Source organism: Lathyrus oleraceus, chromosome 2 (assembly GCF_024323335.1).
Source record: "Lathyrus oleraceus cultivar Zhongwan6 chromosome 2, CAAS_Psat_ZW6_1.0, whole genome shotgun sequence".
NCBI lineage: Eukaryota > Viridiplantae > Streptophyta > Magnoliopsida > Fabales > Fabaceae > Lathyrus > Lathyrus oleraceus.
In genome coordinates, this window is record NC_066580.1 from 52,805,331 (window position 1) to 52,877,419 (window position 72,089).

Below are 72,089 nucleotides of genomic sequence, written 5' to 3' on the forward strand. Positions count from 1 at the left end.
TCCAATACGGGTTTGTGTTTGGGGGTTTTTGGACGAATCGTTCTTCAATATTCAGCCGAGCGAAGGTGATTGATAAGAGGAAAGTCTTCATCAGTCTAGTAGCGGATTCGGAGGCATTGAAGTGAAGGATTCGGGTTCGACTCATTGTGTTTGAGATCAGCCGGGCCGAGGGTTTGAAGAACGGAAGATTCTTCAACAAAGGGGCTGGAATCGGAGGTCTAGCATCAACGATCGAAGGTCTTGATTCATCTTGAATCAAGGAGCAAGGATAGGAAGCATCGTTCAACACATTGGAAGTTCTGTTGTTTACATGCTTTGCAATCCTTGTATAAACGATTAAATTTCACAGGTGATATCTAATTAATCATCTCAATTCTAGTTTTAGAATTGAGGGCAGACGTACCCCGAAGCGAGGACGGCGGGGGAACTGCCTCATCAAATCTCTGTCTTCTTTAATTTTCTGCATAATCTGTTTTTCAGCTTAAAAATTAAGTGATTTTAGTTTAAGCAATTTTACCAAACGTTGATATAAGTTGAGTAAGAGATTAAAACTGTTGTTTGAAGACAAAGTACAATAGTATATTGTACTAGATAAATTTGAATTACTTACTCAACTCAAATATCTCTTGGAGTGTATGCACACCAAGTGTTTGTGAATTTGCATAAGCCAAAGTTGTCTTAAGTTTACATTCTGTTTAAATTTGGTATTTTGGATCATTGGAACTAGGCTTGCTAGTTAGTGAAATATATCAATTGAGTGTGCAAATAGTGTAGTGATTAGTATTTCATTTTGTCTCGAATCCATTAGCTTAACGCATATCCGGTTTTCCAATAACGGTTCATTTTAGACTAAAATTTTCCTCGGCCGCTTCCGCACTTAAAACAAATTTTCAAAACCAATTTTCTTTTAAATTGGTAGCGCCGACTCAAGTTTTTAATTGGGATCTATTCAACCCCCCCCCCCTTCTAGATCCGTGCCATAGTCTAACAAGGCATACTCCAAATATGGTTTTCAGTCATTTGCAATTGGTAGAATATGTGGACAATGATTAATTTGAAAGTCAATTTTTCACCCCTCTCTTTTTAATTCAATGCACTTGAAAAAAGGCCATTTTTATTGGATGATTTTTGGTGAAATATGATGAAGGATTTGGATAGAGCATATCAAATGTGACTTATAGCAAAAAACCTCACTCAATTTGGCCAAATGGTTTGGAAGTTATCTCACTTTGAAGTTCAAAAATACTTGAGAATGATTTGATCATAACTTGCCAACCACACATGAGAAATGAGTGTTCTTGGACTTTTTGGAAATCAGAGAACAAGATCTTCAACTTTCATGTTGGACAAAAATTCATTTGAAGCATGTATGATGAAGTAATTTTGAGGAGAAGAACTTTCCATTTTTGGCAAATTCCAATTACAGGTCAACTTACTATTTTTGGAAACTTTTTGTCTGACCTCAAATTCTTCACTGTGGATGTTTGACATGTTATATGAGGCTTATATGGACATGAATGAGACCTCTCAAACCAATTCCCAACATTAAATCACTGATTAAATGCACAGTTGACCACAGTTGACTTTGCTAGGGTTTTGGCTGACTGAACCATGTTCTGATGAATTCCAAGCCCCTACCACTTGAGATCTTGATTCAAAATGATGTCATAACTCATAGGAACTCTTAATGAATGATCATGGTGCCCAAATTCTTCAAGAATGGACACCATCCACTGTTCAATGGCTGATTTGACTATTTTGCCCTAGCTTGCTTCATCTGCAAGTAACATGGTTAGATGACAAAATTTTTGTACTTTTTGGTTAGCAAACAAATGAAAAGAAATGATATACAAATGCAGAACATGCTTGGTGATCAAGAACCACACTCACAAGATAACCCACCCACTAGGAGGGGAGCAAAGGTGCACAAAGATCCTTGAGGCAATGATATGATATGATATGATGCCATGAGGGATCTTAGGGACAAAATTGGGGTCTTACACATAGGAATAGGGTCAAAGGAGACCTTCTTCCTCTCAAAACTTTGTTGTTGATTATTGTTGTTGTTGTTGTTGTAGTTGGTTCTTTGTTGCGGTTGCTGTTGACATTGTTGTTGTTGAATCGGAACAAATTGATTGTTGGAATTGTTGGGAAACACGGGAATTACAGATGAAACTTAATGTTGATGCTGACGAGGTTGAGAACTTTTTCTGACATGAGGCATCTTCTGCCTCCCTACATATACTGAATTGGTTTCCCTCTCTTTCCTCTTGGAGAAACCACCACCATACTTCTTACTAGATGACACCCATTCCTTGAACAGATGTCCTTCACGGACTCCCTCTTCTAATCTCATCCCCATATTTACCATTTCGGTAAAGTCACTGGGGGCACTGGCAATCATACGTTCGTAGTAAAACGAACTCAGGGTCTTCAGAAAAATCTTCGTCATCTCTTTCTCTTCCAATGGAGGATTAATCTAAGCAGCAAGTTCCCTCCACCTTTGAGCGTACTCCTTGAATGTCTCCTTATCCTTATGAGACATAGACCTCAGCTGGTCTCTATCAGGTGCCATATCCATATTATACTTGTACTATTTTACAAAAGCTTTACCCATATTGTTGAAAGTACAAACACTTGCATTGTCTAGCCCTATATACCATCTCAGAGCAGCACCAGTCAAACTGTCTTGAAGGTCGTGAATCAGCAACTGATCATTATCAGTTTGAGTTGACATCTTTCTGGCGTACATGAGAAGATGGATAAGTGGCCAAGTATTTCCCTTATACTTTTCAAAGTCAGGGACTTTGAACATTATCGAGATTTTCACATTCGGTTCCAGGCAAAGTTCAACAGCACTTTTACCAATTAGGTCTTTTCCTCTCAACATCTTTAGCTCCTTTCACAACTCAAGGAAATGATCCTTCATCTCGTCCATCTTTTCATATACATTTGGGCCCTCAGATGGCTCAGAGTGGTAGATAGTATCCTGAACACAAGGCAAAGTATGAACGAATGGTAGTGGCAGATACATGACTGGGCTAGATGCCAGCATAGAGGAAAAGGTGGGTGTGAACCCTTCAGGCATAAAGTTTGGTGGCATTCCCCAAGGGAATCCAACTGTCATGGAAGGACCAGGTTGGCTAGTAGCAATGTGAACAGTGGAGGTAGAAATCTCATAAATAATAGTCCTCTGGGGAGGAGTTGTAGGAGTTTGTGAAGACTGACTCTACGAGGCAAGAACAGACTCCATCATGGTAGTCAACCATGCAATCTCATCCTTCAGCTCTCTATTCTCTTGCTCCAAATGTTCCATGATCTTGGGTTGATTGGCATGAATGTTGTATCAGTGAGTCATCTTGGCTGAAGCACAGAAGAGTAACCGATAAGACATCTGGAAGAAGAAAACCTGCTATGCAAATGATGCATGGAAGGCAATGTTTTTGTTTATTTAAATTTCAAGGAACATATGAAGTTCTATTTACAAATATTAAATAGTAACAATAGTAATAATTTTATTCACCATAAAAATCTCTTTTTATTCATAAAATTTGGAAGGATTACACTGAGTACAATTTCAGAGACCAAAATACAAAATACAAGAGAAAAGGAAACTAATCATCCTAAGGATCCCCTAGAAACGGTGTTAGATGATCTGGTTGTGGGCGTGTACTTCCTTTGGATGCGTCAAATCTCGGACTCAAAAGATGTCTTCATCTGAGCCTTCTCAAGGACAAGGTGATCAACAATCTTCTTCCAAGCACCAGAAGGCTGAGGCATACCCGAGGAAGATGAATCATTTGGCTCTCTTCGTCTCTTCACTGCTCGGTCTTCAAGAAGTTCAATAAGTGCATCCTTGTCTTTTGACTCAAGCTGCAACTCCTCATGCTTTCGACTTAAAGCATGGAACCACTCTTCCCACATATCTTTTTCTTGCTTTATCTTAGCAAGTACGTCTTCCAACTCCTCTATATCTTGGTTAGGGAGAGTTGATGGCTCAACCACAACCAAAGACATAGGTCTCTTACAAGCATATGACATCTTCAACTCCGAAGCTCTCTTCTTCACCCAAGTAGTGTAAGCTTCCAAAGCTACACAGTTGCATAGACCAAGCTCGGATCTTCCTTTCCTATGCATATAATTCCAAGCATGTATCATCTTCTGCTTCAGATGTTGGGGATCTTTACCCTCTTGATAGAAAAGACCTTTTAACTGAGTGTCAAAGCAGGGTTGTAGTTGATTCCTCCTTGTGTACCAATGAGAGGCACATTAGAGAATTCACCACAATAGTCAATAATATCCAAGCTACTTAATTCAGGATCATACCAAACAATATCATCATTAGTGAGAGACATGAGTCTCTGAGAACACCGTAGACATTGCTTGTTCTCCATAAAAGCAGGCGTCTGAGGCAAGTGCGAAATAAACAACTTGTACAAAAGAGGAACAAAACACATAATAGTTCCACCACCTTTAGAATTCCTTAGATGCATAGAGAAATACACATCACCCAACAAAGTAGGAACATGATTCCCAATCAAGAAAATTATAATGGCGTTAACATCAAGAAAACGGTCAATGTTAGGGAACAAAGCCAAACCATAGATGAGAAAAACAAAGATTTCATCAAAAGCATCCACACTACTAGCTTGAGCAAAGACAGTAGCTTTTCCAATGAGGAACTCTGAAGTCAATCCAAACATTCCTCCTTTCTTCACTCAATGAGTCTCAATCTCATACTTCTTCAAGTGAAGAGCTTCAGCTATGATATCGTATCTGGGGATCTCTTCCAATCCACTAAACGAAACTTTGTCAGAAACGGGTATTCCCAAGAGATGGGCATACTCTTCTAACGTAGGCATAAGCTGATAATTAGGAAAAGTGAAGCATCGGTAGAGAGGATCATAGAACTGTACCAGCACACTCAGAAGTCCTTCAACTATATCAGCAAATAACACATATAACAGCTTCCCATGATGTTGCTTGAAGTCCAAGGGATCTAGTACAAAAGATGATAACTTCCTTAGCTCCTTCAAATCAGGACATCTGAAACTGTACTTCTTAGTGTTCCTCCATCCACAATCCATGGTCGGAAAATATTTGCAAATAAGACCTTAGTTCCTTGAAATTTATTTTCTTCGATGAATGTCATGATGCACATGTATGCGTAAATACAAAAATCATAAACAAGGGATCACACACAAGGCAAGCACAAACAAAGGTCAAGGGATGGATCAAGTCATTGTTAAGATCAATCATCCATTTTGGTAGATTAGGGTTTTCACCTTACCAAGACCCAAGTTCCATGGATATTGACAAGACTTGATCGGATCAACCAAGAATCAAAGGGTTTGTTATGAGTCACGAGCATGGAGTCGGGTTAAGAACCATGCCAAAGGAGTGTACTAAGGATATCAACTTATATATCATGTTCTTAAAAGTTCCTAGAGTCTTAATCCCGTCTATCGGATATTATAGGTTACGATGACTAACTCATCAACCCATAATATTCTCAAGAGAAACTCGTCTGAGTATAGTAACGTATAACAAGTGTTATCAGGTATACACCTGAACAGTCTTTGCACTACATCCTAAATAGGCTAAGTTGGGTTAAATGATCTACGGTCCTCAGCTTCTCGGATCCCAAATAGGAGAAAGTAATGCCTATCCACAAATAACTTGTGTGACATTAGTACCTCCAAAAGGGTCTCTATTGAGTAGATGGATCTCAATACAACTTGTTAATGACTACTCCACACAAGTCGAACATGACTATATCATCCCCCTATATTAATTACACTCAAGTCCGGGTTAGAACTTATCTCACCATTCAGAGATCATAAAGCACAACAAGCAGATCACATCACACAAACAAATATACAGATACCAAATATACAAATATATACACACATAAAAAAGTAGGCTAAACCCACTGAGGACTACTCCCCAGCAGAGTCGCCACTTAATTTCTGTAGCGGTAAATTCATGACCATTAAGCTATGAATAAACTTAAAGGTAATAAAACCAGAGTCGTCACCGCGCTTTTATTGTTTCCAAAGGAAAATGGAAAAGTACGAACAAAACCCAAAGATAATAAGTTTTCAAATTAAAACTAATAAAATGCCAGAGATTACAGGTAAGGGGGTTGGTTATACAGAGGGAAGGTGTTAGCACCCAAAGTGTCCTAGGTACTCCTTGGGAGCCCTTTTTTTATGTGTGTATATGTTTTTGGTATAAAAGATGTTTAGGAAAAATAGAGTGTGGGTATGAGGAAAGAATTCATTTATTTATATTTTTGTGTTTGACAAGACCTTCGGACTTGTACCTACGTACCAACATAAAAATGAGGGATCAAAACCTTGTAGTTCGTGGTAACAATTTCAAAAAATGAGTGAATTGCTTTTAACAAAATTTAAGTAAAAAGAGGCACATAAGGGCCTTAAGGTTTGAATGAGTGTTAGTTCTTTTTCTCCTTTGAAACATGTCTAAGTTTGAAATCAGAAGCAAAGAAAGTTTTTGAAAAGGGGGAGAGATTTTAATATTTAAGAAGTGCGAGAAGATGAAGAGGCTATCCTAAGCACAAATTTAAAAGTTAAGGGTTGAAAAGATCTGACCAATGGGATGCAATCCAATAGACAAGAGTGTCATATAGAAAACCCACTTTCCCTTTGGACTCTGAATCAAGAAATTATCCACAAGCAATTAGCAATACTAAGCATCATGAAGATCAAGGCATCAAATAAATATGGCCACATCCAAGCAAGCAAATCCATAGCTAGCATTCTTCTTTTGTCTTCTCATGTATCAGATGAAATACTCCTTGGTCAACTCAGAGAAAAGCATCAGAGACAAATTTAAAACAATAGTTGCATCAAGACAATGTAGCAGATAAGTTCAACTAGATCCCAATACTTGCATCAGATGAAAGCTCAAATCACAATAACTTGGTCTCTGAATGTTAGCATTGGCCAAGTCCTTTTGCATATGGAATGTTGCCTAATCCTAGGTCCAAAAGTTAGATCAAACTCAACAGTCCACACAACATTTTTTAGGGTTTTTTTGTTGTTTATTAAGTATTTTAAGGTCCTAAGACCACAAACACAAACAACATATACAAACAAATATATACAATCAAAATATATGGCTCAAATGAGCAAAGTGAAAATGGTATAAACATAAACAAGTTTAATGAAATGAAAATGGAAATGAATGGTAAATGACTTGAAATTAAATTGCATAAAGTAAATGACTTGAAAGTAAAGCAATGTTAATAATCGTTAATGGTAGTCAAAGTTAATTAGATGTTAGTGGAGTTTTTCTTTTTAATTGATTAAGTCATTCTTTGGAGAACACTCAACCCTCTATCCACAAACATGTATCCTTGAACCAAGACATCTTCCATAGGAAGGAAAAAGGCCAAGTTTCCATACAATACCATGAAAGGGGGGAGACTTGCAATCCCACTTACTAGAATGCTATGCCTTTATGGTCGAAATTTAGCTCTATGTTAAGCAATCGTAATTGGACTTATGTAGAAGTCACAACTATCTAAGGCCGGGTAATAAATATTTAGGTGTTAATTCATGTTAGAGCTTTGGTATAATGAACCAAACTCCTAAAACATACCACACACTAAAAGAAAATATCCAAAGGGGTGAACCTATCTCATTCATACTTGTATTGGTTCATCTGACACAAAGTCATTGATGAACCAATTAGCCTTAGGATATTGAGACTTCATTGGTCAATGAAAGGAATGGGAAAGAAAGGGGATGAAGATGAAAAGGGATGGGAGATGAGAGAAACAAAAATAGGTCATTGGAGGAATTTTATCAAATTAAAATCATCCATTCATTTTGGGAGATGAAATATACATTTCATCAATCCCCTAAATCCAATGATTTTAATCCAACAAAAGTCAAATCAACCTTTACCAAGGCCAAAACAAATAGTAAAACATCACAAGACCAAGGCAGTAACTCAATTTAAATTTCAACTTAAATTGACCAAAACCTAAAACCTCTGCTCACTTGAGCCATATCTTGTGATTGTATATACTTGTTTGTGTATTTTGTTTGTGTTTGTGGTCTTTTGACCTTAATGTACATAATTACAACAAAAACCCTAAAAAAGATTTGTGTGGACTGTTGGATTGGATCTGAGACATTGGACTTATAATTAGGCAACATTCCCTATACAAAAAGGACTTGGCCAATGCCAGCTTTTCTGAAGCCAGTCATTGTGAATTGAACTTTCATCTTAAGCAAGTATTGAGATCCCTTTTGAGTTCATCTGTTACATGGTCTTGATGCAATTGTTACTTTGAACCTGTGTCCATTTCCTTATTCTGAGCCATTCAAGGAGTATGTCATTTGATACATGGGGAAGCCTATGAAGAAGATCATGGAGTTGTTAAGCTTGGATAGGGATATCTTTATTTGATGCCTTTCTCTTCACCTTTCTATTGTGTGTATTGATATTGCTTGATTCTAAAGTCCTTGGGAAAATTGGGTTTCTATATGACATTCTTGTCTATTGGATTGCATCCCATTAGTCATATCTTTTTAACTCTTAACTTTTAAATTTTTTCTTAGGACTAGTCTCTTCATCTCCTCCCACTTCTTTGATTTCAAATTCTTCTTTGCTTGTGATTTCAAAACCATGACTTGTTTGCAAATTAGAAACTTTGGCCTAATGCCATTGTGTGTTTCAAACTCTTGTTCTTGACTAAATTTGTAAATGAACTTAACCATACTTGACTTAAATTTTCAAAAGAGAAAAAGAACTAACACCCATTCAAACTCTTTTAGGCACTTTGAAATTGTTACCACGAACTACGAGGTTTTGATCCCTCATTTTATGTTGGTACGTAGGCACAAGTCCGAAGGTCTTGTCAAACACAAAAATATAATTAATGAATTATTTTCTCATCCCCATACTCTATTTATTGCAAACATCTCTTATAACCAAAACACATGTACACAAAAAAAAAGGGCTCCCTAGGAGTACCTAGGACACTTTGGGTGTTAACACCTTCCCTCTTTGTAACCTACCCCCTTACCTGTAATCTCTGGCATTTTATTAGTTTTGATTTGAAAACTTCTTATCTTTGGGTTTTGTTCGTACTTTTCCCTTTTCCCTTGGAAACAATAAAAGTGTGAGGGCGACTCTAGTTTAATTGACATTAAGTTTATCCATAACTTGATGGTCATGAATTTACTGCTAGAGAAATTAAGTGGCGACTCTGCTGGGGAGTAGTCCTCAGTGGGTTTAGCTTACTTTTTTATGTGTATATATTTGTGTATTTGATGTTTGTATATTTGTTTTGTGTGATATAATATGCTTGTTGTGCTTGGTAATCTCTGAGTGGTGAGACAAATTCTAACCCGAACTTGAGTGCAATTAAGATAGGAGGATGGTATAGTCATGTTTGACTTGTGTGAAGTAGTCCTTAACAAGTTGGCTTGAGACCCATCTACTCAGTGGAGACCCTTTTGGAGCTATTGATGTCACATAAGTTATTTGTGGTAAGGCATTACTCTCTCTGATTTGGGGTCTAAGTAGCTGAGGACCGTAGAACATTTAACCCATCTTGGCCTATTTAGGACGTAGTGCGGAGATTGTTCAGGTGTAGACTTGATAATAGTTGTTACGCGATACTACACTCAGACGAGTTTCTCTTGAGAATATTATGGGTTGATGAGTCAGTCATCCTAACCTGTAATATCCGATAGATGGAATTAAGACTCTGGGAACTTTTTATAAAATGATATACAAGTTTTATCCTTAGTACACTCCTTTGGGATGATTCTTAACCTGACTCCATGTTCGTGACTCACAAAAAAACCCTTGATTTTTTGTTAATCCAATCAAGTCTTGTCAATATCAATGGAACATGGGTGTTGATAAGGTGAAAACCATAACCCACAAAAATGGATGATTCTTCTTGACAATGACTTGTATTATCCCTTGACCTTTGTTTGTTTTCCTTGTGTGTGATCCCTTATTTGTGATTATTTCATTCATGCATTCATGCGCATCATAACATTCATCACACAAAAAATAGCTTCAAGGAACTGAGGTTTTATTTGAAAATATTTTCAGACCATGGATTATGGACGAAGGAACACTAAGAAGTACAATTTCATATGTCCATATTTGAAAGAGTTAAGGAAGCTATCATCCTTTATATTAGATCCCTTGGACTTCAAACAACGTCATGGGAAGCTTCTATCTGTGTTATCTGCTGATTTACTAGAAGGACTCTTGAGTGTGTTGGTTCAGTTTTATGACCCTCTCTATCGTTGCTTCACGTTTCCCGATTATCAGCTTATGCCTATGTTGGAAGAGTATGCCCATCTCTTGGGTATACCCGTATCTGACAAGGTACCGTTTAGTGGATTGGAAAAGATTCTTAGACCTCATATTATAGTTGAAGCTCTTCACTTGAAGAAGTCTGAGATTGAGGCGCATTGGGTGAAGAAAGGAGGAATGTTTGGGTTGACTTCTGAGTTCCTCATCCAGGAAGCTACTGCCTTTGCTCAAGCCGGTAGTGTGGATGCTTTTGAAGCTATCTTTGTGTTGCTCATATATAGGTTGGCTTTGTTCCCTAACATTGACGGTTTTGTTGATGTTAACGCTATTCGAATCTTCTTGATTGGGAATCCTGTGCCTACTTTGTTAGGTGATATGTATTTCTCCTTGCATCTACGGAATTCTAAAGGAAGTGGAATGATTGTATGTTGTGTTCCTCTTATGTACAAGTGGTTTATTTCTCACTTGCCTCAGACGCCTACTTTTATGGAGAACAAACAATGTCTAAGGTGGTCTCAGAGACTTATGTCTCTCACTAATGATTATATATTTTGGTATGATTCTTCAATGGGGAGCTTGGAGACTATTGATTGTTGTGGTGAATTATCTAATGTGCCTATCATTGGTACACAAGGAGAAATCAACTACAACCCTACTTTGGCTTGTCGTCAACTTGGGTTTCCCTTGAGAGGCAAACCTAATCACAGTCAGTTAGAAGGTCTTTTTTATCAAGAGGGTAAAGACCCCAAACATTTAAAGTAGAAGATGGTGCATGACTGGCATAATGTGCATAGGAAAGGAAGATCCAAGCTTGGTCCGTGCGACTGTGTAGCTTTAGAAGCTTACACTTCTTGGGTGAAGAAGAGAGCTTTGGAGTTGAATATTCTGTATGCTTGTGAGAGACCTATGTCTATGGTTGTGGTTGAGCCATTAACTATCCCTAACCAAGATGTAGAGGAGTTGGAAGACGCACTCGCCAAGATGAAGCAAGAGAAGGATATGTGGGAAGAGTGGTTCCATGCTTTTAGCCGAAAGCATGAGGCGTTGCAGCTTGAGTCTAAGGACAAAGATGCACTTATTGAGCTTCTTGAAGACCGAGTAGTGAAGAGACAGAAAGAGCCATAGGTTCCATCTTCCTCTAGTATGCCTCATCCTTCTGTTGCTTAGAAGAAGATTGTATATCAGATTGTCCTTGAGAAGGCTCAGATGAAGACTTCTTTTGAGTCTGAGATTCGACGCATCTGAAGGAAGTACGCGCCTGCAGCCAGATCATCTGACACTGTTGTTAGGGGATCCTTAGGATGACTAGTTTCCTTTTCTCTTATATTTGTATTTTGGTTTCTGAAATTGTACTCAGTGTAATCCTTCCAAATTATATAAAGAAAAGAGATTTTTATGGTCAATTAAATTGTTACAATTGTTATTGTATATTTGCGAATAAAATAGTATGTTCCTTGAAAATAAAAACAATCAAAGCATTGCATTTCATGCATCATTTGCATAGAAGGTTTTCTTCCGCCAGATGTCTTATTGGTTATTCTTTTATGCTTCAGCCAAGCTGACTCATTGGTATAATACTCGTGCCAATCATCCGAGAATCATGGAGCACTTAGAGCAAGACAACCTAGAACTGAAGGACGAGATTGCCCGCTTGACTGCCATGATGGAGTATGTGTTAGCTGCTCAAATTCAATCTTCTCCAACACCTACAACTCCTGATCCTCAAAGGACTGTCATTTTAGAGGTTATTACTTCAACCGTGTCTGCCACTCAGTTTGCTCCTGCCATGCCTGCCGGATTCCCTTGGGAATGCCACCCAACTTTGTGCCTGAAGGTTTTGCGCCTACATTTTCTTCCATGCTGGCATCTAGATCGGTCATGTCTGTTCCGCCTTCAGCAGCTTAGAGGTAAGGATGCTTTGATAGAGCTTCTGGAGCATCAGGTTATCGACGAGCCTGATGATGTGGTTACTTCTCTTCTTCCTCAGTCTTCCAGGTTTTGGAAGAGGAAGTATGATCGGTTCGCCAAAGAGAAGGCAGATATGGAGGCAGACTATGAGAGAGAGGTGAAGAGGCTTCGTGCAGCTTATCTTCCGGTCTCAAGAGATTTGGACGATTGTTTCTAGGGTTCTATAGGATGTTCATTTTCCTTCTCTCTTGTATTGTATTTGGTTACCAAGACTGTACTTCTTTGGTGTAAAAAAAATTTCCAGATATTATTGATATGATTATTCCATATATGTCTAAATGATTAATATTTTCAAATATTTGCAAATAGAACTCTAAAGTTCCTCTGATTAAAAAATAAATCATATGCATAAGCATTGCATGCATCATGTGCATAAGTAGGTTTTTTTCAGGGCTTCTTGATCAGTGGTCTAACTCTGTGTTCTTCATTTATTTTGAAGACAAGTCGATGCACCGGTACTTCACCAGAGCTAACTCTTCAAAGCTAATGGATCACCTCGAGCAAGAAAACAGAGAACTCAAGGAGGAAGTGGCAAGATTGACTGCCCTGATGGAGTCATTCTTGGCCGCCCAAAGTCAGTCTTCTCCAACGCCTTCAACTCTTCCCCAGAGGACGATCATCTCAGAGGTTACTTCCTCTACCGTGCCTGCTACCAGTGCTCACTTTGCTCCGTCTACTATGCCAGCCGGGTTTCCCTGGGGGATGCCCGCTAATTTTGTTCTAGAGGGTCTTGCCCCTACATTTTCTTCTTTGTCGGCATCTAGCCCGGTCCTTGATGTACCACCTCCAGTTGTGCATACTTTGCTGAGAGTTGATGACACCATTTATCACTCTGAGCCATCTGAGGGCCAAGATGTGTACGAGAAAATGGACGCTATGAATGATCAATTCCTTGAGCTACGCAAGGAACTTAAAACTCTCAGAGGGAAGGACCTCTTCGGCAAATTTGCTGATGAGCTGTGTCTCGTGCCAAATGTCAAGATTCCTATCAAATTCAAAGTGTCTGACTTTGAAAAGTACAAAGGAAACACTTGCCCGCTCAGCCATCTTGTGATGTACGCACGCAAGATGTCAACCTAAATTGACAATGATCAACTCCTCATCCACTACTTCTAGGACATCCTGTCCGGTGCCGCTTTGAGATGGTATATGGGCCTGGGTAGTGTGAACATCCACACCTTCAACGACCTTGGTGAAGCTTTCGTCAAGTAGTATAAGTACAATGTTGATATGGCTCTCGATAGGGACCAACTGAGGGCCATGTCCCAGAAGGAGAAAGAAACATTCAAGGAGTACGCCCAGAGGTGGCGTGAATTGGCTGCACAGATTGTGCCCCCTCTCGAAGAGAAAGAAATGACGAAGATCTTTCTCAAGACTTTAAGCTCTTTCTATTATGAGCGGATGATTGCTAGCGCTCCCTCTGATTTCACCGAGATGGTGAACATGGGGATGCGACTAGAAAAAGGAGTCAGGGAAGGACGCCTGACCAGAGAAGAAGGCTCTTCTGCCAAATGTTATGGGGCGTTTGCCAAGAAGAAAGATGGAGAGGCACATGTTGTGTCCTCCCATGTCAAACAACAAAGACCCTTTGTGAAGAGGAAGATTGTGCGCCCGACCAATAACCAGCACCAGGTGGCTCATATAACACCTGCTTTCAGAGAAAATCAACATTATCAACATCAGAACCAGCAACAGCAACATCAACAATATCAACAGCAACAACATCGTCCGCAACAGCAGGCCTACCATCCTCAAAACAACAATCAAACCAGCACTAGCTATGATAGGAAGAGGGTCACTTTTGATCCTATTCCAATTACTTATGCAGAGCTATATCCTTCACTGATTAAAAGGAAGCTGATTACTCCACGTGACCCACCCGTTTTACCGACCAACCCTCAGTGGTGGTACAAGCCCGAGCTTCACTGTGTTTATTATTCCGGTGCTCCCGGACATGATGTGGAGAATTGTTACCCTCTCAAGACCAAGGTTCAAGACCTTGTTAGAAGCAGTATCTTGTTTTTCGAGGATGTAGGTCATAATTTGAAGAAGAACCCATTGCCCGAGCATGGGAAATCTGCTGTTAATATGGTCAGGGTTGTCCTGGCAAGTACAAGGTCAGATATGTCATCCATATCAGACAATCATTGGTCGAGATGCATAGATTGTTATGTGGATACAGTCACTATGAGAATGACAATGACAGCTGCCGTGTATGCACTGTCAATGAGAGAGGATGTCGTCAAGTCAGGAAAGGCATCCAAGAAATGTTGGATCAGGGTGTGATCGAGATACTTCAGAATCGTGATGAGGATGAAGTTAATGTTATATCCCTTATATTTAGGATACCTGAGCCTGTTATTGTCAAATATGATGGCAGCAAGCAGAAGGTCTCTCCCTCTCTTATCATCAAGCCAGCTGGCCCTGTTCCATACTCTTCAAACAAGGTTGTTCAATATTGATATAATACGGTTGCATTAGAAGATGGGAAGGAGGTGCCTCTACCCTCAACTTTTGTGACTAATATTTCTGATGTTAGTGGATTGACCCGCAGTGGTCGTGTTTTTTCGGCACCGCCGAAACCCCAGGTTGACACCAGAAGAGCTGATGTTGTTGATAATGTCACCTGTCCTGTGGGGACTTCTTCTACTTCTCCGAATCCGACACTTGTTGTTGACAAACATGTTGTTGCTGTTAGAGCTCCTGTCCATGTTGGCCAGAATGGCATGATGAAAGAGGACTGTGATGAGATGCTGAGGCTCATCAAGAGGAGCGAATATAATGTTATAGATCAGCTACTTCAAACTCCATCAAAGATATATGTGTTGTCTTTGTTGATGATCTCCGAGCCACACGGTGAAGCTTTGCAGAAGGTGTTGGATGTGGCATACGTGGATCACGATGTCACAATAGAACAGTTTGATAGCATTGTTGCAAACATTACTACTTGTAACACTTTGAGCTTTTGTGATGTTGATCTTCCCGAGGAGGGAAAAGACCACAATTTGGCACTACACATCTCTATGAACTGCAAGGATGATGCCCTGTCTAATGTGCTGGTAGACACAGGAGCATCGCTGAATGTGTTGCCAAAATCCACTCTTGCTAAACTTTCATATCAGGGGCCTCCCATGAGGCAGAGTGGAGTGGTTGTTAAAGCTTTTGATGGATCCAGGAAGGCTGTGATTGGTGAGGTTGAGCTCCCAATCAAGATAGGACCTAGTGATTTCTAGATCACTTTCCAGGTCATGGATATCCACCCATCATATAGTTGTTTGTTAGGCAGACCATGGATTCACGAGGCAGGCGTCGTGACATCCACCCTACACCAAAGTTAAAGTTCGTGAAGAACAAGAAGTTGGTGGTGGTACGGGGAGAGAAGGCTCTCTTGGTAAGCCATTTGTCTTCCTTTTCTTATATTGATGCTGAAGATGAGGTTGGGACGTCGTTCCAAGCCTTGTCTATTGCTGAGCCTTCTAAGAAAGGAACTTCTTCATTTGCGTCCTACAATGATGTGAAGTTGGCCATTGAGCATGGCGTAACTACTGGTTTAGGACAAATGATTAAGCTGGAAGACAATAAATCTCGGGCTGGCATAGGGTACTCTTCAGGCACTTTCAACAAGCACGGTTTGTTTCAGAGTGGTGGTTTCATCCACACGGTCAAAGACCAAGAAGCTGCTGCTATAGTGGAAGATGATGCAGAGGAAGATCTGGACAACTTTGTCATCCCTGGAGGAATCTGCAATAATTGGGTCGCTGTTAATGTTCCAACAGTTGTCCATAAGTCCCCGTAATGTTCATTTTTGTTTAAAAACCCTTCTCCCATGCCAAAAGGAGAAGTGATGACATTGTTGGCACATAAATACAATGATATTCATTCAAAAATTACATGTTACATGTTTGTTTTTCCAAATTATTTTCACTTTTTGCTTTTTTGCATGAAATTGGTGATCACTAAAAAACCCTAAAAAATAGAATAAAATCAATATTTTCATCTGCATAATGATTTACCTTTTTTGAATTCTAAAATCTCTTTATATCCAAAATCATTATGCAGGTTGATCAAACCCATTGAACATAATGATCCAACACCATCTCCCAACTTTGAGTTCCCTGTATTTGAGGCCGAAGAAGATGATGTTGAAGAGATTCCTGATGAGATTACCCATCTGCTTGAGCAAGAAGAGAAGATCATTCAGCCACATCTTGAGAATATGAAGACATGCTTGGTCTGGATACTGATATTGTGCAACATTTCCTGCCTTTGAAGCCTGAGTGTGTGCCAGTGAAGCAGAAGCTCAGAAGAACTCATCCTGATATGGCAGTGAAGATTAAAGAAGAAGTTCATAAGCAAATTGATATGGGGTTTCTGGTGACTTCTACATATCCTCAATGGGTGGCCAATATTGTGCCCGTGCCTAAGAAAGATGGGAAAGTCCGAATGTGTGTGGACTATAGAGACTTGAATAAAGCTAGTCCGAAAGATGATATTCCTCTACCACATATTGATATGTTGGTAGATAATACAGCTAAATTCAATGTCTTCTCATTTATGGATGGATTTTCCGGTTATAATCAGATTAAAATGGCACCCGAGGATATGGAGAAGACAACATTCATCACACCTTAGGGGAACATTCTGTTATCGAGTGATGCCCTTCGGTTTGAAGAACGCCGGAGCCACGTATCAACGAGCTATGATTACCTTGTTTCATGATATGATGCACAAGGAGATCGAGGTATATGTTGATGATATGATTGCAAAGTCGAGAACGGAAGTTGAACATGTAGAGCACTTGTTGAAGCTTTTTCAGCGTTTGAGGAAGTACAAACTCCGCTTGAATCCAAACAAGTGTACATTTGGAGTCCGTTCCGGCAAGTTATTAGGCTTTATTGTCAGTGAAAGAGGTATTGAAGTTGATCCTGCCAAGGTCAAAGCAATACAAGAGATGCTTGCGCCCAAAACTGAGAAGCAAGTCCAAGGTTTTCTTGGCCGCTTGAATTATATTTCCAGATTTATATCCCACATGACTGCCACATGTGCGTCAATATTCAAGCTCCTCCGGAAAGATCAGCGTCATAATTGGACCGAGGATTTCCAGAAGGCCTTTGACAGTATCAAAGAGTATTTGTCCGAGCCTCTGATTCAGTCTCCGCTTGTTGAAGGAAGACCCTTGATTATGTATCTGGCAGTGCTTGAAGACTCTATGGGTTGTGTATTGGGTCAACAAGATGAATCAGGGAAGAAAGAGTATGATATATACTATCTGAGTAAGAAGTTCACTGATTGTGAGTCTCGATACTCAATACTTGAGAAGACATGTTGTGCTTTGGCTCGGGCTGCTAAGCGCTTACGCCAGTATATGTTGAATCATACGACTTGGTTGATGTCTAAAATGGATCCAATCAAGTATATCTTTGAGAAGCCTACTTTAACTGGGAGGATTACCCGTTGGCAGATGCTGTTGTCTGAGTATGACATTGAGTATCGAGCTCGGAAAGCTATTAAAGGTAGTATCTTGGCTGACCACTTGGCACATCAACCAATTGAGGATTATCAGTCTGTTCAGTATGACTTCCCTGATGAGGAGATTTTGTATTTGAAGATGAAATATTGCGATGAGCCTACGCTCGATGAAGGGCCAGAGCCTGGTTCCCGATGGAGCATGGTGTTTGATGGCGTTGTAAATCAATATGGAAATGGTATTGGGGCAGTGATTATTACTCCTCAGGGCACACATTTTCCTTTTACAGCGAGGCTAACTTTAAAATGCACGAATAATATGGAGGAGTATGAGGCCTATATTATGGGTTTGGAAGAGTGTATTGATCTTAGGATAAAGCATCTTGACGTTTATGGTGATTCGGCCCTTGTTGTTAATCAGATTAAGGGTGAATGGGAGACGAATCAGCCTGGCCTCATCCCATACAAAGATTATGCGAGGAAGATTTCAACTTTCTTTACTAAGGTTGACTTCCATCATATTCCTCAAGATGAGAATCAGATGGCAGATGCACTTGCTACGCTTGCTTCTATGATTGTGGTAAAATTCTGGAATGAAGTCCCCAATATCACTGTGATACGCTTGGATAGACCAGCTCATATATTTGCAGTTGAAGAAGTGAAAGATGATAAGCCATGGTATTATGACATCAAATGTTTTCTTCAGAGTCAGGTTTACCCGCCTGAGGCATCTGTTAAAGATAGGAAGACTTTGAGGAGATTATCTGGCAGTTTCTACCTCAATGGTGATGTGCTTTATAAGAGGAATTTTGACATGGTTTTGCTCAGATGTGTGGATAGACACGAAGAAGACCTATTAATGACTGAAGTCCATGAGGGTTCATTTGGTACTCATTCCAATGGACGTGCCATGGCAAAGAAGATGTTGAGAGCAGGCTACTATTGGCTAAAAATGGAGTCTGACTGCTGCAAATACGTGAAGAAATGCCACAAGTGTCAGATTTATGCGGATAAGATTCATATCCCCCCGACACTTCTGAATGTGATTTCATCACCATGGCCTTTCTCTATGTGGGGAATTGACATGATTGGCATGATAGAGCCAAAGGCGTCCAACGGTCACAGATTTATTCTCGTAGCAATTGATTACTTCACCAAGTGGGTTGAAGCGGCGTCATATGCAAATGTGACCAGGCAGGTGGTTGTGAGGTTTATCAAGAATCAACTCATATGCCGTTATGGTGTGCCAGACAAGATCATTACTGATAATGGATCTAACCTGGACAACAAGATGATGAAAGAGCTGTGTAGCGAGTTCAAGATTGCACATCATAATTCTTCTCCTTACAGACCAAAGATGAATGGGGCTGTTGAACCTGCTAATAAGAACATCAAGAAGATTATTCAGAAGATGGTTGTTACGTACAAAGATTGGCATGAGATGCTGCCATTTGCTTTGCATGGTTATCGTACATCTGTCCGCACTTCAACAGGGGCAACCCGTTTCTCCTTGTTTATGGCATGGAGATTGTGCTCCCTGTGGAGGTTGAGATCCCATCAATGAGAGTCTTGATGGAAGCCAAGTTGACTGAGGCTGAATGGGTTCAGAGTCGTTATGATCAGCTGAACTTAATTGAAGAGAAGAGATTGATTGCCATGTGCCATGGTTAGTTATACCAGCAAAGGATGAAGAAAGCCTTTGATAAGAAGGTCAAGCCTTGTATGTTCCGAGAAGGTGACCTTGTGCTCAAGAAAGTTTTGTCTTTCGCGCCCGATTCCAGGGGCAAGTGGACTCCAAACTATGAAGGTCCATATGTTGTTAAGAGAGCCTTTTCAGGCGGTGCTTTGATACTTACAACTATGGATGGGGAGGATTTAACTCATCCTGTGAATTCAGATGCAGTCAAGAAATACTTCGCCTAAAATAAAAATAGAATAACTCGCTAAGTTGAAAACCCGAAAGGGCGGCTTAGGCAAAAATGAGCGTCTCGGTGGATTGAAAACCCGAAAGGGCGATCCAGGAAAAAGTTAGAGACATAAAAAATAAATATATATCCCGTTAGATTGAGTACCTCACCCTGGGGCAATCTAGGCAAAAAAATTAGGGATTTTGCAAGTAACTGCATGTTGATAAGACTTTGTTTTTCAAACCGTCTTCTGTCAAAGATTCTCGCTCAGTCATCGTCAATTGAAGCTTCAAATACAATGGATTCAGAGTTGGTGGAGAAATCGTCATTATGTTCAATGTAGCCTTTTTCCAATATATATCACCAATTTCAAATTTGTAAAGATCCATAGAGTCTTGCCATTTGCAGACTATCATCCTATCAAATAAATTTGAGCCTTTATCAAATTCTTTGCACTCTTATTTGTTTCTGTTTAACAAATGTTTGCATGTTTTAATTGATAAATATCATTGTTTTAAACAAATAAAGTTTTTATAAACTGTTTTTAAACAAAGTGAACATTCACAAAAGACTGAAAAGGATAATTGGGACATCTTCGGTGCTCTCCCAAGGATAGTACGATTTCCAAAAGGGTAAGGCATTTGTTCATATTCCTAGCATATGTGTGTCCTTTTCATCATCTTTCAGGTTGTCTCCTCAATGAGCGCAGAAAGGTAATACACCACCAAAATCCCCAAAGAGCCTGGAGTTTGGTCTCAGTCTTCTAGCTCCCCAGTGAGTCTGGATCTAGCATCGGTGTTTTATCAATTATATGGTTGTCATCCCTTGTGTGGATTGACCTAAAATCCCTTATAAAGTGATAAATTGATATACTATCTTTTCGAGGAAGTTGGTCTTCCCTCATTAAGAGTGGAAATCTCCTGCAGAGTGAGCAGGAAATCCCAGCATGAGGAAAATTTTCAACAAGTTGGTTTGTAGCTTATCCCAGCGGATTCGCATACATTGATCTCCAGCAGGCTTGCCTACCGTTCATCTTCAGCGGGGTTTCTCATATCAAACTTCCCCAGTTTGGTCACCAGCATGTTATCTCCAGCTGATCGCCTACAGGTTATCCCCGGTTCAGTCATCAGCAATCTTTCCTCAGTAGATTTGCCTGATCGGAGCCTGATTGTTGTTATTTCTTCCTTCTCGGATAGTTTTTCTCCTAGAAGAGCGGGTGATGAAAATGTTTATTTTTCTATCCCCAGTGGAGCGGTGTTTCTCTTCTCCTCGGTAGAGATTGTTTCTCCAGCAGTATCAGGAAATGTGATGGTTATTGGAACTTTTACTTGGTGGCTATTCCCCACAGAGTCTCATATCTTTCCCTGGTTTTTCCCCAGTAGAGTTACTTCTACGGTGGATCTTATCCGTGTTTAGTTCCCCCAGCTAAGGCTCTGCTTAATCCTAGTTTGGCTTTGGAACTTCGAGGAAGATGTGTTGATTCCTTCCTAGTGGAGTGACTGGTTCTCCTTCTCCGTAGCAGAGATGTTTCCCTCGGTGGTTAGAAGTGAATGTTGTTTGATGTGCTTCCGTTCGGTGGTTGTTCCCCACAGAGTTCCACATCACCCCCCCTGATGAGATCCCCAGTAGATTTCTTCTCTGATTGATCTTATCCCTGTCTCTGCATATTGTTGGAAGATCCCCAACTCAGGTATTTGTAACCCTTTGCTTATTCCCAACAGCGTTCTCTGATCCCCGGTGATCCTGCTTGTTCCCCTAGCAGTGGTCTTTGTCCCTGGCAGCGACTTCACTCGATCCTCAATGGTGATTGGTGTTTCTTGGTATTTGTTGCCCCCACCAGACTGGATTTTCTCCTGTGGGCTTGGCTTTCTCTTCTGAGATGTCGTACCGGATGTCTGTCCATTGATTCCTGGACCTGTTTGTGTTAGATATGTCTGTTTGTCAGCATTAATCATACATAAACCATGCATATACATGCATAATCATAACAATCAAATATTCATGTTACATTCTTTGCCATATATCTTTTTTTGTTATCTCCTGCTATTTGGTGATACATATTTCCCCAAGCAGATGATTGTGTCTGATCTCTCCATATAGAGTCAACCCTGTAGGCAGAAAGTGAATATCTTTTCTTCCATATTCCCCAATGAGATATGTCCTCGTGGATGATTATTGTTTCAGTTTCCTCCCAAAACATGTATTGGGATGGAATTACTCCCCTGAGCTACATCCTCATTGGGTTGAGTCTTGTTTCAGTACGTCTCTCTAGTTTGTCCCTAGACTGACTCCTTTCTTGTTATTTCCCCTGCACTTCCCTGTGGTTCAGGTGATCAATTGCTCAGTAAACAGTAATTGTTCATTTTCTCCCCAGTGGACTTCTGTGGCCTTCTACCCAGTAACCAATAGTTGTAAGTCCTATTTCTTTGGTTTTCTACACAGTAACCGGTAGTTGTAAACCCCATTTTTGTCCCCTTGCTGAGTTAATCCCTGATTTTGTTCTTCCTAACAGACGACGGGTACTCTCTTCTGTGGTTTTCTACCCAGTAACTGGTAGATGTAATCCCCTCCTTGTTGGTTATCTTTATCCAATTTTCGGTATTGATCTTCCTTCAGTTTTGAGTATACCACCCAGTAACAGGTGATATATCTCTTGGTTAATTGCTCTGATCAAGAAATTTACCCCCCAACAAGTCATCTTTCATTTACCTTGGTTAGGTAATGATTTTTCCTCCCCTTTGATTGGTCATCATTTTATACCTAGTAGCTGGTATCCCGATGTTCTTTCTTTTCGGTCGATTTATCCTTTATTAACCCAGTAACCGGTTGTGGATAATCGTCCATGCGAGTATAGTATCTACATTCTGACGGTAATAGATAATATATCTCATGTGCTCGTCAGTCGAAGCCTTCTTCTTCCCCAGTTGAGTAAGATTCGTATTTCCTTATGGAATCGAATGTCCATCCTGTAATCGAGTTTGCTTTTTCGGCCCTCCTTTCGGATGATGAGTGTCTTGGAAATATTCCTCAATTCACGCCTGGTTGGTCACCTATTATATGCCCAGTAACCGGTATCCCTGGTGTTCCTTCCTTTCTTCTCCCTATTATGACTTTTTGTCCCCTGTGGAGTCAGATTTTTCCTGAGGTGAAATATACCTTTTTAGGTCTTCCTCAGATGTTTTGGGCGATTGATATCTCTCACTCTTATACCGGTCTTGGATATTCTTTCTTCCTGAACGTATTGTTCTCACACCCTTATACCAGTGTTTTGATCACATGTCTCTTTGAGCTTATTACCCAGTAACTGGTAATACCTCATTTGTTTCTTCCTCAGTTGAGCCCTTTGTGGATATTCCCAGCCCGAGTCCAGATTTTTATCCGAAGTATCCTTTGTGGATAGTTTGCTGTATTGGCATATTCCCCAATACATGCATCTTTGCGTCAGCTCGAGTCTTTCCATTGATTTATTTTCATGGAATCCCTTCGTGTCTCCCAGCAAGTTTCAAGTCGTGACCTGCTCACGCATTTTTACCCTTTACTCCCCCTAGAGTCTTTGTCTCCCTAGTTAGTGTATTACTCCTTTGGAATTTTAGTTTCTCCTGATTTCTTTTTCCTTTGTGGACATATATCCCCATAGAGTATTAACTTTTGCATACATACATTTGCATCATGAGGTCTCTTAGGGACCAAAATCCGTCTCTCTGTTATTATTTAAGCCCATTCTACCTCGTCGAGACGAAGATTTTAACCTTCATATCTCCGGCTAGAATGACCTTAAATAGGGGCATCTGTAAGACCCTAATTTTTACCCTAAGATCCCTCATGGCATCATCACATTGCTCATTTGCATTTGCCTCAAGGACCATAGCATCTTGGCTCCTTACCCTTGGGTTGGGACTTGTGTGAGTTGGTTTGAGACCACCAAGCATGCTTGAATTGTATATTATTGCTTTTCTTATTTTGTTTACTAACCAAAAGCACAAAAATATGTCACTAACATCTTTTGTTTTGAAGCTTAAGCAGTCATGTGATTCAAGGCTCCTAGGATGGCTCTCATGCCCATTGAAGTGGCCAAATGAAGGTGAAAGCAAGCATGAAAATGGTTCCCAAAGCTCTCAATCATCATATATTCCTCCCAAGTATCTCAATTTGTCAATTTGATCAAGATAAACCAAAGGGGCTTGAGGATTGTTTCCCAAGGAAACCCTAATTCAATTGTGTATTGACTGTACCTTGCTCATGAAGCAACCTTAACCTATGATCAAATACAATCAAGGGAAGTTATTTCATTCATTATTTTATGCATATTTGAGCCTATGTGAGTATCCTCAATCATTCATTCATCAAGATTTGAAGTTTGGCTTTGAGAAGTTGATCAGTCAAATCATCTGACTATTTTGAAATCCACTGAGACCTGACTTTTGATGTAATTGTCAAATGAAGATGACTCCAAGAGCCAAAATGTTCTTAAGAACCATATGAACAACTTTCATGTTCATCAAAAATCCATTTGAAACTTGTAAGTTCATCATTCATTTCAAAACATTATAGGTCATTTTGACTGAAACCCTAATTTTGGGTCAGCTTCCCAAGGACCTAACTCCTTCATTTTTTATTATTTTGAGGTGGGACAAAGTGCATTGGAAATTGTAAATTTTAATATGTCTACTTCAAATGTTATTTTCTACAAAGTTTCATAATCCTAAAATAAATACATGTGATAATACAAAACATTATAGGTCACTTTGGACCAAAGTCATTGAAATGTGAAAAAGTCCAACTTCAAGTGCCCATAACTTTCTCATCAAAAATACAAATTATTCAAAATTTAAGTCCAAATTGATTTTCTTGAAAATATCTACAACTTTGATGTTGAAGGTTTTGTCATTTGAGGCTTGCATCATTGAAACAGAAGGGCTTGAAGTTGGTCCATTTTGGTAAAATCTCCACATACATGTTTTGTACATTGAACTTCATGGCCAGTTTTCAATATTTTCCCAACTCCAAATGGATTTTTGTTCAACATAACATTTTTTCCTTATGTCAATACCTTTCCAACCATTACCCACATGCCTATGTTTCAATTTTCCAAATGGCATTTTCGAAGAGGTGAAGTTTTGGGGTTTAATTATGCATAACATGTCAAAATTCCATGCACAAGCTTATGCATTGCAATCTGCACGTCCAATTTCATTTGGTTGATGTTTAGAACACAATTGCCATTGCTTTTGGGCCTCACATGCGCCTGTGCAGGCTCATGCATGGAGGACCCAAGCTCATGCACACACGAGTATTTCCTTGCTTGCATCAGCCTTGGCTATAAATAGAATGCTTGGTTCACTTCAAATAGCAACCTAAAGGCGCCTGAAGCTCTACACATTTGAATCCCTAACCCTCTATTAAAGGAATTTTGATTTTTCTCTTCATTTTTCAAGCTCAAATTTCAACTTCATTGGTTGATCTTTGACTTACAATTCCTTAGCCTATCTTCCTTGTTACTTCAAGAGCAAGCTGCATTGAAGAATTGGAGTGGATCAAGCACTGAAAAGTTGCACTTCAAAGCTTGATTCTCCAACTGTTTTCATTCGAATCTCTTTGGATATTGAGCATTTTTTGTATTGGTTGGTACCTCTGAAGTCCTCATGTGAGAGGCAATTGATTTGTGCTTTTAATTTTGTGAATTGAGCAATTTCAGATTGAGTACCTTGTTTTTCCATCTCAGATTTCTCCTTCTATGAGAGTCTTGAGCAAAAACTAAGGGCACAGGGGTGATGTACATCACCCCGGCTTTCGAATGGTATATGAATCGTGAGTTTTGGTTGAGGTTGTGAAACCTACAACTCTGGCCGGAAACAGTGAGGTTCACTGGAGAAGAAGGTGGTTTCCACCACCATCCCCATGTGGATGAGTTTCAGCCCTTGGATCTGGCTCTTGGGATCTAATCTTAGCCATGCATTATTTTGACTTTTTTAAATACAAATGTGATGCTGTTGACTGAAATGTACCATGCACGCGCACTTCCTGGTTGTTTGATGCGTCAGGTCATTTAATGAGCCATGATCTGACGCCTCAGGATTTTTGTAATTTTTAATTTCTGTTTTAATTTTCTTTTATTCCAATTATTTTTAAAAATTCATAACTTCTTTATTTGGAATCACAAAAATATGGGACCGATTGCAAAAAAATTCTCTTAAATTCTAGTTTCTAAAAATGATTTTTAATTATTTTTGTGATTCCATTTAATATTTTTTGTGAATTATTTCTTTTCTGGTTATTTTTAATTCATTTAAAATACTTTTCAATATTCAAAAATGTCAAAAATATTTTCTTAACATCTTTGGATGATGATGAATCTATGAAAAATATTCTCATCAATTTCTTAATTAATTTGAGATTTATTTGATATTTTAGTTCAATTATGTTATTTTTCTTCATTTTTAATTGTTTAAAATTAGTTTCTGTTTTAAAAAAAAAATGATGAAAATTTTTGTCAAACCTTGTTTGACCATGTTAGACTTATGATGATCCAATTGGGCTTTTCCAAGTTGATTTGAATTGGATTTAAAGTTTGACCTTTATTTGTTCATTTTATTTCAAGTATTATTTTAATTTCAAAAATTAAAAAAAAATATTTTTGTTGTTTCTTGACTTCTAAGCTTCATCTCACTTTTGTTTACCATTGATTGATGTTGATTCTGAAGGTGAGAAAAACAAGAAAGGGGGGGTTTGAATTGTTTGGAAAAATAAGCGCTTTTCAAAATGAAAACCACACAATGATTTTATACTGGTTCGCTTATAACACAAAGCTACTCCAGTCCACCCGGCAAAGGTGATTTCGCCTTCAACAAGGACTTAATCCACTAATCTTGAAAGATTACAAACAACGTCTAAGATAAAAATCTCTTAGCCCTCTCAAGTATACAGACTACACAGAGTCACTTGAGGAAATCAACAAACAATAGAAGAAAGATTTATGTAAACTAGAGTGCTTCTAAGAAAGCAAGTGTTACAATATTAAGAACAAGAGTTTTTCACGTAATAAGAAAAAAGCTTCGTGAAGATCTTAGAGAGCAGGAGTGTTTTTCTTGAGCGTGGATGTTTCAGTATAGTTTTGACTTATTGGCTTCTTGTATATGCTGAAAGTTGATTTGCAATCCTTTATATAGATCAGTGAGGTAGTAGTTGAAACTGATGAGTAATAAGATGATTTTACGCCATAACATAAGTAGCTTCTGCAGGATAACTTTTTCTCCTTGAAATGACTACTTACCACAAGTAGTATCTTCTTTATTGAAATTGGAGATTAACGTCTCTTTCTTAATTAGGAAAACCATTTACAAATCTTTACTTGACTTTAACGTTACTCTTTCATGATTAGCAATTCCATGCTCAGAGTATTTGTGTTTCTGGAGAGTCTTGGAATCTTGCTTCTGACGTTTAATCTCTTGTGAGTTCAGATAGTTTCTTCAGATAGCTCTGATAACTTCTGGAGCTTAGAGATAGCGTTGTTCAGAGTCAGAACTTCTAGAGCTACTTCTTGTTCAGATGCTTCTGATACTTGTTGTTTTGCTCAGAGTTAGACTTTCTTGAACTTGTTTTCACTTCAGATGCTTCTGATCATTTGATAGTTTGTATCTGATCTGGTTTTGTATCTGATGACATCATCAGATTTCTTCCTTCTTTCTTTAGAACCCTGCACACTTAGAAACTTTTCGTTAGGGTGCCATTTTTGGTTTCATCCTTTGTTATCATCAAAATCAAGGAATCTGTTGTAGAACAATTTTTGTTCTTACAATCTCCCCCTTTTTGATGATGACAAAACAAACTTTAATTAGCAGATGAAACGTGAATAATATCAGATCAGATAGACAGAAGCTCCCCCTGAGTTAGTGTTAGGGAGTTCAGAAGTTCTTACCAGAGCTTCTAAGTAAAGAGGTTTCTGAAACTTTCTGCAATTTCTTAAGTCCAAGTTAGATAATTTTATTTTAAGAGAAATATGTTGCAGAATGCTTAAGGTATTAGACAATATTTTCATCAGAGCTATTAATGACTTCTCCCCCTTTTTGTCAGAATCAAAAAGACATAGTAAAAAAAATAAAGAAGTAAAGAGAAAAACTTATATTAAAATAGAAGCATAAAGGCAACAAGAAATAAGAAAACATCAGATCCAGAGAAGGCAAAGAAAAAAGAAACAACAGGCAAGCAAAATAAATAAAATCCTAAGTGCCTAGGGGTTCGGAGGCGGAGGCATTCTCTGAAGCAGCATTGCAAGCATGTTCTGGATGTTGTCGTTGACAGTATCTTGCTTGTCCATTCTGGCCCGGAGTTCATTCTGATCTTGCTTAAGTTCTTTCAGAGTCTGAAGAACCATAGGGATCACAGAAGAGGACTCTCCCAGAGTCAGAGCCTGCTGAGCTTCAACTTCAGCAGCGGCTTGTGCTTCTGCATCCGCCAGAGCCTTAGCTTCAGCTTCCTTTTCCCTTAGGATTTCAGCTTGACGAGCTTTTTCTTCTTCTTCTAGTCTTCTTACTTCTTCTTCAGCTTCCTTGGCCAATCTCTCTTCCTCTAGCCTCCTGGCTTCAGCCTCTCTGGCAAGTCTCTCCTGGAGTCTTGCCTCAGCATCTCTGATGTAGCCATTTCTGACTTGTTCAGAGATGTTCTTCAGTCTAAAAGACTCAGAGGTCATCCAGCCAATGACTCTGTTCTAGTGTGTCCTTACAGATTTAGGATCATCACTGATTTCAGAGTTAGTGGTCAGAGACTTGACCTTTTGTACTGAAGCTTCTGCTACCTGCATGATGGCTTCCTCAAGGGTAGGTGTAGAAAGTTCAGGTTCAGGTTCAGAGGTATGAGGTGGAGAGTTTGGAGGGCTGAGATTTAATGTGTGAGGTTCAGATTCTGATTCAGGTTGGGGTTCAGATTCTGCTTCTAGTTGAGGTTCAGATGTTTGGGGTGAAGCGTAAAGAGGGTTTAAATCTAAGGGTTCAGTTTCAGCTTCAGGTGCAGCGGAGATGTTTGGTGGGGTGATATCAGAGGTGTGGGGTTCAGAGGGTTGAGTTTCAGAAGGTATGGTGGTTGTTTGTTGTGGTGGAGGTGAAGTTGCTTCAGATTGTGTTTGTGTTTGTTGTTGTGAAGCAAGTTTATGAGCATAAATTGTGGCTATGGTTGGGGAATCAGGGTCAGGATATTCTGGGTCAGAAGAGATGGAAACATATGGGGGTGATTCTGGTTCTGAGGATGATGAAGAGGAAGTGCTTTGGTAGGTTTGTTTAGGTTCAGAGGGAGGTATGAATGTACGGGCTACATTTAGAACGGGTGAAGGTTGGGAGGTTCTGGTGGTTGAAGGTGGGATTTCAGAGGTAGTAAAAATAGGTTGTGAAGAGAGAGGGTTAGAAGAAGCCATCAGAGGATTAGTGGTAACAGAAGGAACAGACGTACCAGTAGATATATTCAGAGGAGCTGAAGATCTGCTTCCAGAAGCTTCTTCAATTCTTGCCTTCTTTGCCGGAGGTGCTATCTTCTTCTCAGAGAGACCTCTCTTGTATCTGACGAAGTCTTCTTCTGAATCCAGACAGTCGTCGAGGCTGAAGTCAGAGATGTCAACACCATCATCCAGCAGACGCTGAAGATAGATAGCAACAGCATCTCTGGGTTCATTTTTGAAGAACCTGGCAAGGCCATGAGGCATCTTCCTCTGATCTTTCAAACAATCCCAGGATGTATCCAGAGTGGGTCTGACTTGAATCTTCTTAATTATCCCCATACTCTTGAGATTTCTGGCATTCAGAGGCTTCCCAACATCTATTGCCAGATCTAGCATCAGCTTGGCCTTCTCCAGATGATCCACCAGCCCATTCTCAATGAAGACATTAGATAACAATCTTCCCAGAGGGATGTAGGATCTGGGCTTCATATTGTTTCTGGTTTCTCTGACAGAATCTCTCAGATATCTGAAAAGGAGAGCAGGGAGGCAGATCTTCACACCCTTCTGAATGCAGTACAGAATGCATTTCTGGTCTGCATTGATGTAGTCAGAGGAGTTAGAGGTTGGACGGTGGTGAATAGTTCCCAGAATAATCTTCAGCCACACTCTGAGGTTCTGATGCAGCTCCTTGTTCTTTGAAGGATTTCCTTCAATGTTGGGTTTGAAGATTGTTGGGTTGATTACTTCAGTAATGCGCTTTGACCTAGGAGGGATGTTGTAAATCCTTTTTCCTCCAGCTCTATCCATGTTCAGTAGAGAGGCTATTGACCCTTCAGTGATAACAATCTTCACCCCCAGAACATATGAGACGATGAAGTGGTCATCTGCATCTGCAAACCTCCAGAACTCCTTGATGAGAAGAGGGTAAACAGGACCATAAAGCCTTTGGAAATAGTTTTCCCATCCTTGTTTACGAAGCTCTTCAGTAAGATCAACGCCATTTCTCTTCAAGTTGTTGAAATTAACTAGTGATTCACACAACACGTCCAATCCTTCAAAAGGGGTTGAAAGGTTAATATGGCGTTCACGGTCAAGAACATGGGGTTCTTTGTAAACAGGGGTTATGGTGACGCCTGTAACCGTTGGTGTTGGAATGCTTGAGGTTTGAGCAGTAGAACTTGATTCCATTTCTTGAGAGAAGTTAAAGACTTGTTGTTGTTGAGCGTCCATGGTGAAGGAGAAGATGAAGATTGATGAAGATGAAGAACTTGCAGAGAATGCTTCAGAGAGGGTTTAGGGTTTTAGAGTGAGTGAGAGTGATAAGTGTGTGAAATGTGAGAAAAGTGTTTATATACTCTAAGTGAAACACATGCAAAACGACACATAAAATTGCGTTAGCACAACGCTCAAGTAAGCACGCTTGGGGGGAAAAATGATTACAGCTAATTAATGAATGTCTAATCCCACAGTACGCACACTGCTCAAGGAGATTTCAAACGTTCTGACCTTTGAATTTCTTTTGACAGCTGTCTAGAAGTTCTAAGGTTAGACGCTCAGAGCTCCACGTGTTGATGTATCTGATCTTCAGGAATACCAAGGGGTTTGTTCCTGGAGATTTCTAACTCAGATATCTTCTTAACTGGTAGAAGTATCAGAGTCAGAGGCAGAAGTGCATTTGTTTTTATCAGAGTCTCATTTTACATTTTCAGATGCCATACTTTACTCAGGGCAATTTTTAATGTTCAGATGTTCTAAGATAAACAGAAATCTATCTTCAGCTAGAGGCTTAGTAAAGATATCTGCCCATTGATGTTCAGTATCAATGAACTTCAATGTTACTATCCCTTTCTGAACATAGTCTCTGATAAAATGATGTTTTATTTCAATGTGTTTGGCTCTGGAATGTAGAATGGGATTCTTACTTAAACAAATAGCAGCAGTATTATCACAAAAGATAGGAATGTTACTCTCAAAGATTTGCAGATCTTCTAACTGATGCTTCATCCAGAGCATCTGAGTTGTGCACAGTGACGCTGAGATATATTCTGCTTCTGCAGTTGATAGAGCAATTGTTGATTGTCTTTTGCTAGCCCAGGATATCAGATTGTTTCCCAGAAGCTGGCAATTTCCAGAAGTGCTTTTTCGTTCTATTCTATCTCCTGCATAATCTGCATCACAATAACCCGAGAGTCTATACTCTGATGTTTTCTCATACATCAGGCCCAGGTTAGGAGTTCCTTTCAGATACTTAAGAATTCTCTTAACTGCTGTTAAATGAGATTCTCTAGGATCTGATTGGAATCTGGCACAAAGACAGACACTAAAGAGAATATCAGGACGAGTAGCAGTCAGATAGAGAAGAGAGCCTATCATACCTCGATAGAGCTTCTGACAAACCTTGTTGCTTACCTCTTCCTTTTCCAGAATGCAAGTTGGGTGCATGGGAGTTTTTGCAGAGTTGCATTCAGTCATGTCAAACTTCTTCAGAACGTCTTTAATATATTTACTTTGATGGACGTACGTGACTTCTGAAGTTTGATTAATTTGAATTCCCAGAAAGAACTTTAGTTCTTGCATTAAACTCATCTCAAATTCTGCCTGCATTAACTTAGAAAATTCTTGGCAAACAGAGATATTAGCAGAACCAAAAATAATATCATCAACATAAATCTGGCATATCATGAGATCATTATTAAGGTTTTTACAGAAGAGTGTAGAATCAACTTTTCCTCTGATAAAATTTTGTTCCAGAAGAAAATTGCTTAATCGTTCATACCAAGCTCTGGGAGCTTGTTTAAGTCCATATAAGGATTTCTTAAGTTTAAAGACATGTTCTGGAAAATTTGAATTTTCAAAACCTGGAGGTTGGTTGACATACACTTCTTCTGATATATAACCATTAAGGAATGCACTTTTGACATCCATTTGATATAATTTAATAGAATGATTAATAGCAAAAGATACAAGAAGACGAATAGATTCTAACCTCGCGACTGGAGCAAAGGTTTCATTATAGTCAATACCTTCTTGTTGACTGTAACCTTGAGCTACCAGTCGAGCCTTGTTTCTGACAACTTCTCCTTTCTCGTTCAGCTTGTTTCTGAAAACCCATCTGGTTCCAATGACATGAGTGCCTCTGGGTTTAGGAACGAGATCCCAGACATCATTCTTTGAGAATTGATCCAATTCTTCTTGCATAGCTGCCACCCAGTCGTTATCCTGAAGTGCTTCATCACAAGACGTAGGCTCAATCAGAGACACTAGTCCCAGAGTCGTATCTTCAGAAGTCCTGAAGGTAGATCTGGTTCTGACAGGTTCGTCCTTGTTTCCCAGAATCAAATCTTCAGATACATTGATACGACTTTTGACTTTCTTTGGGATTTCTGGAGATTTAATTTCTTCAGAGTTCTGAGTGACAATTGCTTCTGGAGTTTTATCAGATTCTACAAGAGTGATTTCCAAATCTGCAAACTTTTCAACTAGCTTTGACTTTTCAGGGTCAAGCTTATCATCAAATCTGACATGAATTGATTCTTCCACAATTTTGGTTTCTGTGTTGTATACTCTGTAGCCTTTAGAGCGTTCTGAGTATCCTAACATAATACCTTTCTGTGCTTTGGAATCAAACTTGTTCAGATGTTCTTTAGTATTTAATATAAAGCAAGAACATCCAAAAGGATGAAAATATGAAATGTTTGGTTTTCTTCCTTTACACAGTTCATAGGGAGTCTTTTCTAGAATAGGTCTTATAGAGATTCTATTCTGAATGTAACACGCTGTATTTACAGCTTCTCCCCAAAAGTGCTTTGCTACATTAGTTTCATTGATCATGGTTCTGGCCATCTCTTGGAGTGTCCTATTCTTCCTCTCTACAACTCCATTTTGTTGTGGAGTTCTAGGGCAGGAGAAATCATGGGATATTCCATTAGAATCAAATAATTCTTCAAAATCTTTGTTTTCAAATTCTCCACCATGATCACTTCTGACTCTAATAATTTTAGAGTCAAATTCTTTTTGCACTTTGGAACAGAAACTGGTGAATACAGAGTGAGACTCACTCTTGTGCTTTAGGAATTTTACCCATGTCCAGCGACTGTAATCATCAACAATGACTAGTCCATACTTCTTTCCATTAACTGATGCTGTTTTCACAGGACCAAATAAGTCAATGTGAAGAAGTTCCAGAGGCTTAGAGGTAGAAACAACATTTTTCTTTTTAAAAGATGTTTTTGAAAATTTTCCTTTCTGACAAGCTTCACACAGAGCATCTGAAGAAAACTTCAGTTTAGGTAGGCCTCTGACTAACTCGAGTTTAGTTAGCTGAGAAAGTTTCCTCATGCTAATGTGGCCCAAGCGTCTATGCCATACCCATTGCTCTTCGTGAACTGACATTAGACATTGAACATTTTGATCTTTTAAATCAGAAAGATTTATTTTGTAAATGTTGTTTTTCCTCTTGCCTATGAAAAGGACAGAGCCATCGTTCTGATTAATGGCTTTACATGTTTTTTGATTGAAGATTACATCATAACCGTTATCACTTAATTGACTTATGGATAACAAGTTATGCATTAATCCTTCTACATAAAGAACATCAGATATAAAGGGAAGAGTACCATTACCAATAGTTCCGGAGCCTCTGATCCTTCCTTTCTGATCTCCTCCGAAGCCTACAAATCCAGCGTCTTTAAGTTCCAGACTTTGGAACATAGACTTTCTTCCCGTCATGTGTCGCGAGCATCCAGAGTCCAGGTACCATGACTGGTGTCTGAACTTTGCTGCATAGGATATCTGCAACATAGATAATCTTATCTTTCGGTACCCAGAATCTCTTGGGTCCTTTCAGATTAGTTTTCCCAGAGTTTCTTATAACTTTGGGTTTTCTAGCATTTTTAAATTTTTGTTCTTGTGTGTGTGTGTAATGATATGAAAAGGGAGATTTAAGTTGGTCACTGGTAGAAGTTTTATCTTCCTTAGGATCATACCCAATTCCCCTTTTATTGTTCTGACTTACTCCATAAATCATGGATGCCATAATACTCCTATCTATCCCATTTTTCAGAAATTCTTGAAAGGCTTCTTCATATTGATAAATTATTTTATTTGAAGTTTGTGGTGCTTGAGATAATGCTTCTTCTAATTCTGAGCTTTTTGTTTTTGCTTCATCTCTTTCTAACATTAAAGATTTGATTGTATCTTCTCGTGATAAAATTGTTATCTCAAGCTCTCTACATTCTTCAAATTTTGCTTTAAGACAGCCTTTGATGTTTTTAAACTTTTGTTTTAATTTCTGATATGAGCTTAGAGTTTCTGACAAGCATGATTCTAAATCAGAACGAGAAAGTTCAGAAAATACCTCTTCAGATTCTTCATCTGAGCTACTGGATGTGGTAGCCATAAGTGCTACGTTGGCCTGTTCATCAGAGTCAGATTCTGATGATCCAGATTCACTATCATCCCAGGTGGCCATTAATCCTTTCTTTGTTCTGAAGGTATTTTTCTTGAAGCTTTCTTTTCTAGAGTTGTCTTTCTTCAGCTTGGGGCATTCATTTCTGTAATGACCTGTTTCTTTACATTCATAACAGGTAATATCTTTGTTAGCTTTACCTTTTGAAGTTGACTCTGATCGATCCCCTCTGGGTCTTGGTCTTCTGAAGTTGTTGTTCCTCTTTTTCCAGAGTTGCTTGACTCTTCTGGTTAGTAGGGACAACTCTTCTTCATCATCAGAGTCTTCTGGTTCAGAATCGTCAGTATCTTCAGTTTCTGCCTGGAGAGCTTTGGTTCTGTCAGGTTTCCGTCTTTCAGATCTGGACTTTAGCGCTACGGACTTGTTCTTTTTCTGAGGCTAATCCTCCTCTAGTTCTATCTCATGGCTTCTGAGAGAACTAACAAGTTCTTCAAGGCTGATATTGTTCAGATCCTTTGACAGCTTCAGAGCAGTAACCATAGGTCTCCATTTCTTTGGCAGACTTCTGACTATCTTCTTAACATGATTTGCAGTCGTGTATCCTTTGTCTAGCACTTTAAGACCTGCAATAAGAGTTTGAAATCTAGAAAACATAGCCTCTATAGCTTCGTCATCTTCCATTTTGAAGGCTTCATATTTCTGGATAAGCGCCAGAGCCTTCGTCTCCTTGACTTGGGAGTTTCCTTCATGGGTCATCTTCAGAGAGTCAAGTATATCTTTGGCTGTCTCTCTGTTGGTGATCTTTTCATATTCGTTGTATGATATAGCATTTAGAAGTATTGTTCTGGCCTTGTGATGATTTTTGAAGATACGTTTCTGATCTTCTGACATCTTGTTTCTGGGAACTTCAGCTCCATTTTCTAAGACTGGAGGTGTATATCCATCTGTGACTATGTCCCAGAGGTCAGCATCATAACCCAGAAAGAAACTTTCGATTCTATCTTTCCAGTAATCAAATTTCTCTCCATCAAAAACAGGAGGCTTAGCATTGTAAGAATCTCTTTCATTTGAGTGGGCCATTGTTTTTCTCGTACTGGATCTCTCTACACGGTTAAGTGTTTGATTAGAAAATCAATAACAGAGCCGGAGCTCTGATACCAATTGAAGGTGAGAAAAACAAGAAAGGGGGGGTTTGAATTATTTGGAAAAATAAGCGCTTTTCAAAATGAAAACCACACAATGATTTTATACTGGTTCGCTTATAACACAAAGCTACTCCAGTCCACCCGGCCAAGGTGATTTCGCCTTCAACAAGGACTTAATCCACTAATCTTGAAAGATTACAAACAACGTCTAAGATAAAAATCTCTTAGCCCTCTCAAGTATACAGACTACACAGAGTCACTTGAGGAAATCAACAAACAATAGAAGAAAGATTTATGTAAACTAGAGTGCTTCTAAGAAAGCAAGTGTTACAATATTAAGAACAAGAGTTTTTCACGTAATAAGCAAAAAGCTTCGTGAAGATCTTAGAGAGCAGGAGTGTTTTTCTTGAGCGTGGATGTTTCAGTATAGTTTTGACTTATTGGCTTCTTGTATATGCTGAAAGTTGATTTGCAATCCTTTATATAGATCAGTGAGGTAGTAGTTGAAACTGATGAGTAATAAGATGATTTTACGCCATAACATAAGTAGCTTCTGCCGGATAACTTTTTCTCCTTGAAATGACTACTTACCACAAGTAGTATCTTCTTTATTGAAATTGGAGATTAACGTCTCTTTCTTAATTAGGAAAACCATTTGCAAATCTTTACTTGACTTTAACGTTACTCTTTCATGATTAGCAATTCCATGCTCAGAGTATTTGTGTTTCTGGAGAGTCTTGGAATCTTGCTTCTGACGTTTAATCTCTTATGAGTTCAGATAGTTTCTTCAGATAGCGCTGATAACTTCTGGAGCTTAGAGATAGCGTTGTTCAGAGTCAGAACTTCTAGAGCTACTTCTTGTTCAGATGCTTCTGATACTTGTTGTTTTGCTCAGAGTTAGACTTTCTTGAACTTGTTTTCACTTCAGATGCTTCTGATCATTTGATAGTTTGTATCTGATCTGGTTTTGTATCTGATGACATCCTCAGATTTCTTCCTTCTTTCTTTAGAACCCTGCACACTTAGAAACTTTTCGTTAGGGTGCCATTTTTGGTTTCATCCTTTGTTATCATCAAAATCAAGGAATCTGTTGTAGAACAATTTTTGTTCTTACAGATTCCATTCATATTTGATCAATGTGTGTTGGTTATGTTATTTGAATTTCAATTATGTACATTCCATTTCCATCTTTTTCTTCTTCTTTTTCCTTTTGACCAATGAGTTAATGATTGGTGGTTAGCCTTGACATATGAGAGGCTTAACCTTCTTTGATCCAAATCAAATTCATCTTGATGAAAGATCAAGTGAATTGCTTTGCATTGAAGATAAGTTGCTTCTTGGTCATGCAAAAAACCTAAATCCATACAAGGTCATTCTTCTTTTCTTTTGGCATGGAAAGTTGTAGGAGCTTGGCTTACTAGTCATGGTCTCTAACTTGTGTTTATTTGCCTATAGTTTTATTGACCGGCCTCAGATAGGTGTGACTACTACATTAGTCCACTTCCGATTGCTTAACATAGCGCTAAATTGTCTTATGGCACACTAACACTAACTACTAATCACTAACTTTTAATTCAAGCATTTAATTCTTACAATTTACTTTAATGCAATTTAATTTCTTTCTCATTAATTCATTTGTCTTTGCCCTTTGCTCACTTGAGCTCATGTTTATGCTTATGCAATTTGCCTTTTGCTCACTTGAGCACATTATTGTGTATATACTATTGCCTTGTGCTTGTTGTGTTTTTGTTTATGTGAACCCAATGCAAATGGAGAAAGGACTTAGATTTAGGACCTTACCTATGCTAAATGGAGTTTCAAGAGCAACTAGGCCTCATGTCTTTAGAATGCTAAATATGTTGAAGAGAACTAGGCCTCATGCCTTTAGAGTGCTTAATCTTGAAGATGAATTAAAAGGCCCTCTAATTCTAAACTCACTCTTGTCCATTCTTTTTATTGCATTGTGGAACTTTTTGATTTGTGTGTTCTTGTGTGATAGGGATACCAAACTTGAGCAATTAGAAAGACCATTGTCATGAGCATCCAAGATAAGAGAGACAAAGGCCAATTGGAAGATTCCTAGGAGCTTGATTGAATATATGCTTGATTGCTCGAGTTAATTGCTTATTGCTTGCTAATTCCAAAGAAAATGAGCAACTTTGATCATCTCTATGATCTCAAGAAGGGAACTCCAAGTTGTTTTATTTCTCTTCCCTCATCTTTGCATGTTTAGGACCTAGTCCTTCTCTTCTTCTCTCCACTCTAACCTAAGCCAAACTTTTGTGCAAATATTAACATTGCTTTCAAATTAGAAACCTAGGCATTATGCCTTTGATTTTTTCAAACTCTTTTCATAACACTTATTTTGAATTGAATCTTAAGTCAACTTTGACTTTATTTTGTGAATACTCTTCATTTGTAAATACAACTCACTCAATTGTTTTTGTGGTTCCAATGGCCACTTTTGTCAAAGCTTTTCATAAACATTAGCTATTAGGTTTGAGTTATCATAGAGGTTTATGTAATCCTCACTTGTATCCTTGGTGATTGGACTATAAGCCTTCCATACTTATTATATAGTGGATCCCTCACTAGTATGTTGAAGCTCTCCTCACATGGTGGATTTGTGGTTTTAGGTTGAGTTTTCTCCCTTTGATAATAAAAGACCTTAAGGCTTTTGACCAATCAATTCACCAACTTATTTTGAGATTTTTACCCCGAACTACGAGGTTTTGATCCTACCTTTTTAAGATGGTACGTAGGCAATGGGTTTATCCATTCAAACACAAAATTGTAAATAACTTGTATATTCTTTTCTCATCTCCCCAATTATGTTTGCACAAATATTTTCACAAATACCAACCTACCATACAACATTTGTAAAAGGGCTCCCTTACAGTACTAAGGATGTTTTGGGTGCTTAAAACCTTCTCATTGCAGAACCAACCCCCTTACCCGGATCTTTGACATTTTTATTAGTTTTTGATTTGATAAAACTTCTCGTTTTTTGTTCGCTTTCTAACCTTTCCTTTGGATAAATAGAAGTGCGGTGGCGACTCGAATTGTATGATTTACTTTTGATTTAGTCAATAAATATAAAGGTAATGAATACCCCGCTACACATATGCCCATTAACATTGCAAGCATGCGCCAAATGCTTGGACACCTCCTTTTAAAGATAATTGGATGCGTCAGTTCAACTACCGCATCAGTAGTGAAAAGTGGCTATTTTAATAATTAATTTGAAATTTTAATTATTTTAATATTTAAATTGAAAAAAATAATTATCTTCTTTTAAAAAAATCAAAAAAAAGGGCAATTATAGGTAAAAAAAAGTACATATAGCACAAGATATTGAATTCGAAAAATGCAAAATACATGACATTAACCCATCAATAATTTTGCTATGTTTTTAAATCATTATAAAATGATCATGTAAATTTCTTTATATAATATTTTCTTTTATTGTGTGTGATATTAAACATAAATTTATGTGATATATTTTTTCTACCAGATAGATGAAAATGTTAGAAATTATATAAAAATTTGGCCGTATAGATATGATTTGAGTTTAAAACAACATGTCATAGATTGATGATAAAATAATCCAATATCTTTCCACGGCTATTCAATTTTTAACAAATTGGTTCTGATTGGAACTAGACTTTATAGGATTGAATTTAAAAATTATTTAAAATATATTATTCGAGTCTAGTTTTAAACTGAGTATTGGTACTCGATTGTTCGATTGTAAATAATCATATTATTATTATTTTTATAAAAGTATATAATAATTTTTTAAAACATTACTTATAATTATAATATATAGAATTAATACTATTTTATCTCGTGGTCTATAAAAAAAGTTGTAATTCTAATTTGTTACACGAAGATTTTCTTCCTTTATTTAATTACAAATTTTAAACGCTTATATCATAAGGAAGAGTAAAATGATATTAAATCAAATATATAAAATTAATTACTTAATATATAATATATTTTTAGTTTCAATATTAGTTTTTAAAAATAATTTATTATATTCTAAATATTAATAAAAATAAAACTTTTAAAATGAAATAAAAAATAATTAAAAATTAATTTAGTTATATTAATATTAAATATTTAACATAGAGAAATCAAATAATAAAATCATAAATTTTAATTAAAAAAGAAAACTCAACTTAGACAACACAAATAATTATATTAAAATAACTTTTTAAATTTTATAATTATGGGGGTTAACCAGATCACCTGTAATTCATATGGACTAACCATAATTCAGCAGTATGGAGATATAAATTTAAAAGGAGGCAAAGTAACAACAACGATGATATTTGATATATAACAAATGATAACACATTCATCACTTTTACTCGAAATCAAACACGTCTTCACATATACATAGATGATACATAACCACAACAAGATTGGTATTTCTTTTATTTAACACCAAACATTATTCATTCATGAAACTTATTACTTTGAATGTGCATCATTTATCATGGTATCATCAGTTACCATTGTCGGAAGCACCACCATGTCCACCATGATGACCACCACCATGACCGTAGTGACCACCACCATAGTGTCCACCTCCATAGTGTCCACCACCATAGTGTCCACCGCCATATTTGGCATCATTTACTTCATTTGACTTTTCAACAACCTCTGCAAATACAACCGTGTGATATATTAGATAACCACAAAAGATTCATGTCTGTCTAACTATAACTCTTTTATTTGACATTCAACATTATTTATTCATGTTACTTATTACTCTTAGAATGTCCATGCATTATGATATAATCAGTTACCATTGTTGGAAACACCGCCACCGTTGTATCCACCACCGCCGCCATGACCGTAACCACCACCACCGCCATGACCGTAACCACCACCACCGCCATGACCGTAACCTCCACCACCATGACCGTAGCCTCCATGTCCATGACCATAGCCTCCATGTCCATGACCATAGCCATGACCATAACCTCCACCGTAATATTTGGCATCATTTACTTCATTTGACTTTTCAGCAACTTCTGCAAAAGTAATTTTACATTATGGCTATAGATATCAACTTGCTTTCATAAAAAAGTGACCTTTAGTCTTTAATAAATTAGAATAAAAATAACATAGGTAGTCTTTGGTAACTAGCTCACCCTCTTTGGCATTAGTGGAAGTCTCAGCTAATTCTCTAGCTGAAACCTCGGAGGAAATAACAAGAACCATGGCCAATAGACCAAGGATGAGGAAAACGTTTCTGGAATCCATTGTACTGAACTCAAGATGAATTGAAATGTGATATTTGGTAGTGAAGGATGAGAAAAATAGTAAGAAAGTGTTGTCTATTTATAATGGAAAGAAGTAGGAATCGATACGGAATCATTACTTGGTAGTTGGGAAGAGTTAGTCAGTATTAATTCAATCTTATCTCTAAAGTGTGGAGTGATTGTTTGTTGGTCTTGATTGATTTAGAGTAGTAAAAATTGGAGGCTATGAAATGAAGCAGTGCAGTTATAACGAATGCTATTAGCGGAAAGTGATAGCTTTGAAATCATACTGCTTGTAGTCAACACTAGCTATCTCGTGGAGCTGCGTTCCAAATATAATCGTACAAAAATAGAGTAAACAGTCTTTAGTCTATCAGCTTGTTCCTGACGCGTGTGCATCGTGGGACAGATGTCTAGCTCCTTCTGCTTCTCGGTTCAGTTTAAGGGGAAAGACTAGTCCCCGGTTTTGTTTGTTTGATGAGTACATTATAAATCTAAAGTTGTACTGTTTTCTTTGTTGTGCAAGGTTGCATTAGCTATTTTAGGAGTGTTTAAGATGTTTTAAGGAAATAAGATGTTTTTAGGCAATGGTCACGGTACATTTTGGAATATTAGTTGATCAAATTAAGTATGAGATCGACCAAGTTTATTTAAACATTCAAAAATCGAGAAAATATATCTTGAGAGTGCCATATATATATATATATATATATATATATATATATATATATATATATATATATATATATATATATATATATATATATAAAGGGATTTTGTTTCAAATCTCAAGTAGTATATTTAATGTTATTTTTATTTTCTATGATTTATTTAGTATTTTTTATTTGAAGTCTTTTCAACTTCTTTTTTTTTTGTTAATTTGTTTTATTTTTTATTTTTTATTTGTATTTATCTCGGTTATATGTACCAATTCAGAGGTAATATATTGCGTTAATATTTATTAATTTTTTTTTAAAATATTTTTTTATGAATTCTTATACCTCAGTTTTTCTTTAAAACTGACGTGAAAGATCTTTTAATTGAATTCTCAGAATATGGTGTTATATCATTTTTTTTAATTTTATCTTTAATTAATGAATACATGTCGATTTTTCCTAAAAAACTACATGAGAATGTTTTGCATGAAATACTTCATAAAACTAGTCTCTAACTTTTCATTTACCTATCAACGCTCTAACTTCATCGTTATTCTCTGTGTAGAAACCCTAAACGATTTTCATCGTCACTCTCTCATCAAAATTCTTCCAACTCTTGGCAATTTTCATAGTCACCCTCATAAAAACACGAACATCGTATATTTTTTCAACCTTAACTGAATTTTCATAATCACATTTGAGGTATTTCTTTATCATGTTTTTGTTTATATTAATGAAATGATTTTAGTTCATATCACTAAAATAGTTTTAGTTTATATCAACACGAACATCATATATATTCTCATACAACATCACTGAAATGATTTAGTATCACTGAAATGGTTTCTCTTGTTCATTATTTTTTTCATTTTGATTATATCTCATTAGTCATGGCCGAACTACATTTGTTTTTCACTTAAATGATGTCTCTCCATTTGTTACACTTCTATTAGTTTTTCACTTGCACTAGTGTTAGTATCACTAAAATGGTATCTCTGATATTATTCTTTATTTAGATAGTCATGACCGATACGACAAACAACTCCCATACAACATCAACGACTCACGCAGAAGATGTTGGTGTCTCAATGAATTCAACTTCCACAACTCATACAACTACCTCTAGAAATACACAACGTAAAAGAAAATCTAGAGGTGCCACGATGTATACCAAGGTGAAAAAGCCCAAGAAAATGACACTTGCTTCCTAGTTAGAGTCGATGTTGCAACCGACAAGGCTTATGGTGAACATGCTGGAAATTTTACGGGTTACGTTGCGTTACAAGGTAGAAGTAAAGTGAGTATTTTGTTGGATAGTTGGCAGGACGTTGAGGATGATTTGAAAAACAACTTATGGACCGATATTATGATATTTATAGAGAATTTTATTATTTGTTTTACAAGTATTTATGATCATTTAATTTTTTGTTTAATATTGATAACAAATCTATTCTGTAAACATAGGAAGTGTTTATTGTTAGTCTGGATGATAGTATGGTTAAAAATAAAGTGCTTACATATGCTAGTGAGCGTTGGAGGGGCTTTAAGGTACAACTGATTCATGATTATATTACTCATACAACAGCTAAAAGTAAAGAAAAGTCTTTATACGTGATGTATCCATATATTGTTCAGGATTGTTGGGAGGAACTTGTAAAGTCTCGCACCACTCTCGGCTTCTTGGCTAAGAGAAAAAAAAGGAAAGCTTAATAGATATAGAAATGTTTATCCACATAGATTGTCTCGTGGAGGATATGACAAACTTGAAAAGAAGATGATTGAAGAAAAAGGAAATACAAAGGGAACAAGAGCAGGATGATTCTATAAGTCTTGATCGCACTTCATATCCACCATCACTCCATGAGAAATGTAAGAGGGCACGTCAAAGAAAGGGCGGTGAATTCACATTAGAGGCTACATGCTAAGTGGCTGAAAAGATTGTAAGTAGATTTTTTTCAATAATATTATTTATTTTAGTTAAATAAACTTGGTAAAGATGAAGTTTTATATGTGTTGTATAATGTATTGGTTGAACAATCCAAAGACGGCCTCTTCGTTCCAGAAGATCGTCATGACATCTTGGTTGAAGTAATAGGAAGCGAGGAGCATCCTAGGTGTGTTTGTGGTCTTGGAAGAGGAATTGGCTTCAAGATTTATTTTGGAGGATCTCGATCAACTAGAGAAGTACACAATAAGGAAGAGATTGAAGAGATAATTGTTGTTAAGTTGGTGGAGGAAATGGAGATATGGATTCAGGAGGAACGTCAGGGTGTGCAGATGGAGGAACGGGATAAGGTGTTGCATGAGGAGAGAGAGAGATTGTTGCAGCAGGTACGGAAGTGGGTCCAGAAGGAGAAAGAGGAGCGAGAGAGGTTGGCTGAGGTGAAGTGAAAAAAGGTGAATGATGAGGAGTATGAGAGGATATCCGTGAAATGTACCCGCAAAATGCTTGAGGTATAAGTATAAGTTAAAAAAATTGTGTTGTATGTTGTTGTTATTATTGTTTGCATTTTAATTTTTGTATTGTATTTTTGTTGTTTTTGTGATGCAGAGATTGAGTTCATTAGGTTTACTCAACCAAACATATTCAAATCAGTTGGACATTCAAAAGCAGGTAATTGAGAAACCAATGGGTGGTACAAGCACAAAAGAAAGTTGTTATGTCCACCATGACATTATTGAAACCACACCACAACAAGTAGATAGTATTCGGAGACTACCAATAATAGTAGAGAGTCTTCCATATCTCTACGGGAATATTAAATTAAGTCATGTTTCAGATTAGTATTACGTACTTCCTAAGTCTTATATTATGGAATTTTGAAGGGGGTGAATATTTAGACATTACCATATTACAAATCTGGTGCTTGTAAGTATAATTTTTACGTTGATCATTTCTATTTATATTCATATGTTCTCATACTTTAACAATAAACATTTGTCTCTTAAAAACAATATTCTCGTGTTTGATTCAATTTTTAAAAAAAATATTTCAAAGAATTTTTTATTCAGAGAAATCTTATTTACACATTGTTCTTCTATTTTTATTTCAAGGCTTAAAGAGTGAGAATATAAAATTCTTAGAGAAATAAATTCAACCAACTATTATTTCCCATTGTCACTCAAATTTATTATTATTTTTATTTCTTTTAATTATAATTTTGAGTTACACAAATTTTAAAATTATAAATATTTGTTTATTATTATTTCAGTGTTAAAATTAGGGGATGTTTATTTGATGGATTCAAATTGTATTCTCGAGAATGTGAGGTTAAAACTCCATTCCCAATGTTTTGTTTCATGTTTTAAAATGATGTCCAGATATTTTTTAATTCAAAGAGTATCATTTATTGGTGAAATTTTAATATTTATTCTCATATCAAATACTGAGCATCTTATATTCTTATGAAAATAAAAGATAATCAATTATAACTACTTAGTACTGATGTCAAAATTGCCAGCAAGATAATGACAGTTATCCACTTATTTGAATTTTTCTTCACTTTTTCAAATTTAACAATATGAATGCATTTAATGCTTCTCTGTTCTTTGCTATGGATTCAAATTTGGAGGGATGAGCATTTCAATGTTAGCAAAGATATAGGCAAATAGCAATAAAATTTGTAAAGGGTAATCCTAACTTGTGCCGAAGCGCACAAGTTAGAAGATAAATAAAGGAAAAAAATCTTGAAATTTGTGCGGTCAATTTAATACAAATTTATAATTAATGATTTTATTGTTTTTTTTTAATAAAAATTTTTTATTTGTGAGTTTTTTAACTTGTGCCCACGGGGTATAAGTTAACATTATGCATTTGTAAAAATATACAGACGAAAGATGTTGGTAGTACTGTTGTCGACAAAATTTATGTAAATTCTTACCAGTTTATTTTTTGGTAATAATTCTTAATTTAAAATACATTTCTTGAATATTTAACAAATATCTGAAATTTGAAAGTGTGGATTTTTAAAAATCAATACTATAATGGTAGTTAAATTAAGAACCATACGGAAAACACCTAAAAAAGGCACTCAAGTTCTTTTCCTTGTTTAAGATTTCAGTGATGATTGTTTTAATAAGATTAAGATTATATTTCTACGAGTATTATTTACAAGAATATTGTTGTTGTTGGAATTGGGCGCTGTTTGGTAAACAGTTTCTTTGGAGTTTATCGTATAAGGGTTTATTAAAATTATTTATGAATTAGTATGTATAAATTATTTTTATAACAAAAGATAAAATAAATTTAAATTGTTTTTATATATATTTTAAGTTATTTTTGTATATTATTTTGAATAAATTATAAAAATAAATTCAATTTTGTTTTATAATTAGAAGTTTGTTTCTTGAGACATTGGAGAGGATGAAAAAATTAGAAGAATTCAAAGACTTGATACCACATTCAACCAAAATGGCGAAGTTTGTTTCTGGGTGAATGTTAAAACTGACAGAGATGCTCACATGATGATGTATAGTTCTCACAAAATTGTTTTGATAATTGTAATCGCATAGTTATGTTGTTTAATTGTTGTATTTGTTTGTGTTGTTGTATAATTGTTGTAGTTGTTTGTGTTGTTGTTTAAGTTATTATTTAGTTGTTGTTTTCAAGTTATTGTAATCGAATGTTATGATATTTATGAAATGAAAGTTGTTTTTAATATAAAGGAAAACGGTTACATTTAAAATTATGTTGATGTGCTTGGTCCAACACTGAGACAATTTGTACGATTATGTTCGGGTTGGCGACATGAACTACATAATCTCACCATTTTGTTCGTCGTATCCATTTTGGTTCGAATACATGTGTTGTTAGGGCGATCATTTTTCTTTCTTCACATATTTTCATTGTGTCTAAGTATGTCCCCTTGATATGCAGACCAATAATCCTCTTTTTTACCACCGAAAAGCTAATATTGTAAATATTGCATAGGCTTATGACTTTGTAAACTGTTGATACTAAGTTGGAAGGATCATGTCAAACCTTTGAACATGTCGTTATGACACGGGAGCAGGGCATACGAAAAGCTTGAACTTTCCGCAGTCTCACCAACATCTATCTAGTTCCACTCGATAGTGTCCCCTCGATATGCCTTCATTGTGATCCATTAACTCAGCAACACTGAATCAACATTTAGTACGGCCAAACACGGTGACCACATGTGTGTTAGCTTTGGCAGCTTCCTCCTTAATGAATTTCATTGAAGCATCACTGAACAAATGTCCCAATTGTAACATTAAACTCCATTTGGAACGTTTGATCTCAAACAGCGCCCCTAGCCTAAAATAGGCTGCTCTGACTAAAGCGGTTATTGATAGGTTTCAAATGCCTTTGAAGACAGATTTTATTGATTCAATGAGATTTGTTGTCATGTGGCTCCATCATTGACCGTTGTCGTATGCCCTAGTCCACTTCTCCAATGGAATATTATCGATCAATCTTACTGCATCTGCATTTGTCAATATGATGTCTTCGCGGTAGTGTTTAAAGGAACGTTCTGTTAACGCATACCCTGCATTGACAACCTTCTTTCACCGTCATAACACTCAACCAATGTTTGACTTTCTTACACCACAAGAATCATTGCTTCGTTTCCAAAACGATTCAATGTCGCAATTTGGGCAACCATGTCGTCCACTCACAACCCAACCACAACGACCCAACTACGACAACATGGGCACCGAACTCAATTACGGTAGCCTCGTTGGCGGCAACCCCCCAATTATTTGGGAGAAATGATGGAAAAAATTCAAATACCTCTGAACCTTCCGCAAGACCTTCACACCAACTACCATTGTCTTATGTCAACACTCAAAGACCCTAAACATCTCAGAGAAATCATGGGAGACCTCGAAGGCAGGCTAATGCACCGAGATGTGGAACAGGGCAACATTTTGATCGGCCGAGTCATTGATTTTCTTCTCGATTGTTGTGTATTTTAATTTAATGACATAACATTATTAATTTTTTTTCTTTTTTTTATTTCAATTTTTTATAAGTATAATTTAAAAAATTAAAAAATATATAAAAACAAAGCATGCGCCACTTACAGTGGAAGTGGCACATGCTATTAAAGACGTAATGTATACGCCAATTGCATTGACTTGTAGTGCATGTAGTAACTATTAGGCATGTCGTCATAATGCAACAAGCAATGCATGTGCCATTTGATACGGCGACCGCTTTATACGTGTAATTTTTTTTATTTAAAAAATGATTATATTGATAATTAATTTGAAAAGAAGATTATTTTAATATTATTTTTGTAAATAATAGTTATTTAAAAAAAATTCTACTAAAACTTATGTTGATAAACAAGCTCTAATAAACCAATCTAAAAAAACCCTTAATAAATTTATGAGTATTACTTTTTTTTTCTCTCCCTATAATATGAGAATATAAACTAGAACGCACATGGCACGCAAAAAGCACAGGAGTTTATCCTTAATATTTTAATTAAAATTTTAAAATAATTAAAACCTAAAATTTAATTTAATTTATCAATTAACTTAACCATTTATTATAATAATATTCCAATATTTAATTTACTTGTAATTTTGCTTGCTATCAACTATGTTATGCAATATCCTTGTAATAATATCTAACCTATACATTATCTCTTATAAATATTTCTATTATGAACTAATTTATGTGTCATTCTCTACTCCCTTCGTTTCTTTTTTAATTAATGTCTTTTAAAAAAATATTTTTAATTACATTTTGTTTCTAGAGATCGATGATATATTAATTTTAAATATATCAATAATATATTTAGTATTTTTTTTATAAAAATATTTAGCTATTTATTACATTAATTTATTTATTTTTTATAAAAATATTTAACTATTTATTACATATAGAAAAATAGATAAAATGAAATAATAGATAATAAAAAATAAAAAATATTACAGAAAAATTTCAAAGATTGATTTAGTAATGGATGTTTGAAGTTTAAGAGTATATTTCATTAAAGATTTCGTATTTAAATCCCACAAACTCATCTTGAGTTTGACTATAGTTTATATAAAGTTTTATTCTGCTTTGCTTTTAATTGGATAAATTATATCACTAGACGAATTAGTCGATCTTAGTGGCAGAAATTTTGAGAAGATTAAATGGATTCAAGTTAAATCGTTAACAAAGTCACTTTCCTTAAAAGTATTTCAAGCATTCTCTTTGATGTTTTAGAGTCGGAAAGCAAGAATATCAAGGATAATTCAACCTTTTGATCGAGTCTGCACAAGATAGATGAAGAACTCGAATGCAAGGAAGTGTGTATGGAATACTTAAGAGGATGTGCAGATTTTGAGTGTGTCATTTTCGAATTCAGAAACATGTATTTATAGGTCATGCATGTGTTGTTTCATAAGTTTGCATCTCTTGATGAAATAATACATTTTCATCATATGTTGCAATGACTCACCTATGATCATACAATGCACCACTTTATGAAGTGTTGTATATTTTGAATTCGAAATTCAAACTTAAGCAACGACCAAAATCCTGGAGCAATACTTAGGATTAATTTGCAGCATGTCGGCCAAAGGTCGACCGTCGGAGCGCCGCCTAATTAACGCCGCGAATAGCCCGATTGCTCAGATGCATTGTGCCTAAGTGCTCAAGTGCTGCCTACAAGCCGCCACTAGCGCCTCTACGCCCATGTCCTCGGACCCGGTCCCGGAGCCGGAGACGATATCGCCGGTGGCTACACTGGCGAGGGGTTGTTCGGATGTGACATGTGGCATAATGTTTGGGACCACCACATATGTCCATGTGGAACCTTATCCTCTTTGGCTCCTTTGGTGAGTTTAATGTTTCAATGTCTTTATAAATGCTTTTAATGTTAGCTTCATTTTCTATGTGAGACTATTTGCAATGCATTTATTGCCATTAACTCAGAAACCCAATTTTGTCATAATGGAACATACCCATGGCAATTATTGTTTATAATTTCCAACAATCCCCCACTTGTTCTAATACTGACAAAACTAATTCAGAAAATGAGATATAAAGAGTGTTAATACAGTCAGGTATCTTTCGATTTAAAACTTAACCTTAGTGAGGATAACACAAATTTTAATCGAAATATTATGTAGCAATGCTTTTAAACCATTAATCCATATGATTAGACCGATGTTACCTTACACACACTCTTTAAAGGTTCTTCCTCTACATATCTCGCTTAGCACTTATTTATGGTCATATGTTATCCTGTTTCATGAATTTTTCATGAGAGAAACTCCAACTCTCACTTTGAGACGACACCATCTTGAAATTCACATAGGTGAAGTTCATGTTGTATCCTTTTCCATGAGATACTTTTCCTCGGTTATGAACTTAATTAAGAGGTTTTGAAAACCTCAACCCTCTATTTAAAATAGTCACCATTATTTCCCAATGTCTGACTTACATCCAAATCAACGACTTGTTGTTACCCATTGAATCTTGAAGTTAATGTTTTATTAACATAAGATTGGGTTATCGCCGTCGTTGGAACTCTTATTCAAAAAGTTTCAACCCCATGCCTCTCAAGGTTGTTTTTACTAAGTCTCTGGCAGTGGCTTAGTAAATGGATTGGCCAAATTATAGTTTGTTCGTCTATAGGTGAGTGAGATGATTCCATCCTTAATCATTTTCCTCATAAATGAATGTCTAAGTCCTATGTGCCTAGACTTTCCATTGTACACTTTGCTGAATACTCTTGCTAAAGTGGTTTGGCTATCGCAATGTATCATCACCTTTAAAATATTATCTTTAGCCAATGGAACTTCCAACAGAAGATCCCTCAACCATTCTGCTTCTTGACTAGCGGAAGAAAGAGCCACAAACTCTGATTCCATGGTCGAAAGAGTAATGTATGTTTTTTTCTTGCTCTTCCAAGAAATTGCTCCTCCAGCTAGTGTAAATATCCATCCAGTTGTAGATTTATGATCTCTAATGTTAGATATCCAACTCGCATCAGTATATCCTTCTAGTACGACAGGGAACCGACCATAATGAAGGCCAAGGTTTTTGGTTTTCAGTAGATAGCCAAAAATCCTCGTGATTGCCTTCCAGTGTTCATTACTTGGATTACTAGTAAATCTACTCATTTTACTAACTGCAAATGATATATCAGGCCTGGTACATTGCACCAAGTATATAAGACACCCTATTGCACTTGTATATTCCAATTGAGCTACTGCTCTTCCATTGTTCTTTTAAAGTTTGACGACATGATCAAATGGAGTGGTTACTTCCTTAAGTTTTAGGTGTTTAAACTTATCAAGCATTTTCTCAATATAGTGTGTTTGACTAAGTTCATAACCCCCACTGTTTCTCTTAACTTTGATCCCTAGAATTGTGTCAACAAGTCCAAGATCTTTCATTTTGAAAGTGGATGTTAGAAACCTCTTTGTCTCTAGATTTCCATTCAAATTGTTTCTAATTATTAGCATGTCATCAGCATAGAGGCAAAGAAATATCACAGTGGTTTTGCACACTTTTGTGTATAAACACTTGTCACAAGAGTTAGGAATAAATCCATTTGAAAGTATCATGGAATCAAATTTTTGATGCCATTGTTTTGGTGCTTATTTTAAGCCATATAAGGATTTGACAAGCTTACACACCTTTAGTTCATTTCCAAGAAGCACGTAGCCTTCTGGTTGTTCCATGTAGATTTCCTCATCAAGATCTCCATTTAGGAATGTTGTTTTAACATCCATCTGATGAACTATAAGGTCATTTAAAGAGGCTAAGGCAAACAACAATCTAATTGTGGTTGTCCTTGCTACTGGTGCATATGTGTCAAAGTAGTCTATACCTTCCTTTTGTCTAAATACTTTTGCCACTAATCTGGCCTTATAAGTGTTTAAGGAACCATCAATATGATATTTCCTTTTAAACACCCACTTGCATCCAATGGGCCTTGATCCCTTCGGTAAGTCAATAAGTTCCCAAGTGTGGTTTGGAATAATTGAATCCATTTCATCTTGGATAGCGTCCTTCCAAAAGGAGGAGTCCCTTGAAGTTATTGCTTCCTTGTAACTTTTAGGATCATCTCCTAATTGAAGAATGACCGAAATACTTTGTATGAAATTCTTGAAATTTCCTTTAACTAGATAAAAGGAAATAAATTGAGGATCAATTTCATCTGGTCCTAGATTCTTTGTTTTCCGGACTCTTTTGCTCATCCTAGGCTCGGGGTGTGACTCAATGATTTGAGAGGTGCCTTCAGGTTGTATTTCTATAATCTTAGAGGAATCTTTTCCATAAGATTCTTTAGTTGCAGTCGACTCTGATTCTTTATCCTTGGTGATAAGATTTTCAAAGAATTCTACATCCCGGGATTCTATAATTACATTAGTCTCTAAATTTAAGAGTCTATATGCTTTACTATTTTGTGCGTATCCTACAAAAGCACATTTTATCCCTCGAGGACCCAACTTGGTTCTTTTAGGATCCATGTTTTTGTAGTAAGCCACACACCCCCACACTTTAAAGTAACCGATATTTGGTGCTTTTCCTTTCCATGCCTCATATGGAGAAATACCGATTTTCTTTAAAGGAATTCTATTAATTATATGGAAAGCGGATAATAAGGCCTCACCCCACAAATTGAGGGGTAATTCAGAATGCATCAACATGGCATTCATCATCTCTTGATATGTTCGATTCTTTCTTTCGGCCATGCCATTTTGTTACGGTGTGCGAGGTGCCGAACATTCACGTATTATGCCGTGTTCTTCACAAAATGCATCGAATTCAGTAGAAAAGTATTCACCGCCCCTATCACTCCTAAGGACTTTAATACTTCTACTTAATTTATTTTCCACTTCTTCTTTATAAATCTTAAAGGAATTAAAAGCACCATATTTTATGCTTTAAGAGATATACATGTGTGTATCTAGAAGAATCGTCGATGAATGTAATAAAATCTCTATGTCTCCCACGGGTTAACATGCCATTGAATTCGCACAAATCTGAGTGTACAAGATCAAGTAGATTTGTATTTCTTTCAACACTTTTGAAAGGTTTCTTAATCATATTTCATTTGACACATAATTCACATTTTTTGAAATCATTTATATTACATGAAATCAATCCAGATTTAATTAGTCTTTTCATATAACTAATATCAGAATGCGCCAGTCTATTATGCCATAGAGAAACAGATTCAAGCATGTAAGCGGAAGTAGAAATTTCATTAGTAATATTGTCGGAAGTACATAGTTTGATCATTCCTTCAGCGGAATATCCTTTTCCAACAAATACACCATTACATGTCAATATAAGTTTTCTCGATTTATAAACAAATTTACTGTCTGGTTTTCCCAATAAGTCCCCACTAACAAGATTCTTATTCATGTCCGGGACATGAAGCACATTGACGAGAGTGACTTTCTTTCCTGAGGTGAAGTTGAGTTCGACTGATCCGGTTCCAACAACTTTAGATCGTACTTCATTTCCCATCTGCACTTCTTGTCCATCATTTGTCTCGGAATAGATTTTGAAAGCAGCCTTGTCATAAGAGATGTGCACCGTAACACATGTATCATACCACCAACCTTGAACTTTGCCTTTGATTGCCATAATTTCGCTCATTGTAGCAGTTATGTCATCATTTGCATGAACTGCAGTGATCTTGATTTTTAACTTGTTCTGCCTGCAATCTCTAGCATAGTGTCCAGGTTTTCCATAAAAAAAACATCCGCTTTTCGGACCCTTATGATCGCCATCATTCTTGAACTTATTATGTTCTTTCTTTGCTCCAAGATGACTCTTTATGCCATCATGTTTCTTCTTTCCTTTGGTGGTCACGACATTGGCTTTAGAAAGACCTGTAGATTCTGATTTCTCCCTCTCCTTTGATTCCTCCTCGATTCGAAGATGTTTCTGGATTTTCTCCAAAGAGAAGTCCTCAGAACTGTGCAACAATTTATTTCTGTAGCCTTTCCACGAAGGTGGCAATTTTTCAATGATTGCACCGACTTGAAAGGTATCAGGGATGTCTATTTTCACCGCTTTTATTTTATTCACGAGGACTTGCAACTCATGTACTTGGGGAAGAATGGGCTTGTAGTCTATAAATTTAAAATGAAAGTATTTAGAAATTAAAAACTTCTTCATGTCTTCATCTTCGACCTTGAACTTGAATTCGAGGGTTTTCCAGATTTCGGTTGCAGATGGATTATCCGTATAGAGGTCTTAGAGACGATCAGACAATGCATTTAGAATATGTCCACAACATAACAGTTCGTCCTCCTTACGTTTCTTGCCCTCTTTCTTGACTTCTTCAGATTCATTTTCTTCATTTTCTGGGTGTTCAAGAATTGGTGCTAAGTCAAGATCTAAGACATAGTGAGCCTTCACGATAGTCAGTAGGAATGTCATCTTGTCTTGCCGTCTGGTGTAGTTGGTTCCATCAAAGAAATCCAACTTGACAAGATCCTGATTCATAACCTTGATGCTTGAAACTATAACGTCGGAAGCCATTGTGTAAATACTTTTAAGACTGTTAGAAATTTCGAGAAGATTAAATGGATCCAAGTTGAATCGTGAATAAAGTCACTTTCTTTAAAAGTATTTCAAGCACTCTCTTTGATGTCTTAGAGTCGGAAACCAAGAATACCCAGGATAATTCAACCTTTTGATCGAGTCTGCACAAGACAGATGAAGAACTCGAATGCAAGGAAGTGTGTCTGGAATATTTAAGAGGATATGCAGATTTTGAGTGTGTCATTTTCGAATTCAGAAACATGTATTTATAGGTCATGTATGTGTTGTTTTATAAGTTTGCATCTCTTGATGAAACAACACATTTTCACCATATATTGCAATGTTTCACCTATGATCATACAATGCACCAATTCATGAAGTGTTGTATATTTTAAATTTGAACTTCAAACTTAAGCAACAACCAAAATCCTAGAGCAATACTTAGGATTAATTTGCAGCATGTCGGCCGAAGGCCGACCGTCGGAGCGCCGCCTCATTAACGTCGCGAATAGCCTGATTGCTCTGATGCGTCATGCCTAAGTCCTCAAGTGCCGCCTACAAGCCGCCACTAGCGCCTCTACGTCCACACCCTCAGACCCAGTCCCGGAGCCGAAGCCGGTGTCGCCGGTGGCGACACCGGTGAGGGGTTGTTCGGATGTGACATGTGGCATAATGCTTGGGACCACCACATATGTCTATGTGACACCTTATCCTCTTTGGCTCCTTTGGTGAGTTTAATGTTTCAATGTCTTTATAAATGCTTTTAATGTTAGCTCCACTTCCTATGTGGGACTATTTGCAATGCATTTATTGCCATTAACTCAAAAACCCAATTTCTATATAGATAATATAGGACAATCTAATATGGCATGGTTTAACCCATGAATCTTAAAATTTCTTAGAGTTGTTGAGCACCAAATATTTTTCTGTTTTTATTTGCCTTCATTTTTTATATTCTTAAAAGTCTCTCAAGAATATGGGACCATATTATGTGTTTTTTTTCCGCTCTTATCAGGATTGTATAACTCACCTTATAGAGAGTAAGTTTGTCAATTTAAGTGGGATGATAATCCTCATGAATTCGATGTTGAGTGACATTCCTATTTTAGAGTAAGTTTGTTTATCGGCAAAGGAGATTTTTCGAATATGGGTTTAAGGGAGAGCGATTAAGATCGCATGGATTTGGGGAAGGAACTTTGTAAGATTGAGACTTTGCGAGATGTTGGGGGTGAGAAACTTTAGATACAAAAATCTTGCCATCTAAGACATATGGAGTTAGAGAATCCTTATCAAAGGTTTGTCTCTTTAGAGTGTGTATTGGTAAAAAATATATGTGTGTTTGTGTCATACCCCAAAATTTACTCTATCCTTCACAATGTTCAGCTAGATCAATAACCATGAGTCATGTGCATATCTTTATGGTCAGTCATTTCACTTGCATAGGCATTGATCAAGACAAAAGAACATGTATGTTTGATTCAAAACATTATTGTGTGTAGCAACTTGAGGTTGCTTAACCAACCAAAACCCTAATTGGTTACACCTTTAATCTTTGTGTGTATGCTTTGTGTTGATGATTCATTTGTAACTTCTTGGTGAAGCAAAACCCTAATTGTGGATATCCTTCCTTGTGGATACACTTAACCCTAATTTCATATGGTTCACCACCATTCATTTGTGCATGAATAATTGGTTTGTTCAAGCTCCATTCAAATTCATTTGTTCTTGATTCATCTTGAGGATTCATTGATTGGATTGAGTTCATTTCAAGTCATTACATGTTCTTATTGCTTAATGGTATCTTTTGGTCTAAAGCCCATTCTCATGGCGTCCCAACTTCACTTGTCCCATCCATGATCATTTCATCTGATCATTTCATTTGGTCATTGTCATTCTTAATGGTCCACTCACGTTTGTCCATATTCCCATTAATCTTTCATTCAAGTTCCATTCCACATTAGCCATTGGTTTCATTAGTCCTTGATCATTGGCCATCCATGTCCACTTCACTTTTAATGTCTTGATGATTTATCCATTGATCTTTGATTCATTCATGACACATTCAAGTTTTTTAGGTCTTGGTTCTTATACATGGTCATTGGATTTCTACACTATTCATTTTCATTAGTCCATTCAATTCAAGGCATGTTCATCAAGTCCACACTATTTTCGATCCATACATACAATATCATTCAATTTCAATACAAATACCATTTCCATTCACAATTTGTCCATCTCATTACAAGAATGTCCATAACATGCAAAAATTACAAATTTGGCCAAAAACTACTACAGTTGAATATTAGTCACCAATTGACTTTTTTATCAACCAGTTGACCAAAGTCAACTGGCCCTTTCTTGACCCCCTGTTAGCCAGCCAATTTTGACTGTGTCAGAGGGGAAAATCGACAGACAAGAAGGACATAGGCCTGGTCGAAAGGAGGTCAACAAAGAATGAGCTTGTCGAAGTCGAAGCCAAGCAAGCAAACATGATACAATCAGTTGAGTAGAACGTGGGGGCAGTTGCAAAGAACGTGGGGTTGCAGGTTCAGACGTGTGGCACATTGTAGATGGCCAACGACCATGTAGCTGTTATTTTTATTACTATTGAAGTAAATTTTATTTCTAGTTCAAAAAGAGGATTTGTAACATTGCAAAGGAAAAACACTCAAAGTATCAAGCGTCTAGAGAAAAGAGTTCATTCCTACAAAATGTATACTTGCTTCCACATTTACCTTCAAGCAATTTAAATTACCAAGTCTTTTTATCAGCTTTGCCATTTACAGTTTTATCTTGCCTTTTGTTCATTTATTCTAACTGCACCATTTTACAATCAATTTCTGCCTATCGTTTTTCTAATCCAAACATTCCAACAAAACACCCAATATACTTAACATTTAGTCTAGGATTTTGTAGTTAATCCTGCAAGTAAGCCTCAAAAGGAGGCTAAAGATTGTCCACGCGAAAACCACGTGCGAACAAATCGGCACAACCAACTATGCTTGGAGATGAGATATGTGTCGACCTATTTCACGCATTTGTCGAGCTGTAATGTGAAATTTTCACCTTAAACCAGTTTTTCATGAATGCCACGATATTTTGATGCACAATCTTTTTCCAAACCATTTCCCTAATGCAATAGTGCTAAAATGCACATCTAGACTCGGATGATACCGTCCAATATACATAAACACTAGTTCCTAGTTTTGACATCATACAAAACCTATCTAAATAGAAAGATGCACTCACAACATGTACACCGATGATGTGTACCTAAGAGGAGTCTTGGGTCGAAGAGATTTGAGACTTAGTATTTTTGAAATGTTGTAGGAACATTTCAACTGCTTGAAGTTTCGACAGCATCAAAAGCATCGAAAAAACGGTTATTTGGGTGCGCAGACTTTACGTTCAAATATGAACAACTACTTGGGGGTTTCTTTCTGAAGGACACATGGAAAGAGCGCGGAGGCGGGCTGCATGCAAGTCTTCACATGGCGAACAGTGAAGATATGAACGTTAAGAGCAACTATTTTCGTACTAATATATATATAGGAGTTTATTTGTAGAATTCAGGGTGTGTTCATTTTACTACAAAAATCTCACTTAAAACTCGAAGTACCAATGTTCAGAGAAAAGAGTCATGGCTGAGAGAATGTATGAACAATGAAACGCCGTCTTTTAGGTGTTTTTATGTGGTTCTTAATTTAACTACCATCATTAATTTTTCAAATTTTCAAATTTCAAATGTGCAATAGCTATAAAAAAATATAATTAAATCAAGAACTATAAATTTTCAAATTTTCAAATTCAAATGTGCAATAACTATAAAATTTGTCGGCAAGGTTAGTTAATACTACCATGGATGGAAGCGTAGATGTTGAATCATCATGTGTTTTCACAAATTGCATTGCTATTTGTTTTAATTTTCGCTAACATTAAAAGCTCATCCCCACAAATTTGTATCCATAGAAAAGAACAGAGAAACATTAAATTTGATGAATAGAAAAATTCAAATAAGTGGATGACTATCATTATCGTCTCTGGAAATTTCGACATCAGTAGTACTAATAATTTAGAAGTGATGTATATAGTCCCAATTAAGGGCATATTCCACCATCCATCACCTTCAATTTATGAAAATAAATAATTAAAGACATACTCGGAAGAAAAATAATACTATTACATTAAAATTGAGAACAAACACTTATTTTAGAACTATTTTTTTATTAACATAAAACTATGAAAATACTGTGTTTTATTTTCTTCTAATTAATAGGGTTGGCCTTAAGCCGGGCAAGACGGCCCTTATCTCGGATCCTCCAAATTAAAAAGATCTATTTTATTTTAAAATAAATAAAATATATAATTAATATTATATTAGATAAATTATAAAATTAAAAATTAAAAATAAATTTGTTAATAGCTTAATGGATGCAGAGAAAATTTAAAACTATCGTGGACTCGACCCTCTTGAATTCTTTTTTTTAATTATTGTTGCATCTATTTTTTCTAATTACTATTGCAGGTTGTGTTGGTGTTGTGTACGATGTTAAATGCGCGCATACCACTAAAACTCTTATTGAGAAAGAGATATTTATGTGAATGTATAAATTATTTTTGTATTCTTTTTCAAGAATATTTAGCATAAGGTTGTTCTTTTTTTGTTAATTTCATCATTTCATACATAATTTTAGCAATTACTTACTTTTATACATTTTGAGTCAATATTATGAATACTTAGCAGTATAATCTAACCATCCCATGTTGTTTTTCAATTTTATTTATGTCTTATAGATTGTCACTAATACATTATATATTTCATTGATAGTTAGTCATCTATTACGTTTTTATAGCATTTTGAATGTTTTTAAACTTTATTTCGTTGGCGCAAGTATTTGATATGTTATCAAAAAATGTTATAAAATATGGTAATTTTCACTTGTGAGTAACTATATCAAGAATGAACATAATACTATTTTTATTTTTATTTAGACTTATGAAAATGTTATTGCGGTATAAAGGTCGAAAGAGAAAGTAGTTATATCTAATGTCGATGCTAACGAATACAAAGATTTAACAAAAAATTGAATGCAGTAAAATCTTTTTATTTGACGATTATAAAAATGTTTTTTTTTAATTATAATTTTTTTATTAAGGGTCCCTTTTTATTAGTTGCCCTGAGCCTCTAAAAAATTGAGTCTGTCTATGTTAATTGCGACAAATACCAAAACTAGCTTGTTACACATTCAAATATATCATTTTCACTCTACAAATTTTGAGCATGCTAATATTTTTATGTATTTTTTAAATTTAGTTCTTAACAAAATAAATAAAAATCTTTTTTTTTTATATATTAATAGAGTTAATTTTAGTATAATTAGTTTTTACAAAAGGTAAAATAAAACAATAACATGTATATTTATAAGCCCACAAAATAATTAGAGAAACTATAACTTACCGAATAATATATTTATATAAGAGAAAAACACATATTTGAATAAACAATTTTCTATAACTTACTAATAATATATTTATATAAAAAACACATATTTAAATAAATTTCGTCATTTCTCAATAAACATAATATGTGTATACGTGCACGCTTGTGTGAATATGAGAGAGATCATAATTTTTTTTATTTATAGGGTCCATTTATTTTGACTTTTCTTTTAAATGATTTTTATAATGTAACATATTTTGATGTAAAATCCTTTTATAAAGAAATTTTCATAAAAATTTTAAATAAAAATTTAATTTGAATAATTATTCTTAAAATGTTAGTTTAGGTATTTTATCATTTTATCGATTTTTTTTTGGATATCAAATTTTTTAAAAATCACTTCATTTTGAAACTATTTCAAATAGTTTTTCATAAAAATCATTTTAAAAATAGAACTTTTTGAAAAAACTGTGATTTTGACTGTACTTTGATCTTCAAGAATGTAGGTTTATGATATAGTATATCAAAATTAGTCTTTTAATTTATAAAAAACAAATTTAAAAAAACTTGTAATATTTTAAAAAACATTTTTGTAAAATTTATTTTCAAAAATACAAAAAAAATCTATTTTTTTAAAGCTAAAACAAACTGTCCCATAATCATACTTGATCAAGAAGTTTGTAGATATTATTTAGACATATCTATGAGAAAAATATCTCATCTATTTCACTTTTGTACCTACACACTACTTATTGAGCACTTAATTAATCAACTTTATAATTATCTTATTTCAGACAACGTTTGACGGTACTAGCATGACATAGTGTGGTTTTAAATCAAATTGTGATATACTCCACTATCACTAAAAGAAGAATAACTTGGGACATTTAGATATAACACATATTCTCATGATAGAAGAATACAATATAAATATTACTCCGAATATATATATATATATATATATATATATATATATATATATATATATATATATATATATATATATATATATATATATATATATATATATATATATATATATATATATATATATATATATATATATATTTTGTGAGATATGATCATCATTTAGCATTTTTGCATTATTGTGGTTCCATTTAAGTTAAAGCTTAACTGTGGATACTTTTTTAATATCTTACTTATATTTAATTTAATGTATTCTCATATTTATTTCACAGTTAATATCCCACTACTTGTATTTACTATTTTACATACTTTATTACTTTAAACATAAATATTATTAAAAGAAAACCTTTCATTATAAATAATGATTGTGATACATATTTTAAGTTTAATCATAAAATTAGTGGTTTTTAGGGTTTATCCAACATCCTCCTAGTCACCCATGTAATTCTGCTTAGAGAGGATTTTTACAGTGGATCAGCAATATTGTCAAATATTGATACATTGCATATCTTATCATATTATTTTTCGATTATATCTCAAATATGGTAATAGTGCTTACGTATGTGTTTGAATCACTATTAAGATCTATGCTCATTATTGTGTGGAATTGGACCATAACTAAGATCCATAGTGCTATGAGTTGTACCAAGTTCAATAATGAATTTCTTCATAAAAACAACACATTTTCCACCATTTAAGGTATAAATATACTCGACATCTATGGTAGAATCAACAAATTTCTCCTAGTTTTAACTTTTCAATCTCACAAGTTTCAAATTCCATCATTTAATTAACTCTCAAAACTATATTGTGATATGAAGTCATCTTTATATGTCTAAAATTTATCATTTGTGTAACCTATTATAGTGAAGTTTTACTTACCTCCATATACCATGCATTAATCCTTAATTATTTTCACACTAGAATCTGATTGTTGTGCCTAAAGCATACAAGACATACGATTAAATACACAACATGAAATACATGACAGAGTATAAATTATATATATATATATATATATATATATATATATATATATATATATATATATATATATATATATATATATATATATATATATATATATATATATATATATATATAAGCACTTGTGCAGGTCCAAATCCTAGTTGTAAGACCCCAATTTTAATCCTAAGATCCCTCATAGCATCATAACATGGCATTTGCATCTTGCTTCAAGGATCATAGCATCTTGGATCCTAACCTTTGGGTGGGAACACTTGTGAGTTGGTTTGAAATCACCAAGCATGCTTGAATTGTATATTATTGCTTTTCTTACTTTGATTACTAAACAAAAGCACAAAAATATGTCACTAACATCTTTTGTTTTGTAGCTTGAGCAATCATAAGATCTGAGGCTCCTAAGAGGCCCTATGCTCATTGATATGGCCAGGTGAAGGTGAAAGCAAGCATGACAATGGTTCACAAAGCTCTCATCCATCAAATATGCCTCCCAAGTATCTCAAATCATCATTTTGATCAAGATAAAACAAAGAGCTTGAGGATTGTTTCCCAAGGAAACCCTAATTCATTTGTGCATCAACTGTGCCTTGCTCATGAAGAAACCCCATGATCAAATACAGTCAAGGGAAGTTCTTTAATTCATAATTTCATGAATATTTGAGCTTATTTGAGTGTCCTCAATCATCAATTCATCAAGATTTGAGACATGGACTTGAGAAGTTGATCAGTCAATTCATCTGACTATTTTGACGTACACTGAGACCTAAAGTTTAATGTGTTGGTCAAATGGAGATGAACTCAAGAGAAAACATGTTCTTAAGAACCTTATTAACAACTTTCATGTTCATCAAAAATTGATTTCAAGCTTGTAAGGTCATCATCCATTTCAAAACATTATAGGTCATTTTGACTGAAATCCTAATTTTAGGTCAACTTCCCAAGGACATAACTCATTCATTTTTATTGATTTTGAGGTGGGATCAAATTCATTGGAAAGTTTAAGATGCCTACTTCATTTGTTATGTTGGATAAATTTTCATAATCCTAAAATAAACATATGTGATAATACAAAACATTATAGGTCACTTTGGACCAAAGGCATTGAAATGTGAAAAAGTCCAACTTCAAGTGCCCATAACTTTCTCATCGAAAATCCAAATGATGAAACATTTAAGTCTAAATTGATTGTATTGAAACGATATACAACTTTGATGTTGAAGATTTTGTCATTTGGAGCTTGCATCATTGACACAGAAGGGCTTGAAGTTTGGCCATTTTTGAAATTTTCACATACACATGTTTTGCACCTTACACTTCATGATCAATTTTCACTAATTTCCCAATTCCAAATGAAGTTTTGGTCAATATAACAATTGATCCTCATGCCAAGGGATTTCCAACCATTACCCATAAGGTTATGTTTCATTTTTGGAAATGCCATTTTCGAAGAGAAGAACAATTTGGTGCATTTTTGGAAACTTATTAAAAATACATTGCATGAGCTCAGCACATTACTTTTGCACGTCCATTTTGATTCTATTTGGTATCAGCTTGCAATTCCAAGTGGAATTGGGCCCTCCATGCGCCTGTACAGGCCCATGCATGAAGGCCCTTTCCATCCATGCACATGCTTTGATCATGCATACCTTCACAATTTGCTATAAATAAGGGTCCAAGGCTTCATAATTTCACAACCTGAAGGCACCTGTTATGCTGCACGAATCCCTCCATAACCATACTCAAAGGAACTTTCTCTTTCTTTCAAAAATTTCAGATATAAATTTCAAATTCCTTGATTGATTTCTAGATCTATATTTCCTAAGCCTTGTTCACCTTGATCCTAAGACTACACTACAAGCAAAAGCTTTGAAGAATTGTGCTCTTAAGATCCTCATTTTAGAGGTTTACATCCAAACTTGTTTTCTTCGAATCTCTTTGTATATAGCTTATTTCTTGCATTTGTTGGGTTGTCTGAAGTCCTCTCAACAGAGGCATTTGTTTTGTGCTTTGAATTTTTAAATTCCATCAAGTTTCAGTTGAACACCTCAAATTTCAACCTCTGGTTTCTTTCTCCATGGAAGTCTAGAGTGGAATTGGTTGGTACAGGGGTGATGTACATCACCCCAACTTTCATTTGATATATGGATCGTGGCATTTGGTGAAGTTTTGAACTCTGCAACTTTCACCGGCGCCGGAGGTCTCGTCGGAGAAGACGGTGGTGTAAACCACCGTCCCAACTCCAGATCGAATCTGGACCGTGCATTCTTGTTTCCAGATTAGATCTGAGCCATTCCATGTTATGACTTTTTTAAAGGTTGTGTGTTACGCATTGACTTGAGTGCACCTTGGACACGCGCATATGATCCACATGATATGCCAGCTCAATTAATGAGCTAAATCCAACGCCTCACATTTTTTCCATTTTTAATTTCTGATTTCAATTTTTATTTTATTTCTTTAATTCCATTTCATTTCAAAAAATCATATCTCACTCATTATTGGTCCAAAAAATGTGAGACCAATTGCATTATTTCTCTTTTAATTTCTAGTTTCTAAAAATAATTTTTAATATTTTTTATTTTATAATTTGATATTTTTTAGGAATTTTCTCTTTTCTGGTTATTTTTAATTCATTTTAAATAGTTTTTGATATTCAAAAAATACAAAAATATTTTCCCAACCTCTTTGAATGATGATGGATCTATGAAAAATATTCTCATCAATTTATTAATTTATTTGAGATTTATTTGAGATTTTAATTCAATTAGGTTATTTTTATACATCTTTAATTGATTAAAATTAGTTTCTGACCTCTAAAAATGCTGAAATTTTTTGTCAAACTTGGTTTGACCTTGTTGAACTTAGGATAATTCACTTGGACTTTCCAAAGTTGATTTGAATTTTGACCTTTAATTGATTATTTTAATTCAATATTATTTTAATTTTGAAAAATACCAAAAACATTTATTTATTTCTTGACTTCTAATCTTCATTTTGCTTCTGTTTACTAATGTTTGACCTTGATTTCATCTATCTTTGGTCAATGTATAGTGGTTACCTCATTTCATTTCCATTAATGCACTTTATTATTCATCTTCTTCATCTTCTTCTTCTTTTTTCTTTTTTGATCAATGAGTTAAAGATTGGTGGTTAGACTTGATGTATAGGAGGTTTAACCTTCCTTGATTCAAATCTAATTCATCTTGATCATAGATCAAGTGAATGGCTTTGCATTAAGGATATCTAGCTTCCTAATCAAGCAAAGAATCTAAATCAATACAAGATCATTTCTCATCTTCTTTTGGCATGGCAAGTTGTAGGAGCTTGATTCACTAATCAAGATCTCTAACTTGTGTTGTTGCCTACATTTTATTGACCGACCTCAAATAGGTGTGACTACTACATTAGTCCACTTACGATTGCTTAACATAGCGCTAAATTGCCTTATGGCACACTAATACTAACCATTAACCATTAACCATTAACCATTAACCATTAACCATTAACCATTAACCAGTAACATTTAATTCTTGCACTTTACATTTATGCAATTTACTATTCTTGTATATATTATTCATTTGCGTTTGCCCTTTGCTCATTTAAGCACATCTTTATGTTAATGCAATTTTCCTTTTGCTCACTTGAGCACATAATTGTGTATATATTATTGTGCTTGTGTTTTGTTTTGATTGTTGTGCTCCAAATGCAAAAATGGACCAAAAGGACTTAGATTCTAGGATATTCCCTATGCAAAAATGGAGTAAAAAGGCCTTAATGTTGAAGATGGATTAGAAGGACCAAATGTCTAAACTCACTCTTGTCCATTCTTGGTTTACATTGTGGAACTTTTTGATGTGTGTACTTTTATGCTAGGGGATTCCTATTTGAGCCAAAGTGAAGAATCATTGTCATATGCATCTAAAGTGAGAGATACAAGAGCCATTGGAAGATTCCTAAGAGTTTTACTTGATTGATTGATTGCTTGAGTATACACTTATTTGCTTGCTTATTCCAAAGGATGGGAGCTACTTGGATCATCAATATGATCTCAAGAAGGGAACTCCATTTGTGGTCTTATTTCTTCTCCTTCATCTCTTGTATGCTTAGGACTTAGCCATTCTTCTTCTTCCCTCCACTCTAACCCAAGCAAAACTTTTGTCCAAACATTAACATTTTGTTTTCAGACATTAGAAACCTAAGCATTATGCTTTTGATTTCCAAACTTTCTTTTCATAACACTTATTTTGAATTGAATCTTTAAGTCAACTTTGACCATATTTTATAAATACTTTTCATTGGTAAATATAACTCACTCAAATGTTTTTGTGGTTTCAATGGCCACTTTCTTATCAAAAACTTTTCATAACCTTTTTCTATTAGGTTTGAGTTATCCTTGAGGTTGATATAATACTCACCTATATCCTTAGTGATGGACAATGAGTCTTCCATGCTTATTATAGGGTTAACCCCTCACTAGCATGTTGAAGCTATCCTCACATGGTGGATTTGTGGTTTTAGGTTGAGTTTTCTCCCTTGGATAACAAATGACCTTAAGGCTTTTGAACCAATCAATTCACCAACTTGTTTTGATATTTTTTTCCCTGAACTACGAGGTTTTGATCCTAATATTTTTTAAGATGGTACGTAGGCAATGGGTTTATCCATTCAAACACAAAATTGTAAATAATTTGTACATTCTTCTCTCATCTCCCCAATCATGTTTGCACAAACAAATTTTCACAAAATACCAACCTTACAACAATTGTGAAAAGGGCTCTCTAGGAGTACCTAGGATGTTTTGTGTGCTTAAAACCTTCCCATTGCATAACCAACCCCCTTACCCCGATCTCTGACACTTTTATTAGTTTTTGATTCGATAAAAATTCTCAGTTTTTGTTCGCTTTCTAACCTTTCCTTTGGATAAATATAAGTGCGGTGGCGACTCAACTTGTATGGTTTACTTTGGATTTAGTCAATAAATCTAAAGATAACGAATACCCCGCTACAGAAAAGTGGCGACTCAGCTGGGGATATTTTCCTAGTGGGTTTTGCCTACTTTTCACATTTTTGTTGTATTATATTGTATACTATTTTGTGACATATTTTTTGTGCAATTTGGGATTACTATATTGTATGCAATGATTGAATTGCTTGATATATTAATTCCTTGAATGCTTGGTGATCTTTGTGAGATGAGTTCTATACCCGAACTCGAGTGCACTTAGGATAGGAGAATGGCATAGTCTTGTAAACTTGTGTGGAGTTATTCCTTAGCAAGTTGACTTGCAAGCCCATTCACTTGGTGGAGGTCATGTTGGGATCAATAATGTCACACGAGTAGTCGTGGTTAGGCATTATTCTTTCCAATATAGAACTTAGAAGCCAAGGACCTTAGTTTACCAAGCCCATCTTGGCCTATTTTTAGAACGTAGTGCGAAGGTCGTTCAAGTGTAAGATTTGATACGATTGTTATACGATACTACACTCATAAGAGTCTCTCTTGAGAATATTTTTGGAATACGAGTAGTCGTTTATCCGATAATATCCGAAAGATGGGATGATGACTATGGGAACCTCTTGTAGAACATGTTTGGCAGGTTTAAACCCTAGTACACTCCCTTTGGGTGGTTCTTAACCGAGACTCCATGCTCGTGACTTGCAACAAACCCTTGATTCATGGTTGATCTGTTCTTGTGTATCCTTAATATAAATGGAACTTGGGTGTTGATAAGGTGTAAACCATAATCCACCAAAATGGATGATTGATATTAAGGATGACTTGATCCATCCCATGACCTTTGTGTGGTGTGCTTTGCTTGATCCTTGAGTGTGATTGTTGCATCCATGCATTCATGCACCCATTTGCATCCATATCATCAATAATGAGAAAATTTTCAAGGAACTTAATAGGTCTATTTGCAAATTTTCAGACATGGATAGACAAAGAAGGAATACAAAGAAGTACAATTTCAGGCAGCCCGACTTGAAAGAGCTAAGGAATTTGACATCCTATGTATTAGATCCCTTGGAGTTCAAGGCTCGTCATGAGAAGCTTCTGTCTATTCTTTCTACTCAGGTGGACGAAGGTCTGATGAGTGTATTGGTGCAGTTCTATGATCCCTTGTACCGTTGCTTCACATTTCCGGATTTCCAGCTTTTGCCTACGCTTGAGGAGTATGCCTATCTTGTGGGTATACCTATCCTAGATCAGTTGCCGTTCAGTGGCTTAGAGAGGGTTCCTACTTCTCAAGAGATTGCTGATATGTTGCACATAGATGAATCTCTGGTTAGTGCTCATATGACTACCAAAGGTGGAATTCAAGGTCTCCCTTCTGAGTTCCTCATTGCTCAAGCTACTTTGTATGGGAAGGCGATGAGTGAGGACGCCTTTGAGGCCATATTTGTACTTCTCATCTATGGGCTAGTGTTATTCCCCAACATCGACAAATTTGTGGATATGAACGCCATTAGGATTTTCTCTACTCTTAATCCCGTTCCGAATCTGTTGGGTGACACTTATTTCTCTTTGCATATGAGGAATGCAAAGGGTGGTGGTACCATTGTGTGCTGTTTGCCTCTGTTGTACAATGGTTTATTTCGCACTTGCCACAGACAGTTGCCTTCAAGGAGAACAAAGGATGTCTACGGTGGTCCACGAGACTTATGTCTCTCACTAATGATGATATCTTTTAGTACAACCGTGTATATGATGATATGCATATTATCGACTCTTGTGGTGAATTCTCCAATGTGCCTCTTCTTGGTACATGTGGTGGGATTGACTACAACTCTATTTTGGCACATCGTCAGCTTGGGTTCCCCCTAAAGGATAAACCTAATAACATTCTGTTAGAGGGTGTATTCTTTCAGGAGGGTAAATATCCCCAAGGCTTGAAGGGCAGGATGGTCCGCGCTTGGCGCAAGATCCATAGGAAGGGAAGGAAAGAGCTCGGTCCAAAGAACTGTATTGCTTTGGAACCCTATACCTCGTGGGTTAGTAGGAGAGCTTCCGAATATCTTATGCCTTATGAGTATCCGAGACCTACACCTTTGGTTGTGGCTGGGCCTTCAACCCTCCCTGACCAAAGAGTAGAGGATTTGAGAGACGAAGACCGTTCGCGTGCTTGGATCCGTGAACGAGAGGAGCTACTTCAACAACTTAGAGATAAGGATGCATTGATAGAGTTTCTTGAGCATCAGGTTATCGACGAGTCTGATAATGTGGTGACTTCTCTTCTTCCTCAGTCTTCCAAGTTCTGGAAGAGGAAGTATGATCGACTCGCCAAAGAGAAGGCAAATATGGAAGCAACCTATGAGAGGGAGGTGAAGAGGCTTCGTGCAGCTTATCTTCCAGTCTCTAGAGCTTTAGACGACTGTTTCTAGGGTTCCATAGGATGTTCATTTTCCTTCTCTCTTGTATTGTATTTGGTTACCAAGACTGTACTTCTTTGGTGTAAAAATATTTTCCAGATATTATTGATATGATATTTCCATATATGTCTAAATGATTAATGTAGAAGTTTCTGATTGGCTGTATTTTGTGTTAAAACACTTACTGTACTCTGATGTCTTGACTGATGTCATGACATGCTTGAGTAGTATGCTGCAGGATTAGCTAATACAGGATTTACTGAATGTCAAACTGAATGTTATGACATTCATCCCTGACAGCAGATACTGAATTATAGGCCAGTTAGTTTTTCTGGTATAGTTCAGTATTTATTTCAGGCTGTTGTTTCAGGAAACTAACAGCTGAGCTAGAATTAAGAAACCTAGCATATAGCCTATGTTCTGGACGTCAAACTGAATGTTATGACATTCATTCCTGACAACATATGCTAAAGTGTAGGCTAGTTAGTTTTTCTGTTATGATTCAGTATTTATCTCAGGCTATTTTTCAGGAATCTAACAGCTGTGCTAAAATCCAGGAAACTAACAACTGTGATATAATTAAGAGACCTAACAAATAGCCTATTTGTTAGCACCTAATGTGTGGAAATTAGGTTAACTTGCTTAACCTTAATTTTAGGAAATTCAAGTACAAGGCCCAAGTGTTGCATTATAAAAGGATGGCAATCCTACTTTCAGCAACTCAGGGGTTTGAAGCGTGAAGAATTTAATAGATCATCATATATCACTGCTGTACTTTTAATTGTGTTTGGTATTAGGTTTTACTTGTGATCCAAGCAATTATCACCTAGATGATTGCATTGGACTAGGGTGTTCATTGAGTTGTAATTGTTGTGTCACTCTAAGCTTTTAAGCGTGAGTGCTGTGTTTCTTGATTAAAGATTTTAAGCATAATCAAGAGTTGTTTGAAGTATAACTTCGCTATTGACTTTAAACTTATTAAAGGTTGAAATCACTGCTGTGATTGAGGGGGAATGAGTAGGAACTTAGGTCTTAGTTTAGATTGAAATTGCATTGGGTAGGTCTTAAGTGATAGGATTAAACAGTTGGTTTAAGTCCTGCATTAATACCTCTTATAGTGGATTTCCTCCCTGGCTTGGTAGCCCCCAGATGTAGGTGTGTTTGTCACCGAACTAGGTAAACAATTCTCTGTGTTATTTACTGCTCTTTACATTTATCTTTTGCATCATTCCTATCTGCGCAGAATTGGATGTCATAACATCCAGTGTGACATCGATAGTCTGTTACTAGAATTTCAATTGGCATCAGAGCAGACACCCTGCCTGTTAATTTCTGGGTGAGATCTAGGGACGTTACTTTCTAGTACCATGGACAAGGACGTAGGATTCTCAAATAGACCACCCATGCTGGATGGTTTTAACTATGATGACTGGAAACCTCGTATAATAGCCTTCTTGAGGTCTCTGGATAGCAAGGTCTGGAGAGCTGTCAACAAAGGATGGGAACATCCAACGAAGATAGGTAAAGATGGAATCATTATGCAAATTCCTGAAGAAGAGTGGGACAAAGAGCAAGAGGCATTAGCCCTTGGAAACTCTAAGGCCTTGAATGCACTGTTCAATGGGATAAATAAGAACATCTTCAGACTGGTGCATCACTGTGAGCTTGCTAAAGAAGTTTGGGATACTCTCAAAACAACTCATGAAGGTACCTCCAAGGTAAGGATGTCTAAAATCCAGATGCTGACTACTAAGTTTGAAAATCTGAGGATGAAAGAGGATGAGACTATTCATGACTTTCACATGAATATTCTCGAAATTGCCAACACTTCTGGAGGCTTAGGAGAGAAAATGTATGAAGAAAAACTTGTAAGAAAGATTCTCAGATCATTGCCCAAGAGATTTGCAATGAAGGTTACTGCTATAGAAGAGGCTCAAGATATCTGCAATATGAAGGTTGATGAGCTTATTCGTTCTCTCCAAACTTTTGAAATGGGCTTGTGTGAGAATGCTGAAAAGAAAAACAAAAGCATAGCTTTTGTATCAAATACTGATGAGGATTCAGAAGAAGGAAATATTGGAGGTGATGAAAGCATATCAGAAGCTATAGCCATGCTTGGAAGACAGCTCAACAAGTTCATAAAGAAGATTGATCAAAAAGGTAGACCAAATGTCAAGAACATTTCGTCTGACATCAGTAGAAGATCAACATTTGAAGAAAAGTTCAACCAAGGCAAGGGAATCCACTGTCATGGATGTGAAGGTTTTGGACACATTAGAGCTGAATGTCCTACCTTCCTCAAGATGCATAAGAAGGGACTTTCTGTCACCTGGTCTGAGGGAGACTCTGAGAGTGAATCTGAAGGAGAATCTGCTAAACATGTCACTGCACTAACTAGTGTCTGTGCCTCTGATGATGACTCAAGTGAAGATGAACTTACATTTGATGAACTTGCTGCTTCATATAAAGAGCTATATGTCAAAAGTGCAGAAGTGTGTATACAAGGAGAAAAGCAGAAGAAACTCATCAAGGAGCTGGAAGCGGAGAAAAAGAAGCATCTGGCAGTCATAGATGGTCTAAATGGTGAGATAACCTTGCTGACCTCTAAGCCAGATCAAATGACAAAATCCATCAGAATGCTGTTAGGGACCGATTAGTACTACTTTTTATATCATTTTATTGGTCCCTTTTACCAAGTTTTGATGTAATTACACACTTTTATTCTCACTATTTTGTATAAATGCAATTATGTTTAATTTATTTTGTTTTGAATAGTTATTTCACATATTTGTTAGTTTTGTAGAATTTTTGGATAAGAGAGCTTTTGGAATGAAACATCATAAGATGGAAGAGGTGTTGAATGCAATTTGGAGGCCCAATTTTGGAAGAATACAACTTGGAAGATTTTGGATGAAGCTTGCAAAGCAAGGAAGCTGAGATAGCTTCAAATCGCACCGCGAACCACCTTCGCGCCGCGAAGCCTGCGAATCCAGCAAGCTGTTTTTGGGCCAAGGGTGCTGTTTTTCATGACCAGCTGGTTTTGCCATTTTGGTGTCTACCTTGGGGGAGCTTTTCTGCCTTAGATGAGAAATGATCATTTTAGGAAATGTGAACCCTTTTAGAAAATCAGAATGTAAAGTGATATTGATTCTAACATTCTAACACACATGGATTGATACTTTGATATTTTGTAAGAGAGAAAAACAGAGTTTTCTTCCATTGCATTTTGCTTTGTAAAATGATGATGAGGAGCTAAACCCCATTTTGTCAAGATTGGAGGTAGTAGCTATTCTCATTTGTTTATGTATTCCATTTGATTTAGATATATG

The 72,089-nt window shown here is 36.2% G+C and overlaps 1 protein-coding gene across 1 annotated transcript; it reads right to left on the reverse strand.

Moving 5' to 3' along the window:
• Positions 1-39,947: 39,947 nt before the first annotated feature.
• LOC127118062 (cold and drought-regulated protein CORA) lies at positions 39,948-41,020 on the reverse strand. Its single transcript, XM_051048203.1, has 3 exons — positions 40,794-41,020; positions 40,446-40,673; positions 39,948-40,299 (listed from the first exon to the last, which is right to left on the reverse strand). The coding sequence occupies exons 1-3, from the start codon at positions 40,903-40,905 to the stop codon at positions 40,142-40,144; spliced, it is 498 nt and encodes a 165-aa protein (XP_050904160.1). The 5' UTR covers positions 40,906-41,020; the 3' UTR covers positions 39,948-40,141.
• Positions 41,021-72,089: the final 31,069 nt, after the last annotated feature.

What these genes read in the sequence shown, in the direction of transcription:
- LOC127118062 (XM_051048203.1), bottom strand. Translation starts at nt 40,905, where the DNA reads ATGGATTCCAGAAACGTTTTCCTCATCCTTGGTCTATTGGCCATGGTT. An exon ending in TTCCACTAATGCCAAAGAGG is followed by an intron (nt 40,674 to 40,793) that starts GTGAGCTAGTTA and finishes TTACTTTTGCAG; the next exon opens with AAGTTGCTGAAAAGTCAAAT. An exon ending in TGGCGGTGTTTCCAACAATG is followed by an intron (nt 40,300 to 40,445) that starts GTAACTGATTAT and finishes TTGTATTTGCAG; the next exon opens with AGGTTGTTGAAAAGTCAAAT.